This window comes from Citrus sinensis, chromosome 1 (genome assembly GCF_022201045.2).
Source record: "Citrus sinensis cultivar Valencia sweet orange chromosome 1, DVS_A1.0, whole genome shotgun sequence".
Classification (NCBI taxonomy): domain Eukaryota; kingdom Viridiplantae; phylum Streptophyta; class Magnoliopsida; order Sapindales; family Rutaceae; genus Citrus; species Citrus sinensis.
Genome location: NC_068556.1, coordinates 16688629 through 16760717, shown reverse-complemented (window position 1 = coordinate 16760717; position 72089 = coordinate 16688629). Strand labels below are relative to the sequence as shown.

Sequence of the window (72089 nt, the reverse complement as noted above, 5' to 3'; positions counted from 1 at the left end):
TAGAAGATGATCGCTTAGAGGCTGCTAAAACTTCTACTCAACTCTATATGGCTAAGTCTAAGCCGTAGAAAGCTTCAGGTTTCAAGAGGAAAAGAGGAAGCAATACTTTCCAAAAGGAAAAGAGAAATGTGCCAGCTCAATGGAAGCCTAACAATGAAAAGCGCATTATGGAAAGCGCGCTGGATAGAAGAAAGATAAGACTAAAATGAATTGTTACAATTGTGGCAAATTGGGCTACTTCGCTCGTGAATGCACTGAACTGAAAAAGGTACAATTCATCTCCATAAATTTATGTTATAACTATGTGACAAGTTCTATTTTTCTAACTGAATCTCGTCCTTTGTGGACTGTAGACTCAAGAGCAACAGACCACATAGCCAGAGAATGTGGAGCGTTTGTGGAGTATCGTCAGATTAGTCAAAGAACAAAATGGATATACGTGGGTAACAACTCAAAGGTTGAAGATAAAGGAATTGACAATTGCAAGTTAGAGTTGCGTGGTGTCTGAATACTTTATCTCAACGATATTCTTTATGCTCCAGACATCCGAGGAAACTTAGTCTCTGTTACTATTTTTCTTAGGATGGGATATTAATTACAATTTTATGGTGTTAGTTTAGAGATTGTTCTTAATTCAACTCTAGTTGCTATTAGTCATTTGTTGAATGTTTTTATTGTTTTGAATACTTATTATAATGATTCTAATAATAGTTGTTTTTAGATAAATGTTTCTTCCAATGTGGATATGAATACTTGGCATGCTAGACTAAGACATATAGGGTAAGAAATAATGAATAAATTAGCTAGAGAAGGTCTATTAGGCTCACTCACTAATATTGACTTGCCCATTTGTGAAAGTTGTCTAGTTGAAAAAGCTACTAGAGCTGACAGTCCATTGCAAATAGTCCATTCTGACATCTGTGGACCAATGAGTGTAAGGACTAGACATGGAGTCATGTACTTCATCACATTCATTGATGATTACTCACGTTTTGGTCATGTTTATTTGATTTCTCATAAATCTGAAACATTAGATTACTTTAGATCATACTTGAATTTAATAAATAATCAATTAGATAAAAAGATCAAAGTCTTAAGAATGGATCATGGACGTGAATACCTTTTAGAGCAATTCAAGTAATTATGCAATGATAAAGGTATTGAGAGATAGTTAACTATTCCAAGGACTCCACAACAAAATGGTGTTGCGGAAATAAGGAATAGAACATTACTCAAGATGGTTAGGTCTATGATGGTGCAAGCAAATCTCTCAGTTTCTTACTAGGGGGTTGCATTATTGACTGTCACTTATGTACTTAATCGAGTTCCGAGTAAGTCAGTAAGTTCCACTGCATATGAGCTATGGACATATAAAAAACATAATCTTACTCATTTGCGTCCCTGGGGGTTTGCAGCGTATGTTCACAACTCATCTCATAAACATGGGAAATTGGGTCCAAGATGAAAGAAATGTATCTTTATAAGATACCCAAAACACTTCAAAGGGTATGTGTTCATAGGTGAACATGATGATGAAACTATAACTGAGATAGAATCACGAGATGTCATATTTTTGGAAAATGAATTCCTTAGCATTTCAAAGTTTGACAAAGACATTCATTTATATGAGTTGAATGATCTAGAGATTAATGAGACTTCTGATTTACAAATTAAGAGAAAATTAGATATGTCTAGGAATTCTGATTCTAGTGGGAGTCAACCACAAAATGGGTTTACTCCACATGACAACTCAATTCAAAGAAGTAATCGTATGCCCATCCCACATTTTCGTTTTGAGATTAAGGGGGAGGTATTTATGATTGCTTCACATGATGGTGATGAGCCAAGAACTTATAGTGAGGCTATCGCATCATCAACTAAGGAATTATGGATTAAAGCAATGGATGAAGAAATTGAGGTAATGAGATCAAACCACATTTGGGACTTGGTTGATCTATCGCCCAACTGTAAGGCCATTAGAAATATGTGTTAAACAAAAGGCAGATGGCACAATTGAAAGACACAAGTCACGCTTGGTAGCGAAAGGATATACCTAACAAAAGGGTATAGACTATGAGGAAACTTTTTCCCCATTGGTAAGGTTTGCCTCTATAAGATTAATTATAGCCATTGTTGCACATATGGACTTGGAATGATATCAAATGGAAATTAAAACATCTTTTCTCAGTGGAGAGCTAGAAGAGGAAATTTATATGAAACAGTCAAAGGATTATATAACCAATAACCAAGAGCACAAAGTTTGTAAGCTCAAAAAGTCTATATATAGGCTAAAACAATCCTCCAAATAATGGTATCTTAAGTTTCATAAATCTGTAATGACTTATGTATTCTCGATAACCGAAAAAGATCATTTTGTATATGTTAAAAGGTCAGAAGGTAACTTTGTCATCATATCGTTATATGTGGATGATATATTGTTGGCTAGAAATAATATAGAGTTTGTTCAAACCATCAAGGAATGATTATTTTCAAATTTTGAAATAAAATATATAGGTGAAGCATCTTATATCTTGGGAGTTAAAATCCATAGGGATCGTTCTAGAAAACTTCCAACTCTGTCACAAGAGTCTTATATTGAAAGAATTCTTGAAAATTTTAAAATGGATAAGTGTAAGCCTATGGATACTCCTATTTCTAAAGGACAAACTCTTAGCTTTGAAATGTGTCCAAAGACTTCAAATGAACAAAATGAAATGACACGAGTTCCGTATTCCAATGCTGTTAGAAGTCTCATATACGCTATGATGTGTACAAGGCCAAATAATTGTTATGTTGTGGGATTGGTAAGCAAGGCCAAACATTGGAATACTGTCAAAAAGATTTTAACATATTTGAAAGGCACTACCGACTATTCTTTATGTTATCAAGGAGATGATTTACGCTTAATTGGATACACAGACGTTGATTGGGGAGGCGATCTTGATGAGCGCAAATCAACCTCAGGATACGTATTTCTACTTAGTCGCGATGTGATCTCATGGAGTAGCAAGAAGCAAACACGCACAACTCTGTCAACTATGGAAGCAGAATATGTAGCATGTTAAGTCGCAGTACAAGAGGTTGTTTGGCTTAGGCACTTCTTAAATGATCTCAAGATCGTTACTAGTCTTCCTCAGCCAGTAACCATATATTTGATAGCCAAGCAGCCATATCCTTTACCAATGATGCAAAATACCACATCAAGTCTAAACACATAGAGATAAATTATAATTTTGTAAGAGACACTATGGCGAAAATGGAAGTGTTGATGCAACACATATCTACACACTTCATGGTTGCAGATCCATTCACTAAAGCCATGACACGAGATGTTTTTATCACACATACGCGATCATTAGGATTGCACAGATTATAAAAGTTGTACTTAATAAATTCTTTATGCAATAAAATTATTTTGATTTATTCTCATAAGATACTAATTAGCATGATTACACATATATGATTATTAAAAGATATGTCCTTAGGTTATGACCGACTTTCTTACACAAGCGGTCACCTCAGTTGTTAATGAAAGCAAGTTGGGATGAGACACAAGATTAATAGAAACTACTGGATACGGTCTCATGGAGCTTATATCTTGAAAATGTCCCTTGACTGGGTCGAGATGAAGAAATTAATTAAGCCAAATATAAATTCATTTGGTCCCTTATGAAGGCGAGCTTTTTGAGACTTAAATTGGGTGCTCGAATAAGCAACTGATTTAAGATCTGTACAGTGGATAGCCAGATATATGCTCTTATACAAAGAGAATTCACTGTAATGTGTAATTCATACCATGCATGCTTTTGTGACCAAAAGAAAAATGAGTGAATGAATCCATGATTCTTATTGTGGAAGTTTCTTTGAGGTATAAGAAAGACCTCAACAGTTTCCTTAGTTACCATTGACTATATCTTAAAGGGAAAGATTTGTGATAGCTACTTTATTATGTTTTCTCTATGACTATGATATTATTCGGTCTATGAAACATGTCTAAGAAAGCAGCCAGCCTAGAACTAAAAGATATGAGAAGAGTAGGAAGATTTATTCTCCTTATATCTGACTTATGCATTCACCGGTCGACCAATTGTATAATATGCCTATGGATGAATACAATTGTGAATACATAGAGTGCACAACATCAAACATATTTTTTGCTGAATGATTAAATATGTTTGTATCAATGAAAAGGATAATTAAATCTAGGAAATATAATGAACAAGTTATTTGAATCTATTGCAAAAAGTGAAATTGAGATCTTTTGCTCTCTAAGCTCCAGTTTATGTTGTTCATGGGTCACATGTTGCATTTTCCCGTATGATACTGCAGCTGTGGCTTTATGCCCAAAACTCTACTCTCATTGCTCTGGTTACTTAGTCATCCCATCACGTGCGAGTGGGAGATGTTAGATTTAGCGTAAGGGATAAGATAAACTTAGAGTTTGTCTAGGATTCTTATATAATAAAATTAGTATTTTATCTTAATTCTAATCACATAAGATGTTGCTTATCAAATAACTCTAGGAAGTTGATTTGAATTAAACTACACTTATTGTACTATATAAACACTACATGGGTGAGTGATAGCACGTACAATAACAATCATAAGAATTAGAGTAACATCAAAAGAGAGTGAGAGAAAAAGGGAAAAAGACAATGGGTTCTTACTTCATTAATTGAGGGGATTTTCCAAACACGTGAGTCCTCCGATCATTAGTGACATAAAGTCGTGACGATCCATTTGTGAAGGAGATTTGCTCATGAAGGTTCCTAGTAATCAATTCTTGTTCGTTGCGATCTGCTCGTGCTAGTTCCTGACAATCCACTTTTGGAGGTTGGAGGGAGCTTATTCTTTATTCTTGCAGATTTGTGACAATTCGTTTCCGCATCAACCCATAAGGTATGGATTTGGTTGAACAAAATAAATTGCATGATTTATTTAGAAAATCATCACAAATCATCTCTCTTGTCTTACCCAAGGCGCCACGCAACTTGTCATTGGTATCGAAGACACATAATTTCTCTTACAGAACTTGCTCGCCTTCCAACTTATCTCCAGCCTTAAGAGTGTCCTCTAGTTCGACTTAGTCCTTAACGCTCTGCCTATTCTCTCTGGTAAGTTTTGGAGAATAGAAATGCATTATAAAATCAAAAAATTCCTAAAGTGATGGCTCGCATAAATACTTTTCTGAAATATCTCCGTGATCTATAATGTCCACTTATGAAAAATCACTTCTCTCAAAACAATTTTTTTTATACATTCAAATAATAGATAAAACAACTCAATAATTTTCCATCACCTAAAAAGAGGATAAAACGAAGCTTGTACCTTCAACTTAGGGTCCAATGGTCTTTGAATTTTTTAGAATCTTAGTGGGAAACATAAGTTCCTCTCTGTCGTCTAGGAGCACCTATAAAAATGTTAAAAAGAAAAAGAAAAAAAAATAGAGAGCATAAAAAAGATACAGTATAAAGAGCTAAGGGCAAAATAGTAAGACAAAAGGCATAATATGATCACCCATGGTTGACTTTGAAAGATCCTACTACTTCGTCGGAGTAGACTTTAGAGGCTCCATAATTCATTTCTTACGAATTCTTTTCGTTCTTATGTACTTTTCCACTGGTCTGGGTTGCTTTGAGGGTTTGGGAGAACCTGAAGCACTTTCCTTGCATTTAGAACTGAAGTGGGTAGAAACATTGGTAGGAGTTTTCTTTGAAGCATAAAAAACCTCAACTCGGCCTAGAGTGAGGATCATTATCAGAATGGAAAGGTAATCGATAACTATCCAGAAGGATTAACCCTAACCAAGGATAGGAAATCTCAATACTCTACACTAAAAAGTGTACATTCAAAGGAGCACTACAATCCTTAAAGCATTGATCCTTACAACTACAGCAAAAGATGAAATCTTTTAGGAAGGAAAAAGTGAAGATCCTCTAGCAAGGAGTCCCAGTGATGAACATTTTCCCGCAGGACCAACTTCTTCTAATACTCCTATGAATTCAATGACAAATATTCACAGCACGTTCTCCCTTGAAGTTGGCATTTAAGTATGTCCATTGATCACTATCCTCTGGGTTGGTGAGTGTCTTAGCCTACACGCACACACACACACAGATGGACTCCTGTAGAGATCATATGAAAAGCACATTGTAGCTTCAAATTAGCACATTTAATCAACAAAATATATGTATTGATGCAAATAAAATTGATTTTATGAATCAATAAGCTTATAGACATGTTGACTGTAGGCATACTCATAAAGCATATCAAAAGTAATTGCTTGAATTAATCACTAAAAATATATAAAGCTACCACAACAGTATGCTAAGTCTAAATTGCGATAAAATATATAAAGCTACCATAACAGTGTGCTAAGTCTAAATTACGAGTTGAACTCTATCATTTAGAAACAATAGACGACCGTCACTAGTTTACTGCTATAGGTTGGTGTATTTTTCAAGTATTTTGTTCAACAATATGAAGGAATAATTCTATGTCAGTATTTTTATGATATATCTCTTTTTGAGGCTCACGTGAAATTGCTCAAAATAACTATCATAAAAACATGTTTAGTTTATTGAGTAAGATTCAAAAAATTTTAATATTATTTTTAATCAAATTAATTTATTCTGTTTTCATTTTTTGTCTCTTTCTCATGCTTAACAAAACCAAATTTCAGGTTGAGGCAAGAGAGAAAAGTAAATGTTCTAAGTAGTTTCTAAAACTAAATATCAAAGCATCTAATTGGGCAAACTAATGAGGGAAAAACATGTGGCATTGGCTCCTATGCTGACCCAAAGTTAACCATCTCTCTCTGGAGTGAAGAAACTTGAATTAAGCATGCATCATTTGAATATTAAAAACTCTAAAGTGGTAACAAAATTTGTTTGTCCTGGTTGATTAAATCACATGAACTCCGAAGTTAGTATGCAAGTCAAGAGCAAAGTAGTGATTGTGAAAGGCACAATATCTCTAGAGATGTGGGGAACATATATTACAAGTAGAATACCACTTGTCTATATCCAAAATAGATGCGTGGCACCTTTAAGGGCAATAAATCTTCCTTGAGGCATAATGACATATTCTAGGACACTTATGAACTACGAGAAACACTCATTTAACTTCATTCTCTTTTCTTTCTTCTCATCTCGCCAAAAATCTTTTCTTACTTAAAACATCAGAGTGCCTTTGCAAGTACGCCCTCCAACTCTGGCATTTAAGCTTTAAAAAAAAACTTAGGCCTATTTGAGTGTACGAAGCTTGGGCCCTACCTAGTGTACACAGGCTAGAGCCTACGATTCAATTGAGAAAGCCCTCACTAGAATCAACCTATACCTGGGCTTCCGTAAAGAAACATGGGTTTAGTTTGGAGATTGAGAAGAGTTAAAAAAACAAAATTTTTATGAACAACTTCCAGACTTCTGACTTCTCTATCCACCCTTCAATTTTTCTTTATATATGCTAATAGATTCCTTTATGCACCCCACTAGATTACATACCTATTTCGTAAGCTCATTAACCTTATTGTTTTTCTTTTTATAATAATTAAAAATAATTTTGAAAATTTTAAAAAATTTAGACTGAAATAAAAAATTTAGATTTTAAGAAAAAATAATAAATTTTTTATTAATAAAAAAGGCTTAGATCAAGTTTGAGCCCATCTTCAGCCGGCCAACCCTATCAAGCAAAAACCTGGCTAGATTAGAATTGGGCTTGTCTAAAAATAGTTGGGCTGGGCCGACCTTTTTCATCCCAAATTGAGGTGCACTGCCACCCGCCCACTTCCATCAACCAATTGAAATCTAGACTGAGAGACTTCATTTCTAGTGGCTACGTACTCGTACCTCATCATTGTTTAACTGCAGGATTATAGTTAGAGATGGCCAATAGGCCGAATGCAACATGGCACGACACGTGTTCGTACAGTACGACACGACACGAGCACGTTTTGGTCGGGCACGCGGCACGGCACAACACGCACGTAGGTTGGGCTGGGTTTGGCACGATTAGAGATAAGATAAGCACGATACGACGAAAAAGTCTATAATAAACACATTTTATTTTTTTAATGAAAGTAAACTTAAATTTTTTTTATTTTACAAATAACTTGATATTGAATTTTTTAACTTCATTTAATTCTTAGTTTAAAAAGAATACTATAATTGATTTATATTTATAATTTATAAAATAAAAAATTGATATCAAGAGTTTAATGAATAAAATTATAAACATCATGATTTTATAAATATGCATTAATATTATTGTGAACTATGATATATGACTCTATGTAAGTCTAAGTTAACAATTAAGTTAACCCTTAAGAAACATTTATTATTATTATTATTGTTATTAAGTAGTAAAAAAAATTCTAATACTATAAGGTCAAACTTAGTAATTAATATTATATTATCTTACTATTATTAGTTTATTATTATTGAATATGGATTTTAATTTTGAATTTTCGATTCTATTAAATTTGAATAAAGGTATAGACCTAAAAAAAATACATACACTTGAAAAAAGTACATCAACAGCTCGGCATGCGCTCTTAAAAATTTGTTTTTAAAAAAGAAAAAATCTTATTGAGTTCTTTGTAGACACGACACGATACGGTCCACAGCACAGTACGTGTAAACAAAAAAAACGGTCATCTAATCTTCATGTCACTATCACGATTATATAGATTAAATTTGTTGGATTCAATTGGTACATTTTTTTTCTCTTTTGGTCTATTTACGATTCATAATGATTGTCCCAGTGTATACGATCCATAATGATTGTCCCAGTTTTTCAATATTAAAATTAATATTCATGTATCTTAAAATTTATTGTTTTTATTTTATTTCGTATTGATGCATTTTTTTATTTAATAGTGCTTAGGCCGAATGTCCGAATTCTGTAAAATTTAGTGTACGATCAAGATTGTTGTAGGGCCATGGAGTTATTTTACAGTGTTGCTGTAGACTCTTGATTGTAGTTCAAAATTGGATTTGGTAAAGCACTAATACGCGCACACACACACACATATATATGCGTATATATATAAGAAATTATGTCATTTTGCTCAATGAACATGCTCATCACACTTTTAGAATTAATTTAACCAAAGTTGTATAGCACATTATTCGATAAAAGGTTTATAATTTACAGAAAATCATTTCTATGTTTCTAATTAGGTAACAATCAACATAACTGAAAATAAGAAAAGAAAAAGGAACCCATAAACACTCATATATTTACTCAAGATGGCAGTTTTTTCACATTAAAATTCTTTCAATATCTTTTTCTATTAAAAACATACATACATACATACATACACGTACACATATACAAATAATAATAATAATTATTATTATTATTTTTATTTTTATTATTATTATTATTTAATGAAAATATTCTTATTTTAACAAAATGAGAATATCACTAACAAATAAAAAAAATACAGATTTTAATATGCTAACAAGTGAAAAAACACAATTATCAATGTACTAAAATATGTATTTTTTTGTGATTCAGTAAGAATCTTCACTTTAACAAAGTGTGTATATTCTCACTAGAGAAGGATTATATATGTAATTAAATTATACAACTTCAATATGTAAGAAAAAATAACTATTTCTCTTTTTGTTTCCTTTCCAATGAATATATGTACAAGTACCCAATGATAGAGCATTACACCTACTTAATGCATGTATGACATATATGCGTTTGTTTTAAAAATTTATAATGTAATTGATGATAATTATATTTAATTCATCCATATGTATCATACATGTATTAAGTGAATGTAATACATCAAAATATTTTAGAATCTCTCCCCAACTCATGCTCGTGCCTCAACACTGTGGACATGAGTTCAAACCTCCAACGTGGGTAGGTATAAAAAAGATCAACAACATATCCAAATTCATGAAAAGAACTTACAGCAAATTAAAGTATAAAACATGCCATGCCCATGTAAGGCTTCACGTTCACGATATCGTTCAAAGAACTTAACCCAGTTCCTCAGTTTTGGATTAACGACCATTGAATGCAGCAGAAGCTGGCAATTAACCCTTATCTGGATCTCTCTCTCTCTCTCTCTCTCTGTGTAAATGCAAAATTATTATCTTTTTATAACATAAAAAAAAATTCTTAAAAAAAAAAATTAATCACAAGAATATATTAATGCAAATGGGTGATGAGGCTGCTGTGTGCTAGCTGCTTCTGTTCTGCTGCAAAGTGGTGACCACTTGAGCTTTTCCTTCTTTATTGTGCTAAGTTTGCGCGTCCTCTTTTTCTAATCCCCTTTTTATTATTATTAATATCTGAAAAAAGAACAAGTAGGGCCTTTGTTCTCTTCTCCTTCCACGTGCAATAATGCTTTTTTGTGTTTATTTTTCTCACAGTACTATTTTCTCCCCTCGACTCTGTACGGCTCTCACAGTTTCTGGGATCGATCAAAATGAAAATTTGACAGAAGTTTTATTTTCTATTATTTTTTTTTGATAGCGTGGTTATATTAATCCATTCCCTCCGAGTTGTCAAACTTTCATGACATGCACATGCAAAATCTAAATCTCGGAATTTCATATCATGGGAAATGAGTAATCACATGCGGATCCCTAGGTATTTACATATTTACAAAATAGTGGTATAATATATGCCTTTTATAAAATGGGTACTTGATCTCTATTGAAGTAGCTGACCCTGAAGTATCCTTTAATACAAAGTTATATAATCTTGCTCTGGATTGAGAGAAAATCAATACCGAGCCCTAGATTCAAATAATTCAGTCCAAGTTTGGCTAACCAACATCCCTTAAATAAATTTAAGTTCTAGGGTTTATTATTACACTTATTAAAATTAAAAAATTAAGTATTTTTTTTCTTTTCTTGGATGTGGAAATTTAGTATAGACTAAGGTTTAGATTTGATCTGGTAAGGCTCTTATCTCTAGTAGGTTTTTCTCTGTGAGCAATTTTTTTAGAATATTTTACTTAATTATTTTGTTAAGGATGGTAGGCACATTTAAATTTTTTAGTTTTAATATGACTCTTTACCAACGTTGTTTCTATTTACTATTATCAACAAATAATTAAGTCATTAATAATTGGACGAAAACAATAAATAACCCCTCAAGTGCGAGATTTAGTTTCCAAGTGCACGTCCAGCTTTTCACTAATCATTATTTTTTTTTTGTTTTGACCACGAGGTATCTTAGGGAGGGCCCTAACTGTGAGAGACACCTTTAAGCCCGTGCCACAACCCAAACTAGAAGTCTCTGCTCGAACCGAGAGGCACAGGTTCTCCCAACAAATGCGACTTCCCAGCGACTCGAACTGGGGACTCCATTGCCAGTGAAGCCAACACTTTGTTGGTTTTCACTAATCATTATTAGTGTCTCCTAAGTACTCCCATTATGTCACAACATGAAATAATGGAAGCTGCTAGGAAATTAAATAACTTGTGATCACACATAGAGAGAAAGAGAAAGAAAAGTGACACAGGACAGGCCTACATGTGAAGTCTGATTTGGGGACAAAGGAAACGAAAGGTGGGCTCTTACAAACAGTTCACATGGGGGGAAGAAGAAGGGCATTATTCCTACAAGTTTCCCTTTCTTTCACAGCTCATCTTCCTCTTCCGAAATCTTCCTTCTTCTTACTATATCACTATCTTGGATTTCATTTATTTATTTTATTTTTCGTGGAAGAATTTTCATTTGTAGAAAAATAAATAAATAAATAAAATTTAAAAAAATCCCAATTCCCTTTTCGTTGTAATCTAGATTAACAACCTGATGTGAGAGAGCTTCAGACCTTAAATTAATCTTCTGTACTATACTTCAAAAAAATCTATATGTAGGATGGTTGCATGGCCTCTAGAGGTCACAACTTAAGCTGCAAGTGTCTGTTTTGAGCATATAATATATTGTCTTAAAATTTTCGACTGGACGAATCAAACAGAAGAGCTTGCACAATTCTACCCTATGGTCATTTTTCAATTTTAAAATATTTTTATATTTTATATTTTTTAAAGATTTTTATCTTTTTTTAAATATAGATTTGGGTATCTTTGTTTTGACTTTTTTTATTTAGATTAGGAGAATTTTATTATAACATAATATTTTGAATTTACCTATTTTGACAAATTCATAATATTTAGGGTTACTACATAAAGGGTCCAAAATCCTAATTTTGTTAATTTTAGACTTTTTAATAAAACTTTCAATATTCAAAAATTTTATTTCTCTTATCAATCAAATTCTTATGTACGTTTCCATATTGTCATATTAGTTAAACTAATTAATTAGTATTGACATTGGTACATCATATGTATATCAATAAAGTTTTTTTTTTTTTTGGGTTTTGCATATTACATGAATCAAATTTAAAGCAAATGGGATATTAAAAAAATAATTCTCTTGATTTTGTTATTAGATTTTCTTAGTTCCTGAGAACCTAACACAACTAAATGCTTTTCGCCCATTTGGTTATAAATATATATTTGTTCAACATAATGCAGCTCAATATTAAAACAGGCTGATCATATTATTCATATAATTGATATAACAAAGCATTAATAATTCTAATTATATAGGAGCTATATTCAAAATCCAATAAGTGGGCCACGCATTGATGTATGCTCTAGAATCAACGATGAAGGCAGGACGCGCTATGATAACAAAAAAAACTCGAATATGTGGGTTGCATGTGCTGTGGAAATTGATTTACAGTATACATAAATAAAAGGGTCTTGTTACTGTGCACAGCTGCACGGTGCATCTGTAACAAAATTTTCTTTCTTGATAATAAATTATTCATTAATATCATAAAAAATTATTATCAATTTAAAAAAATAGAACAGATGTCCAATGCAGCTGATGCACCATTAGCAAACGCTAAATAAAATTAAGCAAAACAAGTATGAGAGATTTTGGAATATATGAGATGTACTACATCTAACTAATTCATATATGTTATGCATATATTATATAGAGGCTATATATAACATCCAATAAATGGGTCTCGAATTGATGTATAATGTGGAATCTGTGATGAAGCTAGTACATGCTATGATAACATAAAACTCAGAATGTGTGGGTTATATGTACAGTAGAAATTAATGTGCAATATATATTAAGGGGTCTTGTTACTGTCGCATCAATTGCACCATACATTATAACAAATTTTTCGTTGTTTGTAATAAATTATTCATTAAAACATAAAAATTATTATCAATAAAAAAATTTTAAAACAGATGTCCAATGCAATTGATGCACCATAAGCACACTCTAAATAAAATTAAATAAAACATATGTAAAATAAGAGAAATTTTAAAGTATATCAAAGATAATATACTTAATTAATGTATATATTTGTTTTTAAAAATTACTATGTAATTAATAATTATATTTAATTAAATTATATATGACATACATATATTAATTGAATATAATAATCTGATGTAGTAAAAAAAATTTCTTACTACACCTACATGGATCTTATTGCATAAATAATAATATTAGATAGAATTGTTATAATACAATAAGTTTGATAATGGCAAAGAGAGGGGTCACATCGGCACGTGGTGGCTGGCTGTTTGATTCCTCTTAAGTTATTAAACTCACACTGCAAAATTTCCAGTAAAACCGTTGAGTCCTCAATCCCCAGCTGTTGCTAGCTGTCCCTAATTGCCCCCATGTGACCCACCCAAAAATATAAACACTAATCAAAACACACACACACAGAGTTCCGAATCTACGCTATCTATTTATCTCTATCTCTCTATCATATCTTTGATTCCATATACTTTGATTTATATTGTCTCCTTAATTTCTATTCCGAATTATATGGTCTCTTAATATTTTTTTGCTGCTAGAGAGTGTTTTTAGGGCTTGCAAGATTTGATTTGCTTTTGCTTTGCTATTGTTGTTGTTTGTCTTAGCACATATTTGACGAATGGCACAATTGCCTCCAAAAATACCAAATATGAGCCACAATTGGTCTTCATTTCCTTACCAACGAATGTCCTTTATTTCTTCTAATAACAACAATAACAACGACAACAACAATAACAATATTGCCAATGCTGCCACCACCATGACCCTTAACAACAACAACAATATCCACCACAATCAACCCCATTGGGTTGACGAGTTCCTCGACTTCTCCTCCGTCCGACGAGGGGCGCACCGCCGGTCCATCAGCGACTCCGTCGCCTTCCTCGACCCACCGTCGTCGTTGGTTGTTGTTGAAGAATGTAGGAATAGTAACAACTCTAATAATAACAATAATAATAGCACCATAAATAACATTATGTCATCATCGGACGCCAATTACTGCTTTGATAGGCTTGATGATGAGCAACTCATGTCCATGTTCTCCGACGACATATCGGTGTCGGTCCCGCCTACGGCTTCCTCATCAAACCCTTCCACGCCGTCTGATCAAAATAGCAACAATGATGAGAAAGTTACTGCACCGTCGGATCAACAACAACAACAAAAGCAGCAGCAGCAGCAGCCCAAGAATGAGCCTGGAGAAGTGGAAAGCTCGTGCAAGAATAACGAGCCATCATCATCACAAACCACCACGCACCAGACGCCTCCTGCCTCTAATGGTGATACCATCATCGATCCAAAAAGAGTTAAGAGGTAAAACACTATATATATATTCTCATATTGCACGTTTAAAAAAAAAAAATCAAGAACTCATGTAGCAAAATACCTAAGCTTTAATATTGATATTTTTAAAAAAATATATTTGTAGCAGAATTTTGGCAAATCGGCAATCAGCACAGAGGTCAAGAGTGAGGAAATTACAATATATTTCAGAGCTTGAACGGAGTGTTACAACATTGCAGGTTTGTACTTAATTGTGTGAATTATTAACTCATTTTTCTTATATATGACAGCATGAAAATGAATATGAATAATTAAAAAAATTGTTTATTTTAATTTTTTTTTTATGATGCAAATCATGAAGACTGAAGTATCAGCATTGTCACCGAGGGTTGCATTTTTGGATCATCAAAGGTTGATTCTGAATGTTGACAATAGTGCTTTGAAGCAACGGATTGCTGCTTTGGCTCAAGACAAGATCTTCAAAGATGGTAAGATAGATCTATCAATCTTCGTTATTAATTATTTTAGCTAGCCTTTTCTTTTATTATCTTTATTGATTTAGATATGCATGATATGATGAACGCTAATTTTCAAGACAGCATAATTCTCTTCCATCTTCATGCTTCTGGTTTAAAATTATTGCCAGTGAATCATAGGGGCAAAAATTAAAAAAAAAAATAGTTAATGCGATGGGAATTTTTTATAAATTAATTATAAGGTTAACTTTAGGATGTCCCTTGCGAAAACTTGTTAAATATCTTTTAGAGAAAAAATTTCTAAAATGTAGCAAGATTTAAGCACTTTAAATTATAATGCTAGTAATAATAAGGAGAACTAATACCATATAGAATTTTGCATAAGTTTGAGTCTTAACTAGCCTTCCAAAATGGATAAACATTTTTTGTTTGTGGACTTTTTAATGCAAGAAAAGGTGGCTTTGTATGTAGATTCTTTCATGCTAAAGCCTACATAGAGTTTAGTGCCATATTAATAGCATTGATATCATTCGATCAAGATTATTCAGTACTTAATTAATATGTACTCTTTTTGTTTGCATAAATTTTCAGCTCATCAAGAGGCCCTAAAGAAAGAAATAGAGAGACTAAGGCAAGTTTATCACCAACAAAACATCAAGAAAATGAAGAACAACAACAACAGCAACAACAATGCAACACCGCCACCGCAACAACCACCATCACAGCCAATGAACACTGACACCATCGTATGTATGGACAAGGATCAGTAAATTCTCAATCGATGAGAATTGAAGGACTGAGAAATGGTCCCCAAAAAAAAAATAATAATAAATAAAATAAAATAAATTAGGGAAAAAAAAAGGCTGTGATACATATTCTGCAAACTGGGCTTTCACGTGATGTGTTCCCACTTGCTATCTTTTTTATTTCAAGAAGTGGGGTCCTTGACAAGAATTGTGACAATTATTTTTAACAAATGTTTTTGTGTGGGATATTTTTTTTATTTTGGGAGGTGGTGCTGGACTGGTGGCGGTGGATTTGGCAAGGTGATTTATTATTTTTTCTTCTTTTTTTGGATTTTTTTTTCTGCTGATGAAAATGATAATTTAAATTCTTTTGGGAGGCAAGTTATGGTGGAATTTGATTGTGGGGGTGTATGTATTAAAAGGAGATATTGTCAGGGATGGGTGCCTATTGTTGTAACCTTTTTTCATCTTTTTTTTTTCTTTTTTAACTTGGACTGAAAGTCTGAAACTGAATGTGTTCAAAGCATGGCTTTTTGTTATTTTGATTCAATTCATTGGAAAGATCAAAGATGTAACAACGTTGGCAAAAATTATTGGAATTCAGCTCGAATTGCTGATGAGTCATAAACCACTGGTATCTTTACCTGTTTTTGAGTTTATTCAACAAATAATGTTTGACCTCATCCTCTAAATTGAATTAATATACACCATTTACCACTCTTGAATTTACAATTTCTTAAGTTTCATTTAATATAATTTTTTAAATAAAATTTATTTAAGTAAAATTTTTATTAATAAAACTTTTATAAATACAATTTTTATAAAAAAAAAATAGTTATTTAGTTGTCAATATAAATTTTATTAAATATTATTAAATTAATTTAATAAATAAGTTTTTAAAAATTATGTTATGAAATGAATAAAATAAGATTGTCAAATAAGTTAAAGATATTTTAGATATTTTAACATTTTAAAAAAACTTTCAAACTCTATTCTCATAGTCTAAAATTTTAACTTTTACATTTAGATGCAAATAACTTATTTAATTTTTAAAAGCTCTACTAAAAATCAAACAATAACAAAAAAAAATAAGAAAAAATTATGGAATTAAATAAAATCTTATGGCCATTAGATAATCCATATTAATCAGGCACTAAAATTGGTTGAAATACACTTTCAATTATAATGCTTTTCTCTAATAACAAAATTAATTGGGAATACACCTTCCCTCATATGCAATCTCATCAACATGAATGTGGACATGTGATTAGCTTCAACTATTTCAAATAGATTTACATGAATTCTTGATACATCTCATAACCATTATTAGGGATGAAAAATTTGGATCAAAATGTAAGTGTATTTAGATCCAGATTCAGATGATTTATATGGATTCGAATCCGTATTTGAATCCAAAAACATAATGTGAATTTGGAATGTGAGAGATGTGAATAAAATCGTATAGGTCATTGGATATCTACAATCTAGAAAAAATTGTAATATTAGGGTAAAAAATTTGGGGCAAAATAGTTACTTACAGTATACATAATGTATAAAGCCATAGGCACATTTATTATAATATTCAAATTTATTTCAACAAATAGAAGATCTGTAAAGACCAAAGAAGAACAGACAAAGTAAAACGATAAAAAAAAAAAGATTTTACAATTTTCTTTCAAACAATCTAAAGGAGATTTTTACCTTCATAACTTAGGATGATTCAAGAATTAAGAACTTACTCAAGTTTATTGATTTGAAGCACGGTATGATGTACTGATAAAAAAGGTGCTCTAACGCTCAAGTCAACATGTTACTATTCAAAAATTTAATTAAAAATAATTTTCTTTGTTTAATAGTATTATTTTAAGTTTTTATTTTTTAACTAGTGTATTAATTTAGACGATTAGGTTTATGCATGATTAGGCACAACAAGCATGTACATTGGACATAAGGATAAAAATGTATATGTAATAAGGATAAAATTATTAGTTTTTTCACTTAAAGTATTTATTAATGTGCTCATAACTTATAAATTATATGAATGCTCTCCTAATAAATTTTTATGTTAATTTAATTCGCAATATGTTAATTTTAATCTTGTAAATAGTTTTTAGGAATAAACATTGAATTGGAATTGAACGCGAGAATAAAGAAGAATTGATAGAACAATTTAAAATACATCATTGAGGAGATGTAATTAATAAATATTTAAAAAAAATAAAAAATAAAGTAACCATGCTCGTGATGGTCAGTCTATTTAAAATATATCATATTATATTTGTGATTCTACTGACCATTCTACATAGGACTGTCCAACCTTACCAACTCTGAGAGAAAGTTTGCACGAACAATTAAATATCGTTGAAATTTTCACAAGGCCAAATCCCAATCCATACTTCCAAACTTACAATTCTAGTTGGAGAAACCACCCAAATTTCAGTTGGATAAATGAAAATCATGCACAGCCTTCACAACCAACTCCTTTACGCTAAAATTTCCAAAACCTCCAGAGTTACCACCATATGTTCCGCTACTAAGAAAAACTCTAGAAGACACATTGCATTTGTTTATTGAAAAACAAAAGTCGATCAATAACCAAACGATGCAAACATTAACCAATTTGAGAGAAATTGTCTCCAAACTTACATCTACTTTGACCATGCGCAAAAAAAAAGAAACTTTCATGCTAAACCTGAACCAAACCTCAAGAGTTAACAACATCCTCAAATGGGTAATACAGAAAACAAAAATATGAGTCAAGTCAATCGGTTATAACCCTTCATGGTGGTAAAGTTGTTGAAAAACACTTTTTGGACCCTTGTGAGACTAGTAAAGATTCTATTTCAGAAAATACAGAAGATTATGTCGAACCTTTAACCCATGAAGAAATAATAAACTCTCCTCTTGTATCCTAATTTCCTCAAACACTAATCAAGCCAAAAAAATCAAACTACAGTCCAAAAATTTATGAAGCTTTTAATCAAGTGAAGGTCAACATTCCTTTACTGGACGTCATTAAACAAGTACCTTCTTATATTAAATTTCTGAAAGATCTATGCACTATGAAAAGGAAACATAAGGTGCAAAAGAAAGCTTTTCTAGTAGAGCAAGTAAGTTTCATTCTCTCAACCAATAACGCTTTGAAATACAAAGATCCTGGTTGTCCAACTATTTCTTGCATTAATGGGGATTACAAAATTAGACATGCTCTGCTTGATCTTGGTGCTAGTGTTAATTTGCTTCCTTACTCAGTGTACCAACAACTCAATCGTAGTAGGTTAAAACCAACTTCAACCATTCTTTTACTTGCTGATAGGTCGATGAAGATTCTAAAAGGAATAATTGAAGATGTATTAGTTTGAGTCGATAAATTCATATATCCTGTGGATTTTATTGTTTTGGAAATGGAACAATTGCTAATGAAATGCAAATTAATTCCTATTATATTGGGTCGACCATTTTTAGCTACTACTAAAAATGAATTTATCTTTCAGTAACATAATATTGGAACTCAATGCGTTCAACATGTGTAAATGACCTCATGACAAACAAGATGATGATAGTGAGAATAAGGAGATTGATCTCATTGAGTCAATCATTGAGGAACATATTTAGAATCAAAATTTTACAAACTCTATGAAAATTTATTTTGCTGGTTCTTTTAAATCAAGTAAGAAATTAGATTGTGATTTGTTAACATACACTCTATACTTGATTCTATTTAGTTACCTACAAGTGACGATGACCAATTGAACTTTAAAGATACGACACAACCCAAATAACCAAACAAAAAGGAAGCAACAGAGCTTGAATTAAAGCCCTCACCGGAAGAATTGAAGTATGCTTATCTTGGAGAATAGTAGACTTATCTAGTGGTAATTTCTTCCCAAATCATGCATGATCAAGAAAGTAAGTTACTGTTTGAACTAGAAAGGTATAAAACTGCATTTAGTTGGACCTTAAGAGACATAAAAGACATTAATCTTTTATCTGCACACACTAAATACACCAAAAAAAAAACTAGTTTCAAATTGGGAAAAATACTATGTCATGACCATTTCTGGAATTGTCTTGGGCCATGTCGTGTCTTCAAAAAGAATTAAAGTTGACAAAGCCAAAGTTGAAGTCAACTCAAAATTACCATCACCAAAGACAATTAGATAAATCCATTTCTTTTTAGGACATGCAAGATTTTATAGGAAATTTATAAAAGACGTTAGTGTCATGTCTAGATCACGTTGTAACTTTCTAATAAAAGACACACCATTTGAATTGACTAAATATTGTCAACAAGCTTTTGAAAATATAATTAGTCTTTTACATCAACTCCAATAATGCAATCCCCTGATTGGTCTTTACCTTTTGAGCTAATGTTTAATGCTAATGATAATGTCGTTGGTGCTGTTCTGGGACAAAGAAATGAAGGTAAGCCTTTTGTTATCTATTACGCGTGTAGAATTTTAAATAGTGCACAAATGAATTACACTACAACTGAAAAAGAACTACTTGTTGCAATATTTGCATTGGATAAATTTTGTTTGTATTTAACTGGTTCATCTACCATTGTTTATTCTGATCATGCTGCTGTTAGATATTTAATGTCTAAACAGGATTCCAAACCAAGGTTGATACGATGGATTTTGCTACTTCAAGAATTTAATTTAACAATCAATGATAAAAAAGGCACCGAAAATGTTGTTGCAGATCATCTTTCAAGACTAAAAAATAAGTTTTTAATTAAAACAACACCCATCGATGATTCTTTCCCTCATGAATTTTTGTTTTCTATAAACAAAATGCATTGATATGCTAATATTGTTAATTATCTTGTAACAGGTGGAATGCCATTTGACTGGAGTTCCCAAGATAAGAAGAAATTCTTAACAGAAGTGAAAAATGTTTACTAAGATGATCCATACCTGTTCAAGTAATGTTCTGATCAAATTTTTCGAAGATGCATACCAGATGATGAGATAAGTAGGGTCATTCAATTCTGTCATTCTGAAGCATACAATGACCACTTTTCTTCAAAAAAGACAGCTGTAAAAATAATACAGTGTGGATTCAATTCTGTCATTCTGAAGCATACAATGACATTCTAGAAAGTGTGTTAAAATTGTCAAATGATAGGATTTATTTCAAAGCGAAACATAATGCCTTTAAACCCTATCGTTGTCATTGAAATATTTGATTGTTGGGGAATTAATTTTATGGGCCTTTTTTTCCATCATCATTTGAATTTGTATATATTTTGGTTGCTATTGATTATGTTTCAAAATGGATTGAGGTGATTCCTTGTTGGCACAATGATCACAAGACTGTGATCCATTTAAAAAAAAAAAATCTTTTGAGCAGATTTGGAATACCTCGAGCCATTATCAGTGATAGAGGTAAGTATTTTTGTAATAAACCATTTGTGTCCTTAATGAAGAAATATGAAATTACACATAAAGTTGCTATCCCTTATCACCCTCAAACAAATAGTCAAGTTGAATTAGCAAATAGAGAGATAAAATAAATTTTAGAAAAGACTGTTAACACAATCTTTGGGCATATCCTACTGCTTTTAAAACATCTTTAAGAATGTCAACCTACCAGCTTGTTTATGATGAATCTTGTCACTTATCGGTTGAACTTGAACATAAATCATTTTGAGTTATTAAAGCTTTTAATTCAATTCTTGATGATGTTGGTAATGTGCGTAAATTGCAATTGAATGAACTTGAGGAATTAAGGAATAATACATATGAGAATTCTAGAATTATTAAGGTAAGAACCAAAGTTTTTCATGATAAAAGAATTTTTTGGAAAACATTTGAGATTGGTCAAAAAGTATGGCTTTATAATTCTCGTCTTCATTTATTTATAGGGAAGTTAAAGTCAAAGTGAAGTGGCCCATTTGTTGTAAAAAGTGTATATTCATATAGGATCGTAGAAATTAAGAATACAAAGGATGATGTCACATTTAAAGTTAATGGTCAAAGATTGAAACCATATCTGGAACACCAATTATGTGAAGTATTTACTGAAATCAATTTGAGTGACCCACCGAATCTAAATTAGACCTTTTATTTTAACTTTTTGTGAATTTGTTTTACTGCTACTTCACCGTTTAAGTTGTTTGATATCTTTTTTTTCTTCTCTATGTCTTAAATGAAGTGCATTACATTATTCTTGTTTAAGTGTGTTGTTTGACAATTGTGTTTTAACTCACCATTTTTTTTATATGTCATAAGTATCTCCATGAGAATGACCCTTTTCAAACAACTTCGAGAACTTTTACATGTAAAATTTCACCTGAGGAACTTGATCCGAATTTGTAAATCACATCCTATTTGGGATCTACAACTACCAGAGTTAGTATCTCACATTGAAGATCTAGAAAGATGACTAAAAGAAGTAGAGGATGATATTTATGAACTGCAATTGAAACTAGGGATAAATTCAATAAAATGATGAAGGTGAGTTACGTATTTAATTATATTCATTATGTGTTTTTATTTTATTGTTCTTCTTTGCTTGTGAATTGATTTTGCAGATTTGATTTGTTTCTTTGATATGTTTTGATTCACTCTCCCGTATAAATGGCAGATAATGGTACTCTGTGACTTTTTAAGTCGGTATTCTCAGTTTCCCACAACAACTGAAACCCCAAAATTAAGCATGAAACAAATACAACATAAACTACATAAGCGTTTTCCTTATCTCCCTCAAAATGCTCTTAAAAGGATTTACAAAACTCGTTGTGAATGACTAGGTTTGTTAATAATCAATGTGGATTCCTGTTGACATTCACTGGTTAATTGAAGCAAAAGTCCGATCAGCATGTGAGCTTTCTGATCCATTTGTTTCCTATATGCCAGGTTTGGTAAAAGCACATTTGCTATAAAAAAAAAAAAAAAAGAGCTAAGCGACTTGGCTCTAAATGTCGTCACTGTGTAAGACTTGCTTGCAACAAACCACATTGTAAAACTTTAGGAATGGTTTCTGTAAATCGTGAAGATAAAATCAAATTCGTTAAGGATGACATTAGAAAAGAATCATTAGATGATATCTTACGATCTCTTGAGACGCATCCAGCGGATATGTGCAACGTGAAATTCATAATTCATGAAAGTTGTTCAAAAAAAAAAATGCACAGTTTAGTCTTGGCAATCTGACTCTAAAAAGATCTCATTTTCCAGTTTATAAGAAAACTGGATGGAAAATTGATCCTCGACCCATAGAGGGCGTTCAAACATTTACTAGACGTAAAACTAGAGGAAGATGTAAGCCACAATCACAACTACTAGTAAAAATCATTTTATTTTACTTTTCTTTTATCTGTTGTATTATTATTATTTTTTGTGTGATTTTATATCTAATCACTATTTTCTTTTTCTTTTCATTGTTTGCTTTTGAATTATTGAGTAAAAAGCTTTACACGTCATTTGACAAACACACCACCCCATTTACAGATGTGCATCATTGTGTATGTCACTAAAATCCTTAAATAGAAGCTCATTTTCAAGCACTCACAAATTGTTTCTTTTTAAAATTGTTCCAATGGCAGCAACTCCAAACAGACAATTTAAGAACATTTGTGTGATTTTTGGATTTCTCTATGGAAAGTATAAGGAGTTTGTTCAGGCAGCCATAAATTTTAGTCGTGGTATAGTAGAGAGAAAACTATATCTTGTATATTGATGAGATGACCGAGAGTTATCAAAACTTGTCTCTGAAGCTGTTTTTATTCGAGAAAGCCAAGTGCTAGGCACTATTCCAAAAGCCTTAAAACCTTTAAGATGTATGTCCGACCCATTAATTGGAAAAGAGTTAGTTGTTTTAAGTATGAAAGAAAGAATATCTAAAATGTTAAATCATACTAACACTTTCATTTTCTTGCCAGGAGATCTTGCAACTTTAGAAGCGCTAATTACATTTGTTTCTTAGGCCTATTTGAATATCCATAAAAAACTCATCGGTTTGTTAAATGTTAATAACTTTTATGATGGCTTAATAACATTTCTTAATCATGCAATTAAAAATTATTTCATTCCACCTTTAGAGAAAAAATTCTTTATTTATGTTCTTACTGCTAACGAATTACTTGATATTTTGCAAGCTTGCAAACCAGAGCTAGATCTTATGACTTTTGTGTTGGATTAGGCAACTGATGATGATGGCAGTAACCCTCTCGTAAAAAGTGTAAATTAGATTTAACTCTCCATTTATAAATATTTTCTAGCAGTGGCCAGGTGATGTTTTCTAAACTCTACTTTTTTCTTCTAAGACATTGATGACAATATCTCCTTCAGGTTGGGGGGAGGGAAGAGTTGACAATTATGGATATCTTAGTCCTAGTAATGTTTTACTAATTTTTTGTTGTAAATACTAACTTTGGATAAAATTTGAGTCGAAGATAACATAATATAGAATGTAATGTCTCTAGAAACATATCTTCTTAATTTTAGAGTTTTATTTCTCCCTAAAAAAATTGTTTTCTAACTTTTTTTTCTTTTTTTTTCTCTTAATCATCTTCTTTAACTTTCTACAATCAGTCCTAATTTAAAAAAGAAAAAAAATACAAACATACAAAAAAAAAGAGTTTTTCTTTTTCTATGTATTTTTTAACATTGGATAATATGATGATTTCCAAATTTTGGTATTTGTATTATATTTGGCCTTGAGTTATGTTACACCATGTTTTCGCCCTTGCATGTTAAATGTAAATTCAGAAATTTGATGAGTGAAACCGATTAAGCCATTTGGAGGAATGTATATTTCATGATAAGCCCAAGTGAGTTTTGAGCCTATTATCCTTAATGAATAACCTTGTTCGCCTATACAGCTTCACAATTTATTATACAAGATCTCTATATTTTCCTCAAAGTGAAAAATAAAAAAAAAGATTTGCAGCCGCATCTAAAAGTGCATTGAACTAGTGGATATGAAAGATTATTTAGAGCCCTAAAAGATGACAGAAGACCATTTTTTATCCATTTGAGTATTTCTGGCCAATCTTATTATAAAGTATCCATAATTAACCCCTTTGAACCTATATATATAACTTTTTTTTTGTAACCTATCATTTTGTCACACTCCAATGTGGAGCATCATCTTATATTTTATGTTTTCCATCACTCTATTATATTTGAAAATAGGGATGATAATATATTTGCTAGTGCTATAAGCAAGCTCGAGTAAATAGATGAGCCGGAAAACAAAGCTAAGGCAAAAGTAGAACTTAGCATCGATATAACGCATTTCCAGCAGATAATAACTAAGAAGCGCACCCAAGCCCAAATTACACGAGACGTTTTTATCCGAGATTTCACTCCTGAAACCACGAAGAAAGTGTATTTTCTTAACTTCTTGTGGTATAACAAATTCTGGGTTGCTTGTCTTTGGGATGTGAAGGCCTCATGGAGAGGCAGAAGTTACTGAGGGAAAGGTGATAGTGGGGATGCTGAGCTTAAGAAGGGGAATTAGTAACACAGGCTTGGTGGCAAAATTCCTAATAATGGTGTTATGAAAAAAAAAAGATATGTATATATAAATAAAAATAAAAAAGGAAAAAAATTCCAAGCGAAAAAGCACCTTGTAATCTCCAAAAAGTCTCCTATTTTTCAAACATATTTGTTTTTTCCTATTACCCTTTTTTACTAGCCATGACCCTAGCTTACGTTACGTCCTAATGAAAGTCTTTCTTGATTTTAGGGAACTATAGTCTGAAGTAAAAGCTAGTAATATAGACTAAAAATGTGGTGATGCATAAAAATATAAATAAACTAGTTTGGCTAATTCCCCTGAGTTGAGATCATTTTATTTTTTTTAAGTTGTGCGCATTATTCCTTCATTTTGGTGAGAGCGTGTCATATTATTTTACTATTCTCTCAATCTATCACTTCTTATGGGGTTTATTTTCTTTTGAGAGAGTCACTCTTAATCGTAAAATTTTGAGGTTTAACATATCATTCTTAAAAGTGGCTTGATTAATGTGGTTTTGATAATTGATCATTTTACATGATTTTACTTAATTGATTTGTATGGGTGTGATTTTCTTTAGACCGACGATAATACTTATACTTTTATTTGATTGTTGCTATAAATCTGATGAAAGAAGTAAACATAATTAAAGAAAAGATTTAAATTTGGTTTTAAAATTTTGTTAAATTTTTATCGCTTAAATTGACAGGGCCTAGCAATAAGCTGGTTGGAGGGTGTGATTAACGTTAAAAAATGTACGTGTAATAAGGATAAAATTATTAGTTTTTCACTTAAGGTGTTGATTAATGCAATCATAACTTATGAATTATATGAATGCTCCCCTAATAAATTTTTATGATAATTTTTATCTTGTAAATATTTTTCAAGAATAAAGATAGAATTGGAGTTGAAAGTGGGAATAAAGAAAAACTACTAGAGCAATTTGGAATACATCATTGAGGAGATGTAATTAATAAATATTTAAAAAATAAAAATTAATTAATTAATTAAAAAAATAAAGTAACTATGCTCGTGATCGTTAGGTGACCATCTTGCCACTTGACCATCACACCTCTCAATGTATATGTCTATAAAATAAAATAATAATAATAATAATAAAATATAAAAGAGACTATGCATCCCTTGCCTATAAAAAGCAAGGGGATGCAAGTGAAAAGGAAAGCCGAGAGGGGGGACGAGAGAGCGAAGTTGAGGAATTGTTTCTTTTTCTTGGTTTGTTGTGCAATCAATTTCCTTATAATATATTTCAAAAGTTTATCAAATAAAAAAAGCTTTGTTTTTTTTAATATGAATGACTAATTTTACTAAGGTAAGGTGAAAGGTGAAGCCCAAGGATTCAAATTATTAAATTTATTAGTTTCTCGAGTGAGTTTTAAGTTTGTTTTATTCTTTTCTGGTAATTTTTATATCATGTTGATTTATAGATTTTTCTAGATCTGTATGGTATTTTGACATAATGCCGACATATTAATACAATTGTGGCACATGCACATTAGGTATTTTATTCTATATTTATATACACACATAGTTAGTGAAGAATTAAATGATATAATAATTAACTGGTAAAAATTAGGCAAAATATAAAAAAAATGAGAGAGTATTAAAATTATAGTTTGAATACTAAAAGTGAATCTCGTAACCTTAGCATAATTTAAAATTGATTCCTAGTAATTTCTTTTCCTGCAATTAATTTTTTTTTATTTAACAAATTGACTACTAGATTTTAAATCCCAGTGGCTCGATATTGGACTTACTCGGTTATATTATAATTAGACACTTTTATATTTGGGAGTAATAACACTTTTGAGTCGTGTCAACTACCAATCATCATGATATACATGTACCTTAAGCAATCATTTCACTGTTGTCTAAAATAAAATCAAGGCTCTTCCCACTGTATTCTTTTCAAATAATAACAAACATCCTTAATTTTTATCCTAAATTTCATCCTAAATGATGTAGCATATGATGTGTCATTTATTAAGTGGATCTTCACAAGTTCTAAGTGAATGAACTATATTATCTCATCATCAAACTGATAAATACGATATTATTTGGGATGGACTTTTGAGATAAAATTTTGGCATGTGTAGCACTACGCTTTAAATAATTTATCTCTATGTATTCTAATTATTACTGAAATTCTAGCTAAGCAACCTAAGAGGGGTGAAAATGAGTTTTAAAAGATTCTCCAACGATAAGAACCAAAATCCACAATCCAACCACAACAAACACAATAAGTAAATTAAAGAGGTAAGTGTAGATAAAACAAACAACAATTTTTACATAGTTTTGCAAACTTGCTTACGTCCATACCTCTAAGCATTTTGAGCTTGATGATCCCACTAAGAACGAGCCTTATATCCCAATGCTAAAAAAATGAGCATAATTGACTTTAAATGTGTCAATAAATTTTGATAAATTTGAGGTATGCATCCTACACCTCTTCACCAAGTATTTTCCACATGTACAATCACTCAAATGAAGGATTGAAATGAATTTTACATAAAACAAACTTTTCACAAGAGCATACAAGCAAGTGATAGCTCAAGTATATCTAAATTTATGTGGATAAAGAAGTAAAAGCTCAAGGGTATTTAGAAATATCACGTTTTAGCTTAGATCAACCTTTGAAAATAATTTGGAGTTGTAGATAGATTCAAAAGCTAGTTGGTAGAAACATGAAAGAAAAATTATATGCGAAACTAGTAAAGCCGTGTTGATGACATAGCTAGTTACTGTTAGGGACTTTTAAGTAAATCGATAGCAACTCTATCCAAATCATATCGCCAATTTGTCGCTGGAACACAAACTAGTTAATTGCTTTCTATACCCCGGTAGCCGATTTGGGCTTTTGTCAATGTTTGCAGTTTTGACCCAAACTTTTCTATAATCGAAAACATGCCCAAAAATTTTGAAACAGGATCAAATATGTCATTTTCCTTCAGAAATAACATGAAGACCATATAAACTCTCCATATTTTTCAACACATCAAAACTTTTAAAGATTTTTTCAAATCAATCCATATACTTAGAAGAAATTCATATTAATAAAAAAAATTTAGATCCCAATACAAAAAAATCTGTTTTATGGGACCAAATATAAATTAGAATGTCATTATCATAATAAGTTTGAGCTTTTAAATGCTTGACCATGTATAGATGCAAGAAATTAGCCTTACGAGAATTATGAAAATGAAACATCACTCAAGCTACTGTTCTTTACATTTGAATCTTGACTTGATGAGTATGTCTTTGAGTCCCTTGATTTTTAAGAACTAATGAGATTCAAGGTACTTTTCTTATATTTCCTTAGTCAAAGTTTATAAGACACTTTATGTCAACAATTACTACCCAATAACTAATTTATTATATATTTGATTTGCTTACTAGTTGCCTCTTAAATAAATTTTAATTATTCTGATTAGATATGCTTGGATATAGTTGATATTTATATTTAAATAGCAATTTAAATATAATTTAACTCCACTTAAATTTAATTTAATATAGTCCAATCTAATATATAACATTATTATAAATAATATAGCTTAATCCATTCCATTCTAATTCTAATAGTTAATCCAATTAAAATCTACCGTGCGAAGCATATCCTCAAGTTCAAGACTCTTTTGTCTTGGTCTAACTAGGCTTCTATGACTGGCTATGAAAATTCTCTTAAAATAAGAAAGCTGTTAACCTTTGTTAAGACCTTGGTTCTTTATAGCGTTTGTATCTTATGCCAAGTGTAGTTTATTTAAGAAATAATATATTTATTCTTCTTGTATTTGGGTTTATTTATTACCATATTTTAGTGGGATTTCTTTCCTAATGTCTAGCTATTGGATTGACAATTCTCTTATTTCTACTTGGATTTCAAATATTGAACTTGAGTCTAATACTTATTCCTGGAAGATCTACGTTTCAACTTATTTGACTCATTCAAATAAGCCTGCCCCTCGTAAATAATGGGATAAAGTTGACGATCAATAGTTTTTATAATTTGAATCAATTCTATCAATTATTCCATTAATCCATGTAGTTTAAAAATTACTGTATATTAATTTTTTGGACACTTTTTTAGGTACTTAACTCTAATTTTTAAAAATAAAATAACTGAAAAAAAAATGATCATTAAGCAGATTTCAATGAAAACATATTCTAAAAAAGATTACTCAAAAAAAAGAAAATGGGACTACTTATTCACCTTCGCAAGCACTTCATTAGTTAGCTAGGATATAAAATTTTATTTTCAGATAAAGTAGAAGTAGCTCTAATACCAGAATTAGTTCTATTATCCTTTCAACTTTTCAAATTGAATATTAATATTTTTAGTTGAAGGTATAGTAGCTCCCATTGGTCAAGCTGTGGGAACATAAAAAATTCAACATGCGCAGAGAGGTACTACCGCCTACTTTCAAGATTGTCTTTGCTAGAGTTTACTCGGTCCGGACTGGAGCTTAAGACCAACCTCTAATTTTATTTTCTCGTAACGTATTTCATACTTCATAGATGAGACAACTAGAGATTGCAAAATCTCGGGCCAGGTCCGGGTATTGCAATGACCGGACCCTGCCCGCATGCAACCGGTTCGGGTTTGAGTCCGGGCCTGGTTTTAATCCGAGTACCCGAATTTTATATTTTTTAATATTATATGTGTATATATTTTTTATTTTTTGGTAATTTTATAAGTTTAAATTTATGTCAATAAAATTTGACATGAAAATATAAACTTTAAGTGTTTAAAACTTTATATATGTATAATAAATGAGTCAAATAAATATAAATATTTAAAATAATATATATTTTATAATATTTTTTTAATAAAATCCGGGTTCTGGGTTTATCAAGTGATGCCCAAGACCGACCCGGCTTCATACCCGGGCCGGGTAATACCCGGCCCACAACGCCCGGGTACGGTTCGAGTCCGGACCGGGCGGGTATTTTTATCACTTCTAGAGACAACTACATCAACTTACAAAATCAAAATTAGAAAGGACATCTATTATTGTTAAATATATTAATAGGGATCGATTGAATAATAGTTACCCGTGAAAAATTACTATTTAAAGACCAATTTATATTGGATTTTTTATTTTTGTATTTTAGAAGATAGACATTCCATTTGAAGAAGAAACCAGTTAAACAGTTATTACTAGAGGTGGCAAAAATACCCGTCCGGTCTGGACCCGGACCGTACCCGGGCGTTGTGGGCCGGGTATGAAGCCGGGTCAGTCTTGGGCATCACTTAATAAATTCGAAACCCGGATTTTATTAAAAAATATTATAAAATATATATTATTTTAAATATTTATATTTATTTGACTCATTTATTATACATATATAAAGTTTTAAACACTTAAAGTTTATATTTTCATGTCAAATTTTATTGAAATAAATTTAAACTTATAAAATTACCAAAAAATAAAAAATATATACACATATAATATTTAAAAAATATAAAATTCGGGTACTCGGATTAAAATCCGGCCTGGACTCAGACCCAGACCGGTTGCATCTGGGCTAGGTCCGGTCATTGCAATACTCGGACCCGGCCCGGGATTTCGCCGTCTCTAGTTATTACTTCATATTTGAATTGACTGATAAAGCCCTAAGCAACCCTCGAAATTCAAATGTTTATGTCAGTCATGAGAGACCGATTATTACATGTTGATAGTATCCAATTTGATGAACAAGAACGGGTAAGGATCATTTTGCCTACTCATAGATTTCTTTGATGTTTCTTGAATCAATTTCTTTGATCATTTTGCCTATTTTATAGATTTTGTCAGTGATAAATGACACAACTCAAAAGTATATTATTCTCAAGTATAATAGTATTTAGTTATAATATAATCCGGTGAGTCCGGGTCGAACCACAGGGAATTTAAAATCTTATTGTCAATTTGTTAAACAAAGAAATTTAATTGCGAGAAAAGAAATTAGTTGTAATCCATTTAATAATAAGTTAAGATTACGGGATCCACTCTCAGTGTTTAAACTATAATTTTAATACTCTTTCATTTTTCATATTTTGCCTCACTTTTATCAGTTAATTATTATATCATTTAATTCTTAACTAATTTTGTGTGTGAATCAGCATGAAATCAAGTAGCTAATGTGCCACACTATATTAATGTGTCGACATTATGTCAAAATATCATACAGATCCAAAGAAATTTATAAGTTAACATGACATAAAAATAAAAAAAAAGAATAAAATAAACTTAAAACTCACTCGAGAAAGAAATTAATTTTATGATTTGAAACTTTGAGCTTCACCCTTCACCTCAGCTTAGTAAAATTAGCCACTCATATTGAAAAAAACATAACACTCATTTTATTTGACAAACTTTTAAAATATATTATAAGGAAATTGATTACACAACAAAAGATTAAATGGAAGAAAAAGACACAATTCCTCAACTGCACTCTATTCTTTCTCGGTTTAAACTCTCTATGCTCAGCTCTCTAGCTTCCTTTTCTCTGCTTGCATCCCCTTGCCCTTTTATAGGTAACGGGTGCATCTTTTTTTGTTTCTTTAATTATTATTATATATTATATGTACTTTGAAATGTGTAATGGTCTGACCATCATGAGCAACCGAAGTGGTTGCCTTTTGTTCTTTTGTTCTTTTGTTCTTTTGTTCTTTTGTTCTTTTTTTCTTTTATTTTTTTAATTACATATCCTCAATAATGCTTCCAAATTGCTCCAACAGTCCTTATTTGTTCTCGCTTTCAATTCCAATTTCATCTTTATTCCTGAAAAATATTTATAAAATAAAAATTAACATATTGCGAATTTATTTAACACAAAAATTTATTTAGGGAGCATTCATATAAGTTATGAGCGCATGAATCAACACTTTAAGTGAAAAACTAATAATTTTATCCTTATTACACGTACACTTTTTAGCGTTAATCAATGAATTCCAAAGGAAAAACATGTCTAGGACAAATTTTGCATTGTTGAATCTTCACTGAATTTTAAGAAAAATTTATAATGATGTAAGGAAATTCAACTAAAATTTCAAACGTTTTAGAAATCATTTACATTAATTAGATATTAAACTATTCATCAAACGAAATCATCATATTAAAAGAATGAACGACCTTGGAGTAATAATGCGTTTCCTAGAAGGATGTCATTTAATTAGTGTAACGAATTGAAACGTTCAAAATTGACCTTTTTTTTAAAGAATGTTCCAAATTTTAAAAATGACATCTAGATTCAGTCTTTTTGAAGTAGTTAGTAGAACATTTCAAACTTTCTTGGGACAAAAATCGGTCTCTTTTGAACAAGAAAAAAAAAATTAGATAATTAATAGAGGTACTGAAAATTCCCACTTCATTCATCTTAGCAAGTGTTTTGGAGTAACGAACTTCAGGCATGGTGAGGGAGGAAATTATATTATCATAATTACTGATTTAGGGCAAGTTTGATCTAGGATTGAATTAGATTCAACCAAACAAGATTGAATTATAAATAATAAAAATATTCTAATTAGATAATTGTTTATTTTATAAGTATAAAATTTGAATAAATTAATTGGGAAAATAGTAAAGAGAAAATTATCAAACCCATCTAGTGTTTCAATAAAGCAAACATTTCCTCCTCACATAGTAAAAATTTGATAAATAAATGTTTGATAAGTTAATAACTTTGATTAAATAATAGGGAAGACTGTTAGTTTCCCAATATTTAGCAAAAGGGACAAAAAACTACCTAACATTTGAAAAAAGATATTTATCTCCTTTTTGTAAGCATGCTCTATTTGTTTTAACATAAATATAATATCTAATTTATAATTACCATTATGTTCTTGTAAAACACAAGTCAATATATATTTCTCTAAATGTTGGTAGTCTAACAGTTCTTTTCTCTAAATAAAAAAATATTATAGTCTCGACTTCACCCAATGTACTAAATTAATGATCTCACTAAATGCATAAGATAATAATTGTTTTAAAATACTTTGGGGCCTAATAAAAATATAAATTAGTAATTAGTTACAAAAAAATATTAATAACAAGTAACATATCAAATTCATAATATTTAGAATTTTTTTCTTTGCAACTTTAATATTTTCAATTTTACTCTTTTCCAAAATATGCATATAATAGTTTTTAGATAAAAAAAAATATAACTAATGGCAGAAGCATTTAGAGCTTATGTTTTACGTATTTTAAGCATATAAGACATTTTTACCTTTTAATATATTAAAGTTGAAAGTATGTATATCAATGTTATGTCTGTGTATAAGGTTTATGTATTTACATTAATTTTGAGCTTCTATTTTACATGGTTATAACATTTGTTAATTTTTTTTATATACATGATAATTTTTAAATTCATGCATGAATCTTAATCAAAGGAATAGAACATATACTAAAATGACACAAGTGATTAAAATATAAAACTCTTCCACATATGGTGGTTAATGTTTATTGTAACCTTGAGGATGGTTTTCGTTTAAGAAAATTTTTATTGTAACCTTGAGGACATTTTTTCACTAACACGGCTTTTTTGGCGATTTTCTCGTCACATAACTCGAGCTGTGATGAGATCTTGAACAACACATAATTGTATTCACTAACTTTTCATCCATACTGCAAGATAATCACAAAATAATAAAGTGACAAAGTTATTGTAACATATTCACTAACAAAATGAATTGTAATAAATAATCCAAATAAGAGTTTTATAGTATATGTAATAATATTTTATATCATTATTTATATTATTAATGTTAAATTAATATTATTCTAATTTATTCATATTCAAATAATTATTATTAGTTATATTAAATTATTTAAAAATAATTAATTGTTACATATTAATTAGTGTAATATAATTAAATAATGTAATATTATATTATATTAGTGTAATATAATTAAATAATGTATGATTATATTATTTAAGTATTTATTACTAATTATATTAACTTATTAAATATTAATCAATTTTATACATTAATTATTATAATATAATAAAATAATACATTATTTAGTTTCTTAATATAATAAAAATTAAAATATAATATGATATAATATTATTGAATAATAAATTATAAAATTATTAAAGGGAAAATGACACCTACACCTCCAAGATTTGGAAAAATGGTCATAAGAACCCCTAAATTTTCAATAGGGGGTACCAAGATCCCCTTTTGACCATAATATCCTTTGCCTTTATAAATCCAAAAAAATTGACCCAAAATTTTATAATAAATAGAAATACAGCATTAAAATAAATGTAATAATATATATTTTTTAAATTGTTTTTACATTTTACAATCTAGTAGACATATTTTATTAAATTAAACTAATTTTTAATAATAAAAGAAAAAATAATATTAAAAGAAATTAATTAAAATTCAAATTATTTTGAATATTATGTAAAAAATAATTTTAATATTTCTAATAGGGAGATATTTTGTTAATTGTAAAATCTATTTAAACCAAAGATTTATTTAAAATCCTTATAATAAATAAAAATATATTATCAAAATAAGTATAATAATTTAAAATTTTAACATTATTTTAAATGATAAAAATGATTTAATGTTAGTCTACTAGATAGATTACACTGTTTATATTATATTTGTATTAATTAAAAATTTTAAAGTCAGTGTTTTAATCACTATATTGAAACAATATTATGGTTAAAAAAAAATTTGGCATCCCTTTTTGAAAAGTTGAGAGTTTTTATGATTATTTTTTCAAACTTTGGGGTGTTGGTGTCCTTTTCTCTTTATTTATTTATAATAAGAATTATAATGTAAAAATAAAAAAATTAATATTATATTAAATTAAAAATTTTATTTTATTTATAATTATCATAAAGTAAAAAAAATAAAGACAAACTAACAAATGTAGCCACTTGGTGGAGCCAAACATTGCAACCCCAAGCTAATGCAAGAGGTACCAAACTCTCCCTTTTGTATTACTGAAGCCCCATATGGAATCGGTGTTTAATAAATTTTTTTAAATCTACTTATTTTATAAGTTTTTCAATAATATTAACTATACAACCAAGGACTTCTGTGGATAATATAAAGTAAAACCGGTTGATGATATTGGACCATCGATAGAGAATAGTCAATTTGGAGAATGGTGCTAGCATATTTATATCCACTAATTATTAGCCAATGATATTCAGCCAAATATTTTACACTTGTCAAAACATGAGAGCACATGATTTAGCTTTCCAAAATTTCCACACCGATCTGTTTTCGGAGAAAACCTAGAGTGATGTCCAAGGTAATACAATTTATCGGAAAATATGATATGTGGATTCTATTTTATTTAGGACAATACTTTTGACTCGTCCGTTTTTAAAAACAAATAGATAACTAATTGCTAGTACCGACTAATTAAGTTGGTAAAATTTCTTGTATTAAAAATAAAAATTTAGAGTTTGAAATCTCGTCCATAAAAATTGAAAGAAAAATTAGTTACCGTTAGGCTGAATAAAAATAAATCTACAATTAGCTTAATGTGATTGACGTATTCTTTGGAATTTCTTATTACCCGTCAAATTTAGTAATTAACAACTATAGATTTGGCTAGTCTTAGTAGATAGACACTACTATCATAGCAGTTCAAAGCTTGAGGTAGGGGTGTTGAAAGATCCGATCTTGTGGATTGCACATCAATTCATATCCTATTCATATTTATGCGGATTATAAATTTGTTATCCAATTTAATCCATGGATTGATGAAATTCGATAAAAATCCAATCAATATGTTTACGGATTGGATGCAGATTTGACATAAGTTATATCCAATTCACTATTTTGTGGATTGGTTTGAAAATTAAAATTTTTTAATTTTATGCAATCCATGAACTAATTAAATAAAAATATAATATAAAAATAATTTTATTATCGATCAAATTCAAAATTAAATAAGATTTAAATAAATAAATTATTTAAATAAAACTATAATAATGCATTCAAAGTTTCAAAATATAACACACTGAAAAGAAAACAAAATTCATTTTTTTGGATCAATATATGAAAATTAATTAAAATTATGAAAATTAAATAAAATTAATTGTTTAGGAAGCTATATTTGTTTATTTAATTATTCAGTTACTTAATTATTTTTTGTTTTATATTATTATTGGATAAGATATAATATAATGTTAATGTAATTATATTTTAACTTATTTATTTGTAGTAAGTAGTAATGCCACATTTATAAGTTTTATTTTTATTAAATTAATTTTTTTTGCGGATTCGCAAATTTTTAAGAAAATTAACAGAAGTAAATTCATATCAAATTCATTGATTGCAGATTTTTAAATTTTCATTTAATCTACTAATCCACAAATTAAATTTTTATAGATCAAATTTTTGTGGATTGGACGAATTGAATATATTGAATTGAATTCTCAACACTGGTAGCTTGAGGTAAGATAGTTTGAGATTGGCTAATTAGGTTGGAGTCATCTGTGCACTTTCTTTGTACTTTTCGGGAAAATGATATTTTCTAATAAGTTGACTTGACTAAAATGGAAAAACAAAGGAAAGAAAAAACTTGAACCAAAAGCTACAGGAGATGTACGTATAAATAGGAACTGAAAACCAACAGTTGAACCTCCCCAGAGAAAGTAAAATGAATCCTCCTCTTATCACTTTCTTAGCCTTATTGCTATCGGTATTGACACCAAAGGCAACAACCGATGAAGCAACTTATCCAGGAAACAACCAAGTTAATGGCATTATATGAGCCATTTTGAACCATCGTTCACGTATTGGTAAAGAACAGAGAGTTGCTGTTGAAGATTTCAATGCCTCTTGTAATCAAAGCCTTGTTCTGCACATAAGAAACTCCTGTAGAGAACCGGTGCATGCAGCTCTTGCAGGTACGTAATATAATAATTAACAATTTCTGACCCGTTTATCTTTTTATTTTGATAGTGTATATATGTCAAGACTTATTTAAAATATTATTATTAACATGATATCAAAGTGTTACTTAAAAAAAAAAAAAACATGATATCAAAATCAAACTCTAAATTTCGAATTCCCATACGTTACCTATCATTTTTCTTTTGCTTACTTTTACGCTTTTGTCTTTGAGCTCCTGTATTAAGACGGTCCCCTAGTCTAGGACCCATGTGTGGGAGACCCCAAAGAATTCTCTTAGGTACTCTTTTAGTAAAAAAATTCAATATGTTCTAATTGTGTAAAGATGAACAAAATGATTTTTATAAAAAGTAGGATAGAAGTACTCTGAAATATGATGTACTGACGGAAATAGTTGGATTTTTTACAACTTCATACCAATCAACAAAATGAGTTGAATTTTAATGTTATCTTAGAGCATATTTAAAAGGCTCTTCAAGTAAGATTTTATTACTTATTTTGAGAGCTATATCAGTATTTAAGACTTCAAAAGACACTTTAATTAAAATTCTTCAAATAAAAAATGATTTTCTCTCTTCAAATTTGGAGAGTTGCTCTCCCTCTTCAATTTTTATTTTATGATTTTTCATTGGAGAAAGAGAGAATAAAGCTTTAATTGCTATTGACTTTTCCTTTAAAAAATAATTATTTGATTAAAATAATATTAATTTATTTCTATTTGAAGAGTTTTTTTGGAAAATAACATATTTTTTCACCCTTTTATTTACCACATAGGTAAGCAAATAGATATTTAAAGAGTAAAAATTTATAGAGGCTTTTGAAGATGCTCTTACTTTTTACCTCTTCAATTTATATTTTATTACTTTTTATTGGAGAGAGAGAGAAGTCTTTTAATTAACACTTATTTTTCCTTTGAAAAAATATTTATTTGATTAATAATATTAACTTATTTTTATTTGAAGAGCCTTTTAGAAAATAACATATTTTTGTACTCTTCTTTTTGTCACATAAGTAAGTAAATAGATATTTAAAGAGTAAAATTAATAGTCTTCGGAGATGCTCTTATATTTATTATATTTATTTTATTTCTTTATTATTTATATGTTATATGTTATATGTTATATGTTATATGTTATATTTTTATTTATTTTGGAGATGCTTTTATATTATATTTATTATTATTAAAAGTAAAATGCTATTGTTAAATCTTTACCTATCAACTTAAGTTTTTTAGTCCAATCGTTACCTAACAATGTAGATATAAATAATAAAGAAATATCGGTCTCTCCTTCAAAGCAATTATGAGAATACTATAAAGTAATTAGAGCTGTAGAAAAAATATAAGAATATTGTAGTTATGTTTAATTTAAATTTTTGACTTCTTGCTTTCCCTATAAGAGGCCAATCAAATGTGTTGTCCTTCAAAAATATTGTAGTTGTGCTTAATTTTTTCCCACTCCTAGATTTCATTAATTTAAAATCTTTATGTATTTTAATTAGTAATATCTTGTAGAAAAATTATAAGAATATTGTAGTTGTGTTTAATATCTTGAAGCTATTCTATTCACTTCCCATGGAAATAAAACAGAAAAAGACGGTATAATTTAATAGGCCTTTGATTGGGCAAAATGCTTGTTATTGTTTCTTGTCTTAATCCTGTCGGGGTTTTACGCCCCGGACCATAAGGGCTCAGACAAATTAGGTAGAAACTTGGGGCCACACCAAAAATTAAGACCCCAATTTAAGATTCGTTAATTTGTTTGAATAAAAATTTATACTTAAAGCATAATGTCATGAATAATTTTTATTTTCTTTCTCAATATATGATGAAGGGATGTGCATCTTAAAGGCCGAAAAAAATTCTTGCTAGTTAATATATCTTAAAGGGTCCAGCTACAATACAATTGTAGTTTCATACACAATTTTTTGTCTTTTTTTTATTCAACCATTGGATTCAACGTAAGAGTTGCAAAAACTATTCCAACGCACTTACTTAGTTATTAACGATGCAGTCCCTTCTGTTTACTAAAAAAGTAAGGAAAGATTAAATTTCAAAAATTTGACACAATAGTCCAATAAAATATTTTATTATATGAGTCAAAGGTAATTTAATAAATGAACATATTTATCTATTAAAAATATAGATGGATTATTTTAATTTGCTAAAATACTCTCCACTTCCATTTACTTAAAATACCAATTGGATTATAATAATATTATCTTGTTTTTAGTGTAATACAATATTGGATAAGGTTTTATAAAAATTTTGAAAATATCAAAATGAAAATAAATAAATATTAAGTAAATGCTTGGATAGTCATTTAAATTTCATTATGGAGTTTATAAATAATATTTTCAAAATAATAAATTTCTATATGTAAATTTAAAATTATGTAAAATTATTTATACCTTATTACACGTATGAAGCTGATTAATTATTTATTTAATGTGAAAACAAATGCATTGTATAATATTTATTCTATTACTTAAATTTAAAATTATAAAGAATGAAACTTAAATTTAAAATTGTAAAGAATGAATAATAACTTAAATTAATAGATTATGGGAGGATACCTTTCAAAAAATAAAATTAACCAACTTTTTAGGCTTCTAACGTAACATTTTTATTTTTTGTTGTTAACATAAGACAAAAATTTAGTCTAAAAAACTCATTGTAGGGTCTCCTTAGGGTAAAAAAAAATCATTATCACATGATAATTTGGTAGCCTAAGTTGTATTATTTTTAGTTTACTTATTCATGCCAAACACCTTATTAAGATTAAATTTTAGTAAAGTAAACCCATCTCACCATTTTTAATCGCATTCAGTAGATCTTGTTATAGAAAGTAAACTAATTGATTAGATCTTGTTATAGAAAGTAATATATAACTCTTTCTTTATTACAATGGTAAAGAAAAAATATAAACACAGTATATTTTTTTTGAGAAAATGCAAGTATTATGTTTTTTAGGTTTTGTGTTTAAGAAATTAATCTAATTTATGTAGTTAGAAGACTCTTATTTTTTTATGTTTTAGAAGAATTATATTTTTGATAATAAATAAATTAAGATTTAAAGTAGAAAAAATTAATTTGAGAAGGAGATAGAGAGAATAATTTTTTTAGAATTTGAAAATTATTATATTTTAATTGGGGCTTATTACATAAAATTATTAAAACATATGGTTTTTATTATTTATAGAAAACAATAGGGATTGCTAAAGAAAACACTAAATAATTTTTTAAAAAATTTGAAATTATTATATTTTAATTGGGGCTTATTGCATAAAATTTTAAAACTTATAATTTTTATTATTTACAGAAAACAATAGGGACTGTTAAAAAAATTACCAAATTTGGGGGTTTGATCCAACGGTTGCAAAGTAGTTTTGTCCTATCTTAAAAGGCCTATTAAAATTCAAAAGCTAATATTTATTCATTTCTTGTTTTGAAATTTAAAAGTCAATTTTTTTTTATAATTTTAATAACTCCTTCTAATGACATCTCCTATGCGTAATTTATTTTTTCTTCAAAATAATTAAGTAAAGTAAAAATCTAATCAAATTTATATTCGGTACTAATCATTTGTATGCTTATCTTTTAAAAAATTGTATTCATGCATAAATTTTATAGTAGTGTATTACTAATATTTATTTACATATATATTTTCATATGATAACTACTAAAAATACCTTTATAGATAGTCATAATAATGAGAATAATACTAAATGCTTGTTTAGTCTCATCACCCATCAATTTTAATTTAATTTTTTAGTCCTATAAAGTTGAAGATGCAATTTTTTAAATCAATGAAAATTAGTTAAAAGTTTTACACCAACAATATAATAAATTATAATTAAAATTTTTATTTGAAACTTTTGCCCAAGGCACAAATTTTTTTTGAACCAGTCCAATCTCAGGTGATTTTTAAATAACTTTATTTGGTTGGCTACCTAAGTTTAAATCTCAAAGTAGAGAGTTGAAAATTAATTTAGACTTGTTCACCATCTATCTATTTTAATAAGAGTGAGACTATCAACACCCATATAATTTTCTTTTCAAACCCCTTTTCTTGGAAAACCTATTTTAATTCTCAAAATGTCATTTTCTAAATTTTTTGGTTCCCTTTTTATTCAGAAAAAGAATTTGGTTTCTTCCACAAAAATCTAACTATGGGCACCCTTGCAATTTTCTTTTCAAACCCCTTTTTCTTGGAAAACCAACTTTAATTTCCAAAATATCCTTTTTTTGAGTTTCTTTTTTATTAAATAAAGTCAATTTCTTCAACAAAACTACAATTACGGAAAATTCTTTTTCAAATTTTGAATGATTAAATCAATATTTAACTCCCAAAATCAAAAATCATATTTATGTATGAATTGAGTAGAATAACAAGTGGATTCAAATAGCTATTATATAATTTAAAAATAATAATTGAATGCAAAGTGTTTGTGAAAACAAAAAAAAATGTAAAAGGCTTTGGTGCAGTTGTTTGGGTCTAAGATTTATTTTATCGTTTAATGCAACTATAAATGAAAAGGGTTTTATAATGATTATAGAAGGGTGCCAATAATAAAACTCTTTTAATAAAGGTTAAGAGAAAAATATATTAGCTTTATGTTCTCACTAAAAAGTTATCATCTTAGATTTAGTCTCTATATTTGGATTAAAAGTCCATTTAGTTCCTATATTTTGAAAAATATCTCAAAGTATCTCTTCTATTAAGTATGTTACAACTTTACCTTTACATTTTCTTTACTTTTATAATAATACCGTTGCGACAATCTTGAAGACATTAATGAAAAGAGAAAATGTTAATTTACCAAATTAACTTTAAAAGTAAAATAATAATGAAATGTTAATGAAAAGAGAAAATGTTAATTTACCAAATTAACTTTAAAAGTAAAATAATAACTAAAAAATTACATTAATTTTCATTTTATTATTAGGTTAATTTCAATAAATTACCATTTTTGACCATACATATTCAACAGAATGAAGTCAGGGGAATTATTCAAAATATAGGGATTAAACGAGCATTCAACCCAAAATAGAGGAAATAAATGAGCATTTACTTTTATAGATGCTAGTAATTATTCATTCCATTATTTATTACCTACGGATCACTACTTTAGCAATTTTTTTAGCTATGATTTTATGCACCCTAGTAACTTAATCGAGTGTATTTCAAGTAATTTTATTTTACTAACCACCCAAGTTTGAAAATCCTACAAAAAGTAAAGGACTGAAAAAAGGATTTGAGTTTTTTCTCCCCCTCCATATCTTATGAAAACTATTTTTTTTTATAAATACCAATGATGATAGTAGTAGTAGTAATAATAAGGCAGAAGAAAGTGAAGCATCGTAAAATCACATTTGCGTAGTACATTTAGTCTTTATAAAAAATATTCAAAATATCAATGTTCTAATTATTCTTAAGTGAGGGCACCTTTATTTTTTAAAATATTGGTTTAAGGTTTCATATGGTGTCAAATTAATGCTTTTATACCATTATAAACTATTGAAGAATCATTTTACAATGGTCTAAAAGTATTTGACACCATTGTGAAATTCCAAATCCATATTTTAGAAGATTTAAGCTCCCGCAATAGAGAAGAACTCATCAATGTTCTATTTTTGTTTTCATTGAAAATCTTGTTACTTTATTATTCTACACTTTTCACCTTTTGCATCTCAGATTTGTTTGAATATAAATTATAGTAGACGAAAATATTATTTTACCATTGAAAAACTAGATAGTAATTGCATGGATTTCTTGAGTAATTTTAAATATATGGGCACTATTTTGATAATTGGCCAACCTGAACACTAATTTGAGTATAAATATCCAAAAGTATTTGTTGACATTTTGTTTACTTCTATTTAATTATTCTTGTAATTTATAAAACACACGCGCGCACATACACACATGTAACCAATTAACCAATTAAATCAGTTGGAGTGGAGGTATTCAATATGTTGTACGTAAAATCCCAGACACTGAAACTATGGTGGTAAAATATTTGTTTAAAAATTTAAAGTTACGCAAAGAGGCATAAAATTCAATTATAATACAGATTGATATGCATTTTAAATTATAAATTACAGCCATGGATCTTATGGATTCGCAAAAAGTTGAAGCAATTTTAGGGCCACAGACATCGGAAGAGACATCATCAGTTGCTGAAATTGCAAGCAAGAAACAGATTCCAGTTCTTTCTTTTGCCGATGCAACGCCGAATTGGGCAACAGAGAGGTGGCCATTTCTGCTTCAAGCTTCACAAAACCAATTGGCACAAATGAAAGCCATAGCTGCAATTGTGCAATCCTGGGAATGGCATCAGGTCACTGTAATCTATGAAGACATAGATTCTTCAGCTACTGGAATCTTACCTCATCTCTCCGATGCCTTAAGAGAAGCAGGAGCTGAAATCATCCACGTTCTTGCGCTCCCACATTTTCCTTCTTCAAGATTATCTGAAGAGCTAGAGAAGCTTAAAGGTGGACAATGTAGAGTATTTGTGGTTCATTTGTCTTTAGAATTGGCTGTGCATTTATTTGAGAAGGCGAACAAGATGAAGATGATGGAAAAGGATTATATATGGATCACTACAGATGCCTTTACAAGTCTTGTGCATTCCATCAATACCTCATCCATCTCTTCAATGCAAGGAATTTTAGGTGTCAGAAGTCACTTTCCTGAAGACAAGCCCAAGTTTCAGGATTTCTGTAAAAGATTCCGCAAAAGATTTGGTGCGGAATATCCTGAAGAGGATAATAACCATGAGCCAGGTGCTTTGGCAGTTCAAACCTATGATGCTGTGTGGTCTGTAGCTTTAGCAATGAAGCAAAAAAGCGAGAAGCTAAACCAAAAGTTGCTACGAAGAATTTTACTAAGTGATTTTGATGGTTTAACAGGAAAGGTCGAATTCATGAATCAAAAGGTAGCTCCAGCACACACATATCAAATCATCAACTTGATGGGAAAGAGTTACAGAGAATTAGGGTTTTGGACATATGGACTTGGTTTCTCGGATACTATCATTGATCCTAAATACAATTACTCTTCAATGAAAGATTTGGGGCAAGTTTTTTGGCCTGGGGCACCTTGGTATACCCCAAAAGGCTGGACTCTCCCAGCAAAAGATCAACCATTGAGAATTGGCGTGCCTATTGGTTCTGAGTTCCAACAGTATGTGAACGTTGAATATGATGAGCTTAGAAATTTCACTTACTTTGGAGGATTTTCAATTGAGCTCTTCAAAGCTTTGGTGGAGAAATTGCCATTCTACTTGCCGTACAATTTCATTCCCTTCAATGGCTCATACGATGATTTAGTGAAACAACTTTACCTAAATGTACCATATATATATATATATATATATATAATTATGTGACTAGTATATAGGAACTTGTAATTGTTTTATGTATTTTTGGTTGCATGCAGAACTTTGCTGGGGTAGTTGGTGATGTAGCAATAGTGGCCAGGCGATGTCAGTATGCTGACTTCACTCACCCATACACAGAATCAGGATTGGTGATGATATTCCCTGTCCAAAAATCAGGCAACAAAACTTTGTTATTCCTGAAACCTTTCACAAGGGCCGTGTGGATTCTTGTAGCTGTTATTAGCATCTACAATGGCTTTGTAGTTTGGCTAATAGAGAGGAATCACTGGCCTGAGCTCACAGGCTCTGCATTGCACCAAACGGGAACCTTTTTCTGGTTATCCTTCAACTTACACGGTACCATCAATTTCTTGCCAAAATGTTTATTAAGAGCACATATTAATACAAAGTGCTATTTTTTTCTTTTTTTAGCCCTAGGGGTTTGATCAAGTGATTTTTAATTTTTTTTAGATAAATTTATTCCGTTTAAATAGAAAATTAAGTTATTTAGTGGCCACTTGAGTTTGAAAATTAGCAAAGACTAAAAAAATTAATTTTGACTTATTATAACCCTCCTTTTTATAAAAACAAAATACTAATTTTTTTTTTTTAGATATGCAAGGAAATGTAGTAGTGCACAAGACTAAACTATTATCCTTAGCCAATTTGAGATATTTTCCCAATCCGCAAACACATCAAGAAAGCTCTTATTTTGTGAATAATTAAGAACACTTATATGATGAGGTTGCTAACAGAATTTCTTTTGTTTGAGTGAAGGAGAAAAGCTACATAGCAATTTATCACGAATGACAACGCTGGTATGGTTGTTTGTGGCACTAGTGATTAGCCAGACTTACACGGCGAATCTTACCAGCATGCTGACGGCCCGGGGGCTTGAACCTACAGTGAATAACATTGAGACACTGCAGAGTAGCAATGCAATAATTGGCTACTCTAGTATATCATTTGTAGCAAGATATTTGGAGGATGTCTTGGAGATTATGCCAGTGACCTTAAAAGTAGAAAAACTGGAGCCGTATTTCTTGAAGTTGCTGAGGCCAAAATTTTTCTTGCAAAATACTGCAAAGGCTTCACCGTAGCTGGGCCAACTTACAAAGTCGGAGGACTCGGATTTGTAATTCTTCGTCTCACTTCTTTTACTTTTCATTTGATCAATAACAATGATCTTCGGAGAAAATTATCAAACTCGGGTTGTTTGTCCAAATTAGTCATTTTTCCCTACCTCACTAAATATCTACTCATTGATCAATTAAAAAGGAAAAAGTAGTTATACGTCTGATTCTGGGGATAAAATAATAAGGAAAAAATAATTAAAAGTTAATAACCGAGTATTTTTAACGGAGGGGATTTGGAGAGCTTTCGAACACAGAGACTGAAAATGATTAATTTACTTAAACAACAGGGGTTCTTGATCATTTTTCCAGATCTTTACAAAAGGTACAGAATTGGGGTAGTAGATTTAATGTGTGTATTCTGGTGCAGGCTTTTCCAAAAGGATCTCCTCTGCTTCCAAGCGTAATAGAGGCACTGTTAAAGGTATCTGAAAGTGGCAAGCTGAGAGAACTAGAGACCAGCATGATCGCATCTGAAAAATGCATGGAAGTTAACTTGCATGATGATGATGATATTTCAAGCCTTAGCCCCAGCGGATTCTGGGTACTTTTTGTATTATCAGGAGGAATTTCAACGATTGCTCTCGTGATATTTCTATGGCGCTGCAACTGGAAAATAAATGAAAATTTGCTTGTAAATAAAAAAATCAGATGCTGATGTTGGCTTTGTTAAAACACTGGGAGAATCATATTAAGCAGCAGTTCAATAGAAGAGTCGGTCAGGAAGAGAGTAGCGGGATCTCTTCCGATACACACGAAGCTAGATTTGTCTTAAGTTTAAACATTGAAACCGTGGCATAAAGTATGTTCCTGACAGGATGTTTAAATAGAAATTAGGACGAAAAGTTAGCTTAGAATTGTGTAGATTTATAAGATGTATGTTGAGAATCAAATAAAACGGCATTGAATGAAGCTTTCAAAGACAAAATCTGTACTTGTTAAAGGAGTAATCTGCACTTGTCAAAGACAAGATCCGCACCGAACGGATTGACATATTTCCTTCCGTATTCACATATGTAATCTTTGAAAAAATGTAGCCTTTGCATCTATAAATAACTCTCAATGTATAATGCTTTATTTAAGAAATGAAAACACGTTTCTTCATGGTATCAGAGCCATGAATACGCTCAAGTTTCTTAAAGTTCCACTGCTCTGTTTGTAACAAAAACAGAGGAAACCAAATTCCTCCCACAACCATTTTTCCCACCATTTTCTTTCTTAAACCCATTCCTACCATTACAGACATTCATGACGATCAAGAAACAAGCCACCCATACGTAAAAAACTTGAGTTTACAAATTTATCAACAATCCCATCAATTTTCCAAGAGTGTGTTCCTCAAAAACCAAGAACATCATCAAATTTCTCAGTTTTCAGTGAGGAAACTGTAAACATTTCGCATTTAAACACATTTCCACGTGCTCACATGTGCCACCCGAAGCCACGGCCAGTCAACCACGCGCCTTTGTCATCATGCACGCACTCTCACGCGCTCTAGAGGTTGAAGAAGACGTCAACCGATATGTCGTTTTTATAAACCGACATGTCGTTTTTAAATTAGAGATAAAATGACGTGACGTTTAGTCTCCAGAAGTGCAGCAGGATTAAAACAACATGTCGTTTATATTCCACCATAACCGACATGTCGGTTTGTCAAGCAATGGCCAAGCGACTTGTAGTTTTGTTATCTAAAAAGATTGTTTTTTTTCTTCTTTCAATCTAGACGGAAAAAAAAACAAAAAAACAAAAAAAAACAAAAAAAAACAAAAAAATGGAGAAAACTCCAACTGAATCTAGTCTTGTTGTCATTCAATCTGTTCAATCTGATGGAGTATTTAATGCTAGAATTATCCTCACTGAGACAAACTATGATGTTTGGTCTCAAATAATGGAGATGCATCTTGCAGAAAGAGAAAAACTATCATGTATTCGTAGCAGCACAAAGCCATCTGAGGAATCTTCAAAAGAATATAAGAAATGGTATAGTGAGAACCAAAAAGTAAAAAGATGGTTACTCATATCCATGTCTCCGGAGATCATGAAGCGACATTTACGAATTCCTACAGCCTACGAAATCTGGGATGCGTTATCAAAAGCCTTCTATGATGGAAGCGATGAATTACAAGTTTTCACTCTAAACCAGAAGGCATTCTCTACCAAGCAAAATGGACAACCACTCTCTAAATTCTATGGAGAATTGATCGAAATATTTCGAGAATTTGATCACCGAGATAAAGTGGTCATGAAGGATCCAGAAGATGTTGTAATATACAGAAGGTATGTTGAAAGATTGAGAGTGCACATTTTTCTTACTGGGATAGATGAAGAATTTGACCAAGTTCATGGAGAAATTCTACGAAAAGATATTATCCCAGACTTAGAAGAATGCTATTCTCTGATCCGAACAGTAGATGTACGGCAAAGCAAACTAAACAAGAAGGTCGACTCAGAAACGTCTGCTATGATAGCACGATAGCAGGCTCAAAGGAAGTTTGTTGATAAGTCATCACTCAATTGCACTCATTGTAGAAAGAAGGGTCATACGAAAGAACAATGTTTTGAAATCATTGGATATCCTGACTGGTGGGATACTCGAAAGAAGAACACCAAGCATGGATCAAAAACTGCAGTAGCTGAATCCACATCCACTACAAATCTTAGAAAAGAATCTTCAGTGCAAATCACAACCTCTGTCAGTCCAGGTAAGGCCCTTAAAACTCTTACACCTGTTATTAATAGTACATGGATAATTGATTCTGGGGCAACTGATCATATGACTTTTGATTCTCGACAAGTTTCTCAATTGAAACCATCTTCACAAAAACATATTTCCACTGTAAATGGAACCACAACCTCAGTTATTGGGAAAAATCTTTACGACTCACAAATGAATTAAATTTAGACGCTGTATTAATTGTTCCATCTTTAGATTATAATCTTTTATCTGTGTCTCAATTAACCACTTACTTATCATGTGTTGTAATTTTTTTGGCCTGATCATTGTGTGTTTAAGGACATCCAAACGAAGTAAACGATTGGTTATGGTATTAGACGAGGCAACTTGTACTACTTGGAGATGTCATTAACAAACACTGGAAAGCTAAGCCCCGCACTAGTCGTAGATAGTTCCATAAAAAAAGGGAAATTAGAAATTTGGTTATGGCATAGACGTTTAGGGCATGTGTCATTTGGTTACTTAAAAAAATTATTTCCTAGTTTGTTTCTGAAATTTGATGTTTGTAACTTTAAATGTGATGTTTGTGAACTTTCAAAAAGTCATCGAACTACTTTTCCATTGTCCTTAAATAAAAATCTAGTTCCTTTCATGGTAGTACATTCTGATGTATGGGGGTCATCTAAAGTTTCTACAATTGGAGGTGCTCGTTGGTTTGTTACATTTATTGATGATTGTAGCAGAATGACATGAATTTTTCTGATGAAATCGAAAGACGAAGTAAACTCTTTATTTCAAAGATTTCATAAGATGGTGACAACTCAATTTCAGACACAAATTCGAGTTCTACATACTGATAATGGAGGCGAGTATATGAGCACAGCAATTCAACAGTTTCTGAAATCACAAGGATCTGTCCATTAAACCACTTGTGTGGGGACACCCCAACAAAATGGGGTTGCTGAACGAAAAAACAGACATTTACTAGAAGTTGTTCGAGCATCACTAATCCAAGCCCACATGCCATTATCTTATTGGGGAGAAGCACTGGCATCCGCAGCATACTTGATCAATCGAACACCTTCAAGCTCTTTTGGATTCCAGACTCCTTTCCAAGTTCTGAATGATGCAATTATGTCACCAAATGTGCCGAATCTGCCCCCACATGTGTTTGGCTGTGTTGCCATCAAGAAAAATATACATCACCATGGATGTCGTTTTTCATGAAGATATCATGTACTACTTGTCAGAGTCTGAATTTCAGGGGGAGTATAATGGAGAGGAAATTCATACTCTTACATATCTTCCACCTAAAGAAAGTCAATCTTCCATTGAGATAGTAAACCTTCAAGATACTGGAAAAGCAAATGGTGATGATTCTCAGGCTGAGATAAGTGAAAACACATTTGGGGAGCACAATAACTCAGACACAACTGCAACCGAGAATGAGTCACGTGAAGAAATACCTAACCAATCGTCTGCAGAGGATGTTCCTACCACAAGTCCAATCAGAAGAATTCTTCCCCAGCGTCAAAATAGAGGTATCCCTAAACCCACATATGAGCCTGACTTCTCTAATAGAGTCAAATACTTTATGAGTCATTTTGTGTCTAACCATCGCTTATCAGAATCAAATCAGTCATTTGTGAATCAATTATCTGTTGTATCTATTCCTAACAGTGTGCAGGAAACTTTAAAAGACCCAAAGTGGAAAGCGGCTATGAATGATGAAATGAGATCTCTTCAGAAAAATCAAACATGGGAACTAGTTGATCTTCCACCAGGAAAGAAAACAATGGGTTGTCGATGGATCTATACTATAAAGTACAAAGCAGATGGCTCAATTGAATGATACAAAGCAAGAATCGTAGCTAAGGGTTACACCCAAACCTACGGGATTGATTATACTGATACGTTTGCACCGGTAGCAAAAATTAATACTATTTGTATCTTATTATCATTAGCAGTCAACTTGGATTGGCCAGTGCAACAGTTCGATGTAAAGAATGCTTTCCTTAATGGAAACTTGTCTGAAGAAATTTATATGGATCTGCCACCAGGATGCAGTGGACCAGAACGACTCAATCAGAAAGTATGCAAATTGAAGAAATCATTGTATGGGTTGAAGCAATCCCCAAGAGCATGGTTCGGGAAATTCACAAATGCTATAGTTCGTTTTGGGTATAACCAAAGCAATTCAGATCATACCTTATTCATTAAAAAACAACAAGGTAAAATCACTGCCCTTATTGTCTATGTGGATGATATGGTAGTTACAGGCAACGACGAGGAAGAAACAAAGGCTCTTCAGAAGTACTTGTCAAGAGAGTTTGAGATGAAGGATTTAGGTGCCTTAAAATACTTTCTTGGAATTGAGGTTTCTCGATCTAATGGAGGAATCTTTCTATCTTAAAGGAAATATGCCTTAGATCTATTGCACGAAATGGGAATGACAATTTGTCAGCCTATTGACACCCCAATAGAAGAAGGACTGAAGTTTTGTATTACTTCAAACCAAGTTCCAGTAAACAAAGGAAAATATCAAAGGCTTATTAGAAGATTGATGTACTTGTCCCACACAAGGCCAGATCTTGCTTATGCATTGAGTGTTGTAAGTCAGTTTATGCATAATCCCGGAGAACAACACATGAAAGCAGTAATGTGGATCCTGAGGTACCTGAAGACAAATCCAAGAAAAGGAATCCTATTTTCCAAAAATGAAGATTACAGCAACATAGAAGTTTATACTGATGCAGATTGGGCCGGGTCAGTTAGTGATAGACGCTCTACTTCAGGATAATTTACCTTTGTGGGAGGTAACCTTGTCACATGGAGAAGCAAGAAACAACATGTCGTTGCTCATTCGAGCGCTAAAGCAGAATATCGAGGCATGGCCCTTGGGATCTGTGAAGGGCTATGGATAAGTTTTAGCTTAAACGATTTGGGCTATCCATCACAACAACCAATACAACTATACTGTGACAACAAAGCTGCACGAGATATTGCTCACAACCCAGTTCAACACGATCGAACAAAACATGTGGAGGTAGATAGATTTTTCATCAAGGAGAAATTAGATGAAAAAATCTTAGAACTGCCGAAAATTTGATCAAAAGATCAACTTGCAGATATTTTAATGAAGGCCATTTCAAGCAGGGCATTTACAAAATTCCTAGACAAATTGGGTATGCAAGACATCTATGCACCAGCTTGAGGGGGAGTGTTGAGAATAAAATAAAATGGCATTTAATGAAGCTTTCAAAGACAGAATCTGCACTTGTCAAAGGCATAATCTGCACTTGTCAAAGACAAGATCCGCGCCGAACGGATTGACACATTTCCTTCCGTATTCACATATGTAATCTTTGAAAAAAATGTAGCCTTTGCATCTATAAATAACTCTCAATGTATAATGCTTTATTTAAGAAATGAAAACACGTTTCTTCAATGTAGACAGGTAATTTTTTGCTACTGGGACAACCACATGTGACCTTAACTTTAAAGTACTTCTAAAGATATTTTAAAAAACAGGACACAATGCTCAAAATAATTATAAAATAGTTGTTTCTTTGTTATTTTTGTAACTTTGAAGTTAAGGAGTCATAATCCTAAGGCTCTATACGGCTATACCCATTAGAAATGACAAATGGGCCGGCTTTCGGCCGATTTGTTTACATCATATATTTTTCATTTCTTATGTAAACATAATTCATATATTAAGGAAAACCTTAGGTGCAACTGTGGTACCGTGCTACAGTTACATCCAGTCGTTGGATGCCAGTGGATCCCACCAATCTAAGTACATCCAACGGCTGGATGCAACTGTGGCACGGTACCACGGCTGGATGCAACTGTGGACCGTAGCCTGATCCCATATATTAATGTCAATTAAACTCAAAAAATAAAATAATTAATAATTATTTTATAGAATTTTTGGTAGGAAAGTGAATTGATCAATTGATGAACTATGAGCAACTCTGCCTCATTTATCGACCTAATTGACAGTGGACTTTGCTCTTAGATGACTATGATATTTCAAAACCCTAGCTACGTTAATGTTTATTAAAGTAGTTCTAGATATTTCAAGATTTCATCCTAATGACATGTCATTCATATAATAAAAAAAATGATATATTATCATTCATCGAGTGGACTGTGAGATATTGTAATTAATTTACTTATTTGTAATGAAATTTAAGATAAAGTCTTCGGATATCCATCATTACATAAAACCATTTGCTTTTCTAAACAAAAGTTAGTGAATGCATGTATCTAAATGACATGTTTGTTTTCTTTTTTCAATATATGATTATAACTGTTAAGTAATTTTTTTTTAAAAAAAAGAATATTTTAACATATATAACCTCATAAATATTAACAATATTTATATGTATAGTTAAACACTGATAAGTTATAAATAAATTATTTGATTAGTAAAAAAATTTGATAATGAGCACCTTAACAGAGCATGAAAAATTAAAAATAGTTGTATAACTAAAACATGTATTTTTTGCCCTTAATATATCAAACTTACAATATTATTTTTAGTATATTATATGATTTTTTTTCTTGTTAAGTACATAAACTAACCAAATACATGGATTGTAACATCCCAAATTCACCCAAGAATCTCAAGAGGATTTTGGAATGGAATCTCATAACATTAACCTTATTACTATACCCAAATAAAGTCGATATTGTCCCTAGTCAAAGCATAGTCTCAAAAACAATAAATAATACAATAATCCTCCAAAACAAAATCCGCCTCTAAGGAATAACCAAAGTAGCTACAAATTATTCATCAAGAAACGCCAAAGTTTTCAGCTAATAAATTCTCTTCTCTAAACTCGAAGGCCCACATTTCTAAAATCAATTTGCAAAAATGTTGGAGATGAGGGGTGAGCCATCAATTCGGTAAGCAAACTCATGTATAAGATTACTAATAACAATAAAATACATAATAATCATTATGAAGTACCATAAATTAGAAACTTGTGATCATTTTATATCTAACATATACATATGACAAAACTCATAATCAGTTAAGTCATAGTGTAATAATCGTTTTCAATAAATAATCATTTAAGAAATTATTTATCAATAAACCTTTCATTTGTTCATTTTTTTTAATGTTACATAGTGCCACTTATACTCCTGGTATGTCATGCTCCTGGTGACCCCGCCAGTAGTTTAATAAGTCACTTGTACCCTTGGTGACCTAGCTAGTAGTTCAATATGTCATCTGTAATCCTGATGACCTGGCCAGTAATTCAATAAATCACTTGTAATCTCAGTGGCCCTGTGAATAATTCAATCAGAGTACTTTAGCCCATAATAATCATCAATAGGTGTGCACAACACAAATAGTTGTTTGGTTATACCAATAACGGTAACTAAGGACAATGGACCAAAACCTTTGTAACATATGCACTTTAATTTTTCTATTTGTGTATTATTAATTTTTTCTCTTTGACATTAATTTTAAAGTTGTCGGACTTATTACAAATTGTTATTGGCGAAGTTGATGCAACTCAATTATCTAACATTAATTATGGGTGTGGATGATTAAATTTTATTTGTTTAATGAATGGGCTGTGTTTGAATTTGTTTAAACTCGTCATGAAACGAATCAAGAAAACCCGAGCACAACCATTAGCCTAATTTGTATTATGCTTTAAAAAAAAATAAGAAGGAATCAATTCTATAAATTGAGAATGAGGGGGGACAGAGAGAAAGCTATCAAACTCGACCTGAAACTGACCTGATAACCCATGAACCTGACCTGCCGTTATCTTTATTTTCCAGTAACCTTACCGGCCAAGGGAGGTACCAATCAGAAGCATGAGAGTCGACGACTACATCCCCGCTATCATTGAGGGCAGTTTAGTAATTCGTCATTTCAGGGGTAATTTATGTTTTAGGAGTGTTTTAGCAATTTCTAGAGGTAGGGGTATTTCAGTAATTTCATAGAATCGAGAGTTGTATAACAGGGATAGATGATTGTTTTGAGTTTTATATGCATAACATTGATTGCATTTCACATTTACGGATAATAATTATGTCATTTCCTTGAATTAGAAGGACTTGCGAATGAGAATCAACCTGTAGACGTTGACGATACCTGAGTTTGAACATTGTCACTCTGAGTGGAATATACAAAATTTATTTTCATAGTTTATTATGATTTTATAGTATGATAAAGCATGATTGCAAAATAAATTTTTAATCACTACAAGAAAATTGATATTTATTACAAAAAATTTAGTCACTAAAAATAACAAATTAGTCATCTTATATTTTTGTAACTAAAAATATATCGTCACGCGTTAGTCGTAGAAAGACCGTCTTAAAAAGTTCTAGTGACCAAAATTATTTTCTTCATATTAAAGATATGTTTTTGTGACAAAAATCATTGTCATCAATGTCTTAAAATTAAGTTAAAATTGTCACAAATAGTATTAAAAATGGTCAAATTAGCGATTCAAAAATGCAATTAATGACACTTCAGATTTGTTAGAGTAGGTGATTTATAGTGACTATAATATTTGTCTCAAGAGTATGCAAATAAAGTCTCAATAATTATTAAAAAATGTAATTTTAGAGGTTTGAATATACAATTAGCAATGTTATTTTTCTATTGTTGAAGTTTACATATTGCGACGATACGTAATCGTCTCAAGTAGGTGTCATTTGTGACAATTTTTGCAAATATAATTGGTAATTAATTTAGTCTCAAATTTGTTATAAAGGCAATTTATATAGTCTCACATAAATTTTAATAACAATATGTAGTCATCGAAATCAAAATTTAATGACAAAGAAATCTAAAATGTGAAAAAAAAATCAATAGTCTAAAAATAAGATTACATTGTAGAAGAAAAATAAAAGTAACATTATACAAAAGGAGAAATATGTAAAGCACAATTGTTTCATGAATGCTTCAACTTCCTTAGATTTTATATTTTATTTCTTGATTTTTATTTTTTATACTCGCTTTGTTGAGTCAATATTGTAGTAGATGATGACTTTGAAGGTACCTGTCATTTTTAATCTTTACAAAATTAAAGATTTTTCCCAAAACAATTTCACCAATTTGATCATATGTCACTTCAAACTAACAATATAATCAAAAGATTACAAGCACATACTCAATCTTAATTCACTTGCAAAAATTTTGCATTCCAAACGCTTTAAATTAATCTATTAAATAGTTTGTGTCAAACTTGAACTAAGTTAAATTATTAAGCACTCAATGAATCAACATTTACAATAAATACAAAGCTGAAAGAAATAAGATATTGAGTAAAAAATAATAATAGTAATAATCATAAGATAGCTTACATATTTAGATTTCGTATGGAGACTACTTGAACCTTTTGCGCCCACTCTAATACATCTTCTGAAACAAAGTAATGTAGGACAGACTCCATTCTTTTTATTATTCCAGTACAAAAGAAGATAAATACATTAATTTTGATTAAACATACAACAACCACGTTAGAGGGGAAAAAAAAAAAACAAGGCTTGTTGACCTTTATTAGTTTATTTAATCACTTTACGTGCACTTCCTAGCAAATCCAACAACATTTTGAGTAAATTGGACCAACCCAAACTTCAACACCATCCTTCGAACCAATGTATCAAAGCTACCTAATATTTTATAGTTAAAATTTTGTAGCTTAAATATTCTATAACTCTAACTTTTGAATAACTTATTAACTCTTTTCATTACATTAATACTAGGTACAATTTTCTTTAAAAAAAAAAACAAAGATGATTAATTATATACCAAGATGAAGTGAACAATAATAGAAAGATCCCAATTTTCTAAAGTTCTTACAAAAGATTTTTTTTTTTTTTTTGGGGTGAGGGGATCTAATGTCATCACACCTAATTCCAAAATCCACTGGCCAAATTGAAAAGCAAATTCATCTTAATATCCCAATTTTGCAAAAGTTTCTCAAAACCTACTAAACTTCGCTTCTAATTTCCTTCATTTATTGGCATATTTTATGTTTTTCTTTTACTAGATTCTCTTAGGAATTTTATCAAACACTTGATAAGTATAAAAATATTCAAATAATAGCTCCAAAGTATTTCAATCCCTAACATATATATATATGATTTGAAGGAAAAACATAAAAGGAGAAACAAGACAAATCTGATGACAAAAATCAAAACTTTTACTCAATAAACAACACCCATATAAGAAAATTGAACAAAAAATGCAAGGAAAAGTTGAAGAATTACCGTGAGTAGAAGAAAAGACAATATGGGTAAAGACGGCTGTTTGTTAAACTATCCTGAAATAATCATTCACACACGCACAATTAGAAGGGGGGATAAAGTTGGGTAGTTTTTAACATGAAGTGGAGAGAGAGAGAGAGAATATTTAGGTTTTATTTAAGTTTTAGTTTTTTTTTTCTTTATATGCATATTTAACTTAACTATTATAACGTTCTTCTAAAAATAAAAAAAAAAAGCTATAATAAGGTTGTTATTATTGATTTGAAAAAAAAAGTCTATTATCATTTTTTATTAATCCAAGTTAATTATTTTAAGGCTATTATTTTATTTTTTATTAATCTAACATTGTTGACCAAAATGTGTCTGAAGCTAAACAATAATGTCTCTGAAAAAGAAAATATATTGATCATTATTCTCTTTTTATTTTGGTTAGTGATGTAAAGTTCGTCACAAAAAAATTAATTAGATACTAAATAATTTGTGTATGAAAAAATGGTCCTTAAGCAATTATAGCCATGTGGATAGAACTTTCCAAGACATGCATTTATCCACACAACCACACTACATGCTCTGATATCAATTGTCTTAAAAATAAGAGCTGAGCAATTATCAATATTATGGTGATTGTGACTTCTAGAGAAATATAAATACGATGATAAACAAATGCAAAGGAAAGATAACACAATAATTTACATGATTCGGCTTAAAACCTATGTCCATAGACAAAGATTGAAAGATAATTTTACCAACAAATGAGAGTTACAAAATTAGAAACTACTATCAAAACTCAATGACCCAATACACCGAAAGAAATGCTCTTTATACACTTTTGAGGAACTCACTTGCAAATGCTCTTAATATTCACAATTTAGGATGCCTGACTCTTTTAAAATGAAGCATTATTTATAGTGTATGAGTTACCTTAAGTTTCAACAATTGTTGGGAAATAGCTGTCATTTCAATGTGCAAATATTGACAAATCAGGCATTCATTGCAGACCATTAATAATAGCCAGAGACCAAGGAGAACTTGCAACCAAATTTTGCTTGCATGCATTGAAGACATGCATACTTTGTCACCAACTTGCATGTGCAATTTGTTGCTACCTTCAATTTTCAATGACATCACTGTATAGTATTTAACTACATGAAAAATTGTCAAACAATTATACTATTTCATCTTTACGCTTTACTAATTACCCTTATTCGAGTCAATAATTCAACATTCCATTCATATTTGATGATATCAAATCTTGGCTAATTCAGGTGAGATTGCTATCAATAATATGTTGGTATAATCCAAAAGCGTTTGTTGATAAAAATTGTATATAGTTAGTTTGGCTTATTTATGAATTCTTTGAATAGTGCTTAGTTGAATAATAATTTTTGGAGTTGCAATTTTCATTTATTTATGTTCTGTTGTTTTCGAGTGGTGGTTGAATTTGGATTTTGTGCTGAATAGGTTTTTACTACTAATATTTGTTGGACTTTGGTTATTAGTACAAGTAGTGATGGCAGTAGGGCGAGTTCGAGGCGGGGATCATAATCCTAAATCCAAACTCGATTTGGAAGCAATTCCTAAGCTCACCTTATACTTGAAAATTTTCAAATTGAGCGGGGATTAAGATATGGACCTCAATAGAAAATAATAATTTTTTAATACTAGAGACCCTCTTTTTTTCAAAATTTTTTTTTTGAATATACAGATTTAAAAAAAAATTAAATGATCAAATTTTAACAACTTGCAAATAAATAAACATAATAATTCCAAGCTTTCAATATAATTACAAATGATCAAATTTTACATGAAAATTAAAATAATGCTAAGCTTTTAACATAAACTTGTAGTTGCTTCTCAATAACCATCACCATTGATGCACATTCTAAGATTCTTTATAATCCTATAACAAGATTTTCAAAAATAAAAATATGTTTTAACAATTTCAACTTAAAAAATACTTGACAAATTAATATAAATTAAAACTATATACCTCCACAGCCTCTACATCTGTTTCAATGTCTTGTTTCTCAAAAAGAATCTTAGCATATGCTGGGTAGATAGTTGCCATAGTTAATTAAAGAAATACAAATGAAAACCAAAATCAAGTTAGCTGTTAGTTAAGTTAAATAAAGAAAAATATAAAAACAATTACAATTATTGCACATAGCCTTATCAATCCCATTAATTTCTTTCTTCTTAAAATGCTCCCACACAATTGACCTCAAACATCCTTTACGTCGCAACCCACCATGAGTAACACTAGTGGCTGAATCACCTTGATTTTAATTGCCATCATCATCCATTATGTGTGGTGTAGGCAAAGAACTCGACATATTGAATGTTGAATCCAAAATCAATAATCTTATTCTTTACTAAATCTATAGAAAAATATGTAAATGAAAATATCCAATTTCGGTTCACGGGGGAAAACCAAATTGTAAATACATGTCATCTAAAATGATAAAGGAAAAGAAAGCATATCACCATATCACAAAGGAAAATGTTTTGAATATCCCAAGCACCTATACTTGTCCAAACAAACCACATTTTTTACCTTTTTTATAATGACTAAAAATATCAAGCCAATAAACCCAATCACGTTTATAATTTTGTCTGGATGAATTTTCAATTTTTAATAGAAAGGCAGCTCAACTACGCCAATTATTTGCTTTTGTCTTGGGAACCAAATAGGGAATTTCAATACAAAACTATAAAGTTCTATTTCATTTCACCATTCTCATATCAAAGTTGTTTCGGACATAATTAAAATATGAAAAAACAAAATTTTAAAATGAATATGATACTAGCTTTTGCATGAAGCAAAGAATTAAGAACTATCCAAAAACAAAAATGTTAAAGTTGATTCCACCACGAACTAATGATTATTATTGTATTAGGTTTAAAAACTAATACCAAGTTATTAGCATTCAGCATTACTGCAACAATATGGCTGATACTGCAACAATAAAGCTGTATGGGTGAAATTAATAAAAGAAGCAACAACAAACTTCAGCTACCAACAAATGAATATGAGGTACTTATAAATGAAATCTCACCTTTATTAGGCCCAAATCATGGTTGTCTGTGACTCAGATCATGGCTGCAGTCTTTGCTTCAGTGAACTCTCCATGGCTGCAGGCCCTGCTTCAGTGCCATGTAACCCAGAATGTAACTAGAAGGAGGTGAATGAAAACACAAAAAATGTCAAAATGACTCTAAATCAATGAAACCAGAAGCAATTTGAGATTCTTTTAAAAAAAGTAATTTGAAATAAATAAATAAATAAACACGCAAATTGAAAAAAATAGAAAAATAGAAAAAGTAAAAACCATCAGGGCAGTAGTAACCGACTGGAGCAGGAGTAACAGCGAACAATGGCGGCTAACAGACTGTAAATGATGATGAACGATGGTCGTTGATGGGCTGTCAGTGTTTTTAGTTTTGTTTGGAAAAATAAGGGTTGACTCAATTACGGGGAATCAAGTATTGAAAATTTAGAATATTACTTAATAGATAGATTTTTTTTTTAATTTTTTTTTTCAGATCAAGTTCGGGAACCCAACAAAGTCCCTAAACACAAACCCGAAAATTTTTTTGGGCTTAGGACCATTTCCAAAATTGATCTGAATTTATTTTTAGATTTTTTGGGACCCATACCCACCCCAAAATAATCGCGGGCCCGAGAATATTGCTGCCATCCTTAGATATAAGTGAGTTTTATTGCCCGGGAATACTTATATAAAGACATGTTGCAGAGAATTTGGAGTTGATATATAGTTTGAATATTTGAACAATTGAGGTTTGTTGTAGTTTGTATGGTTAATTAATGGATATTGTAATTTGAATATATATTAAATATCATGTATTTTTGTTATTTATTGGATTTTAATTATTATAAATATTTTAGACTTATAAATTTTATTTATTTATTATGTATTTAAAAATTCCTTAAGGAAGATCACGAGACTTTTACGTACGATGAGAGGGCCGTACAACATGTCAAATAGCTTAAAGAGAAGGTCAATAGTGAGAGATGTGAGGTTGCCAAAGTTTCTAATAAGACCAATGTTGCTGATAAGAAAGTGAGTCTGCTGCTGAGACTTATGTGCCACATGATTCCTTTTATCCTAAATGGCTTGACTAGAAATTGAAAGAGATCAAAGATAAGCAATATGAACTCAGAAAGTGCATGGATATTTTTTTATCTTGCTCTACAGCGCATTGAAAGCTTATTAGAAGATATCAATGAGAATACCTAATATCGTTTTTACGTGCTCAGAAAGGGCATGGACTTTTTATTAGTTTTATTGCTTTATTTAGCAAGGACAGACATTTATTTATGTTGTTGAAGCCTTGAATCTTTAGTTGGTTTTACTTTCATGCTTTAGTAACTTTATTTGACCTTTTGTCATTTATTTTAAGTATTAAGAAGTTTTCTTTCATCATCTATTGTTGCTTTGTTAAGCTTATATTGATGATTATTGGCTTTTAATCTCTTCAAGCATGACTTGCCTTGATTATTTTTTTAAGTTTATTGAGCATCAATATCGAGTTTATTTATGACAGTGTATGTTGAGAAGGAACCCACACAAGTAGTTATAAATTAAGCAGAAACAAATTATTTCTCTCTTGATGTGATTAAAACGAGATGTGTATCAAAAACAAATAAACATTAAATAAACCAACACAATCTAAAGTAATAAATCAACCACAAGAAACACATATTTTTACGTGAAAACTCAAATTAGTAAAAATCATGAGACCGTAGTCCGATATAACCTTGCACCATATTAATAGTGAGATTGCATCACAAATTCTTCTTTAGATAACAATAAAGGCTAACAATATTAAAAATTTCAACAATTTTGTCTTATAATAACAGTCTAATATATATCTTTCTGACAAGTGGATATTTTAAATAATAGCTAACGATAAGATAAAACAAAAATTCAAGACTAGAAAGAATGCAAAGAACGATATCAGAAACTTACCCTCCAAATTTAAAAAAAAAAAAATTAAATTCATTTTCCGATTGTCTAATCAAAGATTAAAACCTTTGCCCCAAAATTTAATAATCGGCCACTATTTTCTCCTCTCTCTCCTTTTTTTGCGTTCATTAATAATGACTGCCACTTTCTTTTTTTTCCTTTTATACCCACGTGATTTTCAAAGCCTTTTTTCAATAGCAAATTTCATCCAAGTCCAAACTTAATGATAATTGTATATTAAGCAAGCCTTTTGCACTTTAGGTTTCTGGGTCATTGATATGAAATGGATCCAACAAATCTCCTCCTCTAAATAATATGAGGGGTACCACCAAGCCCACTTTCTGCTTGCAACTTTCCAACTTTTCTTTGGGCAATGACTTTGTCATCGTATCTAAATCATTCTCCACTATGTAAATCTATCAAGCTGCAATTGTTTTTTCTCAAGCATATTTCGTATCCAATGATACCTCACATCAATATGCTTGGATTTCAAAGCAAAAGCCCACACTTTTTTAGAACATACATCAATAAAAATTACAAAATAAACTGCACCTTCTATTGATTTATTTTATATTGTTCAAACATCAATGTGAATTAAATTAAGGATACGCTACTTTCTAAGTACAGAAAAACTTTTAAAAGCTACTGTGTGTGTCTTTCTATCTAAGTAATGAACATTTAAGGGATATATCTACAAAGGTAGGTAAAAATCTTTTTCCGATAAGAGTTTCTAACCCTTTCTCACTAATGTAACCAAGTCTTTTATGTCATATCTCAATATCATAATCTTTTACAATCCTATTCACATATTCTTTCTTAGTCTTGGCTTCTATTGCATAGAGGATATTCACTTTCTTCCACTTAGTTAACACTAGAGAGCCTTTGGCAAGCTTTTATTTTTCTTCACTAAATTGATTAGTATAACCATCATCACCAAGTTTGCTTGCAGAGATCATATTAAGGTGAATATCTGGTACACATCTGACTTTTTTAAATGACAACTTACAGCCAACAATAATTTCGAAGCAAATATCTCATGTGCCTACAATCTTAAATGTCCCCTTGTTTCCCCTCCGAACATGACCATAATCACCATTAGTATAGAATGTGAAGTAATCACGATGCGCAGTAACATGAAATGAAGCACCCGAATTAAACACCCAATCACTGGTATGGCAAGCGAGATATACAGAGCTTTCATCATAAACAATACTCATATCACCATCAATTATAGCTACAATATTCTCTTTATCATTTTTTTAACCATCGGCCTTTTCCGCATGTTCTCTTTTCCCCAATTTACACTATCTTTTTATATGACCCTTTTGCTGACAGTAAAAGTACTTAACGTTTCTCCTCTAGGAATTAAATCTTCATCTGGGGTTATCATTATTCTGTTGTTTTGGCTTCCCCCTCATCTTTCTTGTTTTTCTGAAACAAGTGCATTTGAGTCAGAAGGAACCACTTCCACACTCTTTCTTCTACATTCTTCGTTTCACAGCCTATCTGTAACCATATTCAAAGTTAATTTCTCGTTCAGTGTTGAATTATTCACTAACACCAATAATGTCTCCTAACCATCAGGCAAAGGACTAAGCAGCAACAAGGATTGCAACTCGTCATCTAAAATAATCTGCACAGCATCAACTGACCAATTAAGCCTTGAAACTCACTACTCTATTCAGTTACACTGCCCCCTCCTTATATTTTAAGTTAACAAGTCTTTCCATCAGATTACCTTTATTATGTGCTGTCAATTACTCGTAAATAGTTTTCAATTTTCTCCAAAGAACATCAGCTCTAGATTTCTTCACGACATAGTGTTACACACTTTGATCAATCTATGATCTTAATAATACCCAATGCCTTCTAGTTCAATTAAGTCCTTTCCCATCTAAATCAACATGTCTAGCTTCTTCGTCTGCAATGGGTTCATATAAGTCTTTCATTTGGAGCATATCCTACATTCTAGACTTTCAAATACCATAATTTCATGATTTTCAATTTATTCATGCATGTCGAAGACTCCTCCATCTCAACCATATAAGTAATAAAAACACACAACCTAATACTTTGATACCACTCTTCTGGGAAAGGAATCCACACAAACACTGCAAAATTAAGCAAAAACAAACTCTTCTCTCTTTTTGTGATTAAAACAAGATGTATCCCACAAATAGATGAACAGAAAATAAACCAACACAATACAAAGCAATAAATCAACCACAAGAGATATAAATTTTTACGTGAAAAACTCAAATTGGAAAAAATCATGGGACCTAATCTGATATAACCTTTCACTATATTAATAATGAGACTACAACACAAATTCTTATTTAGATAAAATTAGAGATCAACAACATTAAGAATCTTAACAATTTTGCCTTATAGTAATAATCTAATATTTGTCTCTCTATTAAGTGGATATTTCAAATAATAGCCAATAAGAAGATAAAATAAAAAATTAGATTAATAGGAATGTACAGGGTACAAAATTTAGGAGACAACGGATTTAAATTTACCTTCTGATTGTCTAATCAAAGATTGAAACCCTTACCACCAAATTTAATAGTCGGCCATTGTTCTCTCTTCTCTCTCTTGTCTTTTTGCGTTTATTAATAACGGCTGCCGCTTGCTTTTCTTTTTCTTTTATATCCACATGATTTTGAAAACCTATTTTTAATGACAAATTTCATCCAAGTCCAAAGTTTAGTGATAACTGCACATTAAGCCAGCCTTTTGGATTTTGGGATTTTAGGCCACCAATATGAGATGGACCCAACAACATTTTTTATGTTTTGATTAATAATTATTGGTTTAGTTATGATATTAAATAAACTTATTATTTGTCAAAAAAGGGGGAGAAGAAAAAGCAAGTTCTTAAAGTTCTTTTGAGGGAGAAGAAAAAAGCATAAATTTCTTTTCATATTGCCCTTAATTAATTAAGGGAGAAAAATTTACATTTATTTGCATATGGATTGATTGGTAAATTTTTCTATTATGAGCTCATCTATATTGTTATTTATATTTCTCTAATCATTTATTTAAGGGGAGAGCATTTATTTAGGGGGAGCAGTATTTGTTTTAAAAAGTATTTTATTTGTATGCATACTTTATTATTGAATACATTGTTCATTCTGAACCTATTTATTATTTTTACTCTCAATGCGTTGGACCTTAAACTTAGAGAGTTTACTATGTTTAAATCTTTAGATACAATATACGCTTAGATGCTTTGATATATACTTCGTTTTAATTGAAGTCATTTGAATTATCTAATTTCACTTGTATTACTTTAAATCTATATTGACTCCATCAATTTACTTCATTGATATGCATATATATATTAGGTAACTAGTATGCAATTTGTGTGTGCACATGAAGGAAAATATTTTTCAACACACAAGAAACATAAGGATACTGAAGAAACTAATGGCACAGAGAGTGTAGCAAAGTAAATAGGAGATGCTCAACTGTCAAATGTGGTTGTGAAGCTAGAATGCAGATTGTACATGATAAGTTATCTAATAAATGGAGAGTTTCAGTATTTAAGGGTACTCACAATCACAAAGTAGTTACTCCAGCAAGAAGAATGAAAATGAACTCAAATAAGTATATGCCTACCGTAGCTAAAAATTTGACAGAGACGTTTCAAAAAGAAAAGTTGCAAATTGGAAAAGTTTGTTCAGTTCTTAATGGTGTGCAAGTTGGTTTTGATAGTAGAGATTATTATAACACTTGAGAAATGTTCGACATAGACAATTGGATGGAGGAGATGCTCAGTCAGTTCTTACTTACTTTAGGCAAAAGCAAGCTGAAAAACCAATGTTCTTTTATGCAATCCAATGTGATGAAAGTGGGAGGGCAGTTAATTTCTTTTAGGTAGACTCTCGATCACGTATGGCCTATCAATATTTTGGGGATGTAGTCACATTTGACACCACTTATAGGACTAATAAGTATGATTTATCTTTCACACCATTTTCAGCAGTGAATCATCATCTGCAGTCGATACAATTTGGATGTGCACTTTTACAAGATGAGACAGAGGTAACATTTTTGTGGTTATTTGAAATATGACTTGAAGCTATGGGAGGACGTCACCCTATTTCTATCAATACTGACCAGGACTTGGCAATGAAAGGAGCGATTGCAAAGGTTTTTCCAAATACTCATCACCATTTATGTCTTTGGCACATTAAAAAAACGTTTGTTGAAAAATTATCTCATTTGTATTTTAAGAAGTCAAAATTCAAGGCTACAATGAAAAAATGTATTATGTTGACATACAAGATTGAGGATTTTGAAGAGAGGTGGCAGACACTTTTGAAAACGGACTAAAAGATAATGAGTGGCTGAATCATCTCTATGAGATATGAGCTTCTTGGGTGCCTGTTTATAATCGTGGTATATTTTTTGCTGGAATGAATACTACTGGGCGTAGTGAAAGAATTAATTCTTTTTTTTATGCCTTTGTTACCTCAACAACAAATCTTATATAGAGTTCGTTGACAAATATGAGCAAGCATTGAAGAAGATCATGGAAAAAGAAAGTAATGAAGATTTTAAATATGAACAAAAGTATGGCATTGTGAGTGACGGAGAATTACTTTTAAAACATGCAGCCAAGTTATATACGAGAAATGCTTTCAACAAGTTTAAGGATGAGTGGAGTCAAGTTAATCGATACAAAGTTGAAGAAAAAGGATGTGATGGGGAATATCAAGAATTCTCGGTGATAACAAAGTTCGGTGAATTTGAAGAATTTGTGGTCCAGTCGAATGTCAAAAGTTTGAGTTTATGGGAATACCTTGCAGGCATATTTTGAAAGTATTTGTTCGGTTAGATATTGATTTGATACCAGATCATTTCACTCTTTCAAGATGGAAACAAGAGGCAAACAAATTTAGAATTATGGATTCAAAATATTTGGGATAGGATGATGGTTTTCAAGAATCAGAGACATTGAGGCTTACTCATATGTGTCAACAGGCCACACAAAATTGGCTTGTATTGCTGCATCGTCTAATGAAACATATATGATTTATATGGATGCCATCAATGAATTATCTAAAAAGTTGTCAGAGGTATCTAAACATGCACTATTGACTTCCCAAAAAGAGATGATCCAAATATTGATACACAAGCCTATGGTATGTTGCTTTTAGATCATAATATCTCACAAACTAAAGGTAGAAAGAGAGAGGGCAGATTGAAAAGTGAAGTGGCATTGAGTTATCCCAAAATAAGAAGAAAAGGTTTTGTGCCTTATGTGACAAGTCAGGACATGACAAATGAATTTGTCCTTAATTTGAATCCAAAAAGAAAGAAAATTGAGTGAAATAACCCAGGTACTAATTATTTTTTCCTTTCTTTTTGTTTCGTTATCAAATTTTTCATCTTGTCTTATTAGTTTTTGTTAATCCGTTTCCATCAAAATTACAGGCCTTGAGGAGAAATCAAAATTGGATCAAGCTATGAATAGTGAAGCTGGGCGAAAATTTTGTGAATTCAATTTCTTATCACTTTTTTTTTCTAACACTGTTCATTAGTTAATTGTAATAGAAAAATGTTAGTGTAGAAGGAAGGTAGTTTGTTAGAGCATGTATGGTTTAATCTTGTTAAAAATATACATTTTTGTCTATTTTTTTAAGAAAATACATTTTTATTCTTTAGAAAAATAGAATGAATTGTGCATTAATTATTATTTTGAATCATTATTATTGGGTATATACTATATAACACAATTTATTTTGATATTTTTGCAGGCATATGAAGGAGGTGAAAATAAGTTGATAACCTCTTCGCTGATGGTCAAATTTTGAAGTGTAGCACTTTTATTGATGAGAACATTTTTCTTTTTTGTTCTGTACTTGATGCTTTGGAATTTTTTTTTATTGAACATGTTTGAATATTAAAATATCATTTTGTAAGAGATGAACAACTTTATTTTTTAACAGTTGAATTTTGTCCTTACTTAGAAAATTTTTGCCGTACACAAGAAATTTCCGGGCATAATTTCCAGGCATAAGGATTATTTATTATTGCAAACTACCTTATTTTTGCCGTACACAAGAAACTACTTTATTTTTTTTCCAGGCATAAAATTTCGCTGTGACTCATAGAAGAAAGATGAATATAAAAGAGAAAGAGGGCATAAAAGTTGAAAAGAGAAAGGGGGAATACATTAAATGAGAGAAAGAGGAACGAGTGATTATTTAGTATTGCAAGGGATCCACCGCATTAATTTATTAATTTTTAGAATTAAAAAAAGACATGCCATATTTAATCTCAACCCTTAATTATATCTAATATAATGATCATAAAATTATGTCTAAACTTATGTTTAAAATTGTCTCTTGAACCTACCACATACATATATATATATATATATATATATATAATGCGTGTGTATATTGTTGGCATCCTCATTGGACACATCATTAAGTCTTCATTAACATTGTAATAACCTATATAACATAATTTATGTCAATTGTTATAATAGTGCTTAATAATGACAGTGATATAGGTGAATTAGGATTTTATGTGTTATATGTGTATAGATCCACGTAAGTATGTAGAGAGATACTTTAAATGAAAGAAATGCACGAGACAAGCTAGTCTGTATGATGAAATTGGCATGAATCATAGAGAGGATTAAAGACTTGGGCATTACTTTATGTGGGGACCATGAAATTAAAGTAATTGAAGATAAATCAATCTCTACATGAAAGTTATCTATCAAGATCAAGCAAGCAATATCCTCGATATGAAAACTGAGGTTGGCGTTCAAAACAATCTTGAATTGTTTTATATCTTGTCTTTCTATATATGATAAGACCTAAAAAGATTAAAATAATAATATCATTTGCTCATGCTTATAATATTAATGACGCGTGGCCCACTATTATTTTATTCTCAATAAATATGTTTAATGTGTATAGAATCCCAATTCAAAAAAAAAAAAGAAAAAAGAAAAAGAAAAAGCATTTCTTCGAAAGTGGTCTCACAAGCCGAACCCAACGGAACAAAGAAATGGGCCTGATTTGGCGGATCTTTTCCAGCTTTCGATAATTCAACATTTCACTTGCTTTGATATTATTTCTTCTTTCTTGCATCTACTGCCACTTTCTAGAAATGTGATTATCTGGAGGTGACAGTCGCCCTTATGGGCGACTGACTCACTCGCTAGTTTCTTTTGTTGACACGTATCTGATATTTTAGTTTGTGTGTAATTTTAAATAAATGTTAAAATATTAATATTTTTTAGTTTTATTTTAATATTATTATTTTATGTATAGCAAATTTACGACAATATCCTTGTTCTTCTTGCCACTGCAACTTCCTTCCCTTGTTCTTCAGTTTCTTTTCTTTATTTCTTTCTCTGATGAAAGTTCGGAAAAAAGAAGAGGGGGGAGGGGGGGGGGGGGGGGAAATTAAAAGTAAAGTCTCTTTTTTAGCTAAACCAAATTTTAAAAAATATTTTATTTCAGAAAATAAATAACAAAAATAATCCAAACCATGTAGATCCGACTAAACAACCAAATCAAAATATTATATTAAATCTGAAGTAAAAAAATGGAGCGACGGTCATCTTCCAAGCAAGAAGAATATTTTGTTATTTATTTTTTTAAGGAGGCTTTGTTTTTAAATTTTTTTTTTTGCCTTGTTTCTTTTTTCCAAACTTTCATTAAAGGAGAAAAAGAAAGAAAAGAAATTGATGAAGTAGAGAAGGAAGTTGCAGCGGCAGGGAAAACAAGGAGAAAAAACTTGGCAAGAGGGAGAGGGGATAAGGATATTGTGGTAAATTATCTATACATAAACATAAGAATATTAAAATAAGACCCTTATTTGAAAGCCTCACAAAGCAAATCTGGGGCGGAAAGTTAAAAAAAAAAGAAAAAGTAAAAAAATGTTCATGTTCGAGATTGTGTTTGAATTTGATAGTCACTTATTTAATAAAAATAATTTGAAAAGGCAACACGCACGAAGACTGATCAAAACCATGATGCCTTCGGAATATAATCTTTTAATCTTATGTCAACTTGGTTCAACGTCGAATAAAAGGTGTCATATAAAAAAGCTTGAAGAAAATCAATTGAATCATTTTTAATTTTTCAAAAGTGATCTTAACTTTAGGCCGCCGAATATGCAGTTTTGACCCAACGACAGAGTGCCAAAATAAATGAAGATAGGCCACGAATGAATACAAATTTGATAAATCAATTTTATGTCGCCAAGTCGAACTGCTGTGTCCAAGTAATTAATCAATTAATTAATTTTTAAAAATTGTATTTTTTTGAAAATAAATTCATTTGAAAAGGACTTACAAAGTATCAGACAACAATTATTGGCCAAGGTCCTCCATAGAAAAAAAAATCAACTGAAACTTAATCTATTATCTACTTTTAAAAAAATAAAAAAATAAAGGCAGTTAAAAACTCAAAAATATTTGTAAAAGTACAAAATGAATAGATATTAAGTGCTGAGCTGAGTTTTTCTCAACATTGAATTAATAATTATTAAATAAGAAAAATATGAAATAAATCTTGATAATTAATTTTTTGCTTAGTAAAAAGTAAATTCAGAATTAAATTCTAATCCGTGCATAATAGCCCAACTTATTGATTCATTAATATTAGATGAAAATTAGGGGTACGTGGCAGCATGAAAGCCGTGCAAAGATAATGCTATAAGTCGTTGCCACGTCGAGGAAGATTTCTTCAACAATCGACATCCTCGATTGCTCCCAGATCGAAGCTTCACAAGTCGGCATAGTGGTTTCGGCATACTAGTCCAGTATTGGCTTTCTAGAAAATTAGCCTCTTTTAGCCTGGTGTACGAGCTTCTCATGTCTCAAGTGTCGACTAGTTGAATTTGTAAAAAAATTTAGTTCTATTGAAACTATTTTAAAGTACAATATTATTTCATAATCATACAATTAAAATTATAATAATTTTTTTATTATTTATTATTTTATGTGTATATTTGTAATTTATATTTTAATTTAAAATAAATTCAAAGTAGACATATCCTTTATAAAATCGTGCATCAAAAGTAAGAGAATTTTAGAGTTTGAACTTAACTTTGGGAGCTAGCTACGGTACAGATTCTGTAACATACAGACCAGGTTAACCAGCCCCCAGTGGTGCCATTTGCTTGCTTTGTTTTCACATGGTGGGACACGTGGAGTGCATGGAGTGGGGAATGTATGTTACAGAATCTGTAAGATAGACTTCTCCCTTAACTTTGTGTTGGGTTAACGAAAAGTGTCCCGTCTTGATTGCAGTTACAGGAGTCATGTGTCCTTCATTTTTTTATTTGTATGGGTATTATTGGAAACTTCAGTACTAGTTATGATAAACAAATTTATGTGTAACAAAAGTATTGGTTAGACAGAAAGTAAATAATTTGATGTCAAATCTTCATATGCTGTCGGAGGAACAAAATTTATTTTAAGTAGAAAAATAGGTGTCAAATAGGTAGGTCAGAAGAGATAAGATGAATTTTTGATTGGGCAAATGCTATGTTATAATTAATGTAATATACACACTCAATAATAACCACACAAATTATATGGGCCCATTATTTGTGTGGTTGTTGTTGAGTGTGTATGTTATATTAATTGTAACATAGAGACTCTCTTTTGATTGAGGAATTTAAACTTTGAGGAGTGCTAGCAACAGTCGCCCTTTATGGGCGACTCACTCAGTCGCTAGCTATCTCTGCCGACACGTGTTAATATTTTTGGTTTCCGTGTAATTTTAAATTAATGTTAAAATATTGATATCTTTTAGTTTTATTTTAAGAGTCCGCTAACTTACGTTGAATGTAAGTTACGGTTAGCCTGTGAAATTTCATCTAGTCCCCTATACTCTATATTATTTATATTTTATTTATGAATATTATAAATTTTTTGAAATATAAAATTTCGTTTAACCCCTTATACTCAATTTTATTTTATTGAAACCATAGAGTATGAATTCGCCCCTATAATTTTAAATTCTCAAAATAACCTCCATTTAATTAAAAAATATAATTATTTTTAAATAAATTATAATTATAATTATAATTTTATTATAATCATAAATATTTTTTTAAATAGATTATTGTTATTATTAATAACAAGAATAAAAAGCATTATAAATTGTTAATAATAATAATAATAATTAATTATTATCTAACTAATAGTAAATGTATTGCTAATGCTACCTTCGACTTTAAATACTCATTATCGGGTTTCAAGAGACCAATGAATGACAATTTCTGTCAAAATTTTAAGCTTGACCCAATAAAAATAATTTTGCATTTAAAAAATAGAAGCAAGAAAAATGTGTTTACATCCTCGAAGGTGTAACAACTTAGCAAAAAGCACTTAAAAATGACCGTTTAATAATGAGATGCCTACGAAACCATTATTTATCAAAGTAACAAAAAATCCTAAAAGTACTTGAAATTAAAAAGTATA

The 72089-nt window shown here is 30.5% G+C and overlaps 1 protein-coding gene, 1 long non-coding RNA gene and 1 pseudogene across 3 annotated transcripts; 2 read left to right on the top strand and 1 right to left on the bottom strand.

Annotated features, from left to right (window-relative positions):
- Nucleotides 1-13716: 13716 nt before the first annotated feature.
- LOC102614147 (basic leucine zipper 61-like) lies at nt 13717-16452 on the top strand. Of its 2 annotated transcripts, none has more exons than XM_025094222.2 (4): nt 13717-14640; nt 14756-14849; nt 14972-15098; nt 15678-16452. In XM_025094222.2, the coding sequence occupies exons 1-4, from the start codon at nt 13946-13948 to the stop codon at nt 15854-15856; spliced, it is 1095 nt and encodes a 364-aa protein (XP_024949990.1). In that variant the 5' UTR covers nt 13717-13945; the 3' UTR covers nt 15857-16452. The 2 variants fall into 2 exon arrangements, with proteins under 2 accessions (XP_024949990.1, XP_006494850.1); XM_006494787.4 differs by having other exon boundaries at nt 13724-14640; nt 14759-14849.
- Nucleotides 16453-36939: 20487 nt separating this feature from the next.
- Nucleotides 36940-46830, top strand: LOC102613843 (glutamate receptor 2.7-like; annotated as a pseudogene).
- Nucleotides 46831-58399: 11569 nt separating this feature from the next.
- Nucleotides 58400-60365, bottom strand: LOC102612752 (uncharacterized). The gene is made up of 4 exons (XR_003063286.2): nt 59963-60365; nt 59690-59805; nt 58624-58682; nt 58400-58533 (listed from the first exon to the last, which is right to left on the bottom strand). It is a non-coding gene; the product is annotated as an uncharacterized LOC102612752 (long non-coding RNA).
- Nucleotides 60366-72089: the final 11724 nt, after the last annotated feature.

What these genes read in the sequence shown, in the direction of transcription:
- LOC102614147 (XM_025094222.2), top strand. Translation starts at nt 13,946, where the DNA reads ATGGCACAATTGCCTCCAAAAATACCAAATATGAGCCACAATTGGTCT. An exon ending in GGAGTGTTACAACATTGCAG is followed by an intron (nt 14,850 to 14,971) that starts GTTTGTACTTAA and finishes CAAATCATGAAG; the next exon opens with ACTGAAGTATCAGCATTGTC. An exon ending in AGACAAGATCTTCAAAGATG is followed by an intron (nt 15,099 to 15,677) that starts GTAAGATAGATC and finishes ATAAATTTTCAG; the next exon opens with CTCATCAAGAGGCCCTAAAG.